Source organism: Arvicola amphibius, chromosome 11 (genome assembly GCF_903992535.2).
Source record: "Arvicola amphibius chromosome 11, mArvAmp1.2, whole genome shotgun sequence".
In the NCBI taxonomy this organism is placed as follows: domain Eukaryota; kingdom Metazoa; phylum Chordata; class Mammalia; order Rodentia; family Cricetidae; genus Arvicola; species Arvicola amphibius.
In genome coordinates, this window is record NC_052057.2 from 93,495,155 (window position 1) to 93,567,243 (window position 72,089).

Here is a 72,089-nt window from a genome sequence, read left to right on the forward strand (position 1 = left end):
AATAAAAACTCAGAGACAGATATTGGGGTTCAACCTGAAGGTCACAAAAGCAAAACAGTCAGCCCCTGGCTCTACCTCACTCTCAGTCCAAAAATGGTGATCCTGCCCCCAGGAATCCTCAGAAAGAGACTGAGTCTGAGAGCTGTCTCCTCCCATTTCATAATCCTCTCTAGTTCTGGGATTACGGGCGTGCACCACCACTGCCTGGTTTCTATGGCAAGCTAGTGTGGCTACTGGTACTAAAGGTGTGTGTTACTGCTGCCTGGTCTAAAAGGCCAGCCACTGTGATTGTTTTACTTCTCCAGTCCTCAGGCAAGCTTTGTTTATTAAAATGCAAATGAAATGCCACTACAAAACCCTAAATGATAAGATAAAGATAGTCATTTTTCTTTCTGACTTACATTTTGTATCAAATTCATTAGCTTATTTCGCAAACATCTATTGAACGCTTGCTGCATGCGAAGCCTTGTCTTAGAGATTATAAATACAATCAATCTCAGGGTAATTCTACTCCTTGGCCTCATGAAGCTCATAGTGAAGAAGAATAGATTGGTCTGAAAATCCTAGACCCAGGAATGCAAATGCCGTAAGCTCTCGTGGGAAACTGAGGAGCTTGGAGGAATTGAGAGGAGGATGAGAGGCACTGAGTTTAAAGAAGCTGCTGCCTCTGCAAGGAAGAAGAGGGGGTGAGGAACTGAGCAGAATAGATCACATGGCTGGAGCTGCAGAAGGCAGCAAGAGGCTGTGAGATAAGGCAGCATAGCTGGGACAGCTGAGGAACCACTCAAGCCTGAGCTGTTGCTCTCCTCTGTGCAGCGAGACTTCCTTTCTTAATACAGGAGTATGAAGCAAAGGTTGCCTGTGATGAGGAAACAGCCAGCGCATAAACAAACTGAACCTAGGAGACTGGCAGTCACAAGGTGGCTTGCCAGCAGGGTATCCATGCAGTTGGTGAGGACTGAGGGTTGGCATGAGGGGACATGTTCAGAACAAATGACCTTTAGTTTTCATACTGAAAAAAAATGAGATGAAAATGAACTATATCACATTATAATTACAGATTATCAAAGAACAATTATAGTGTTTGTGTGTGTGTGCATGTGTGTGCATGCGTGCATGCGGGGGGGGGGGGGTGAATGTAAGCCAGAGGACAGCTAGAGGAAAAAGTTTCTCTCCTTCCACCCTAAAGGCCCCAAGGATCAGGGCCTTTGCTAACTGGGCTATCTTTCCAGGCCACCACAAGATCAACTACAAAATGTTCTCAGAGACAAGTATTTTAAATTATTGGCATATGTATCTTAAAAGAAATAAAAATTATTCTTGTTTTTTACAGTAATTTAAACATGAACACTTTGCTGACTACTTTGGTAGAATAGCTGACATCCTGCAGATTTAATTTACTATCATTGAAGACTCATTGCTGCTGCCATGGAAACACCCTCAGGTGTAGGGGAACCAGGAACCCTCACCCTGAAATCAGACGTTCCACCACAGACCTGAGAAGGTGCAGCCCAGACCAGCACCTTACACTCCAGGAAATTCTTTTGGCATACCATACATTTTCTACAATATGTGAGGGGAAATATTTTGGTAGATTCCTGTTCAAAAACCATTTTAAACATGAATACATGTATTCCATCTTTCAAATATGATTTAACAAAATAAATGTGCCCTTTATATTTATAACTGGAAAAGAAACATGAGTAGTTCTGCCTGAATTGCCGAACAAGCTCATCTCATTGAACATATTTTGCAGATATCTGAATCTATAATACATCCGTAATCATGTCTGACCTTTTACTGTCTCAAAGGTCACGACGTGAAGGTAATCAAGCACTCTCTCCTGATTGACACCATGCATGAGTGCTTAATCTTCAGGTTTTAATGGCAATTGGTGTAAATATTTTAATCTAATTTATTGGACACTTTCAAAATGATTTCATATATTTTATTAAAGGTGAAAGTGAAGGCATATAATATTTCTGTTATGAAGCTTCAGTTTAAACTTGACATTTCCTGGGAAATTATTAAAGGTAAATTATGTTATCTGGTAATGTAAGACCTAATGAGGGTTTTTTCTTGTTCATTAAAAATAGATGTCTTTTCATACAATAAATTTTGAATATAATTTTCTCTCCCACAACTCCTCCAAAATCCTCCCCCACTTTCCCACTCACACAGATCCACACCCTTTATTCCTTTCTCTTATTAGAATACAAACAGGCACATAGGCAATAATAATAATAATAGTAACAACAATTTATAAAAACAAACCAGAATAGAACAAATAAGAAAACAGAAGAAAGAAAACCAAAGGAAAAATTTCAGGAAACACATATAGACACAGAAATACTATGTTTGCACACACAGAAATCCCATAAAATCACAAAATCAGGAAACATGCCATTCATGCAAAGAACATGTAAGATTAAAAAATAGAAAGAAAAAGCTTTGACAAAGCATTATGAGAAAAAGAACCTCCAAAAATGCCATTGAATTTGCTTTGTACTGGCTACCAAGTGTTGGACATAGGGTCTGACCTCAATAGTGGTTTGTATGCTGTTGGAATAGGGCCACTTGTTCATTTCCCAGCCACCCAGACTTCCGTAATAATCACACAGAAATTGTATTAATTAAATCACTGCTTGGCCTATTAGCTTCAAATTCTTATCAGCTAAATTTTACATCTTAATTTAACCCATCTCCCTTAATCTGTATATTATTACAAGGTCATGGCCTACCAGCAAAGTTTCAGGGGTGTCTGTCTCCAGTGGTGGATCCACAGCTTCTCCTTGACTCCGCCCCCTTTCCCCCAGCATTCTGTTTAGTTTTCCCAGCCTACCTAAATCTACCCTATCACAGGCTCAAGAGAGGTTTTTATCAACCAAAGAAATTCACAGCATACAGAGGGGAATCCCACATCAGTATGCCCAATGAAATATTATTAAAGAAAGTTGATCTTTTATTTGTTTTAGTGGTTTTTTTTTTTTTGTTTTTTGGGGGTTTTTTTGGTTTTTTTTTTTTTTTTTTTTTTTTGGTTTTTCGAGACAGGGTTTCTCTGTGGCTTTGGAGCCTGTCCTGGAACTAGCTCTTGTAGACCAGGCTGGTCTCGAACTCACAGAGATCCGCCTGCCTCTGCCTCCCGAGTGCTGGGATTAAAGGCGTGCGCCACCACCGCCCGGCTTGTTAGTGTTTTTTAGTTGGCTATAACTTCTGGGTTAGTGGTGTGGGCTTGTCCTCACTTCCTCTCTCAGCACTGTGACCCCCATCTTACCCAGAATGGTGCAGGCCCTGCACGTGCTGCCACAGTCTCTGAGTCCTTGTATGCATATGTCCGGCTTTGCTCGTGAGGCCTTGTTTCCTTTACATCCTCCATCCCTTCTGACTAATACAATCTTCTGCCTCCTTTCCTGCAGGGTTCTCTGAGCCCCAAGGGTAGAAACTGGATGGAGACATCCCATTTAAGTCCGGGTGTTCTGAGGCCTGACTTCTCTGCACATTGTCCAGGCTCTGTACTCTGTATTTGTTCCCATCTACTGCAGAAGGAAGCTTCTCTGACAATAGCTGGGCAAGACTCTGATCTATAAATATAACAAAATGTCTTTAGAAGTCATTTTATTGCTACATTCCTTTGGCAGAATAGTACTATTTTGGTTGTCTCCCTAGGTTGTTGGCCTGGCTGGTCTCAGGTTCTTGGTCACCCAAGCAGTATCAGGTATGGATTTCATCTCATGGAATGTGCCTTAGATCCAATTTATTATTGGTTGATTATTCCCACAACCTTTATGGCATTATTGCACCCATGTATCCTGCAGGCTGGTCACCATTGTAGAATGAAGGACTTGTAGCTGGGTTTGTGTTTAACTTTCTCCTCTGGTAGCATGCAGAGTACCTTCTAGTACCATGAATCCTAGTCAGTAGGAGTGAAGGTTCTACGTAGTCACCAGCTTAATTTCTTTGTGTCCAGTGAGTTTTGTAGATGCTGTATTCAGCAAAATGGCCTTACCATCAGATTGGGGAGAGCAATTAAGGACCTTGGTAATAATACCCTGTGCTGTTTGGGAGCTCCCATGGAACACTTTGGCCAAGAACTTGATTAAATGTAACCCATTACCAGAACCAGAAGCTTCGTCTGGTGAAAAGAGATGCTTAGTCAGGACTCTGTTTCCTCTATGATTTATTAATTCCCTTTAGATCCCCTTCACATATACATATATTTTCAGAAACTTCTACCATATTAGGGTTCCATACAAACTCCCAAATGAGCTTGTTTTACTTCACTCCTCACATTCCCTTCTTAACCACCTCTTCTCTCCCCTTCAGTGTTTGAGCCTCTCATCTCAGTCCTTCACCTTCCATACATCTGTAACTATCTATTCTATTTCTCCTTCCCAGGGAGGTACAACCCTGTGCCCAGTCCCTTAACATTCATCTAACCTCTGTGGTTATGTGTGCTGTAGTCTGCTTATTAAATGTTTAACAGCTAATATCCATATTTAAGCAAACGTACTATATTTGTTTTTTTGGTCATTTGGGTTTCACTCAGAATGATTATAATCTAGCTCCATACATTTACTTGAGAATTTCCAAATGAATATAATAACAAACCCAGAATTTCAACTAATAGGTTATCGCTGTTCCATATACAACAACAAAAAACCACATTAATTTTTCCTATAGACTATATGCCAAAATCACTTGAGAAATGCTTAGCCTTTTAATATCTCTTGACTTTATATAACTATAAAAATATATATCTAGTAACACCTAAATACTGATAAAATTTCAATTGATACTTTGCAGTAGACTCTACCAAGTAGAGGAATACTATTATATGGAGAAAAATAGACAAATTTCTGCTTTTTATGTGTGTATGTATACACAATCATATTCTTAATGAAGTAGGACAGAAACTCTCATGACAATTATGGTGATCATTTCTGTAACTTTTTACGAGCTACGCTCTGTGTAATACCATGATGGTGAATAAAGCATTCTGTAAGTCCATGGGTGGTAGTTTTAGAAGAAGAATTGTATGTAAAATAAGCAAGTCTGCATAATTAGTACCTATTCTAGGAATAACAAAAAGATGGCCTTTATGTGATGTAAGTGGTCCAATGTAGTGAACCTGCCAACCTGATTTCTAGTTGGCCACTCCAGGGAATGATACCATATCTGGGAATATTGTTGGTCTCTGCTGCTGGCAGATTCTTCACTCACTCAGAAGCAGGCCCAGACAGGTCAACCATGGTAGTGGGCCCATGCATAACCTCTATATCTGCCACCATAGCCATTTTGTTCATGGACCCTCTGGACCATGACAGAGATGTCTAAATACTAATAGGTTGAATACTATTTACATACAGTCTCATCCTGTCTAATGGGTTACATGGGACATAAATATCTTAAAATCTTTTGCCTTGTCTTAGTTAGGCTTTCTATTACTGTGATAAAACTTTGTGACCAAAAGCACCAAAATGGAAGGAAAGGGTTGATTTCGGTTTACACTTTCACATCATACCCCATCACTGAGGAGAGTCAGGAGAGGAACTTAAATGAGACAGGAACCTGGAGACTGAAGCTGATGCAGAGCCTTGGAGGAGTGCTGTTCACTGGTTTGTTACCCATGACTTGCTCAGCCTACTTCCTTACAACACTCAGAACTACCAACCCAGTGTGACACTACCCACAGTGACCTGGACTCTCCCATATCAATCATCAGTCAAGAAATGATGCACAGGCTTGTTCACAGGGCAATCTAATGGGGCAGAATCTCAGTTGAGATTCTCTCTTCCAAAATACTCCAACTTGTATCAAGTTGACAAAAAAAAAAAAAAAACTAACCATCATGTACCCATTAGTAAAGACATCCAAATACCCTTTCCCCAAATGTCTTTCTCATTCCTTTTTCCATTCATATGTCTTCCAACTCCCCAACCATCAAACCAATTCATTGGCTATCATTTATGAATCAGTATAACATCACACATCTGGTCAATTTTCCTTCCAGGTAAAAGTACCATGGTGTATAATACCTAAATTTCTACCCACTACAAAACTTTTGAGTCACTGGGGTTCTTTAAGCTTGTCATAAAAAAAGATGTAGTGATTCAGCTGTTCGTTACATTTTGTTATTTAGGTGAAGTGTAGGTCCATTTGTAAACCAGAACCTCATCTTTTCTTCCCAGGCCAACCAATCATAGAGGGTGAGACCACAGGTACAAGCTTAGAAACACAGGCATTAAAGGAACAGGAACCATAGACACTTTAGCCACTCCTTTATGCAGTTAGTTGTACTCTCAGGACCTGATTAGGCCTGACCATACTATGGCCATCTCCATTGGATGATGGATTGCTGCTATACACATCCAGTTTTATGACTTGATGGGCCAGATAACAATCAGCTCATGGCGGACAGTACAAGGTGCATTGCAACTTGGTAGTTCATATTCAAATGCCCAATCGCAGTACAAAAACTGTCTCTCAAAGGGAAAGCAGTTATCCAATGCAAGTCACCTAAGAGGACCTGCCTAAGGCTTTGAACAAAATCCCTGCCTGCCTATTTATTATTCTTTTAATAATGTCTTTGAGATTAACATGGATTTCCATGACATTATTACATTATATATATATATATATATATATATATATATATATATATATATATATATATATTAGTATGCATGTTGTTTGTCTAACAATGCTACAACCTTAGACCAATGCATCTTAGATTACTAGTGTCATACATTTTAATTAAATATGCTTTATAAGTTATATACTCAACACATATTAAACATATATATTAAATACAATGTAGAGTCTTTCATTATTTTTTGCAGTTAATTCTCATTTTTAGACAAAACCTGCCTGTTCCTGGACTTTAAAGAGTTCTCAACTTCTTATTATTACTGAATTCATTTTTTCAGCTCCCCAGCACAATATGACCTTGAAGGCTCTCTGTGGTGGCTCACAATCTACCTGCTTTTGACTTAGCTTGTACCCTGCATGTGGGCCAGATACAAATCACCAAAGCTCCAAGGTAAGAAGTAACACTGAGACAGCTTTTCTTGGCTTCCTTTCTCCCTGGAATCTCAGTTTGGCTGCCATAGTAACAAGACCTATCTTTCTCTCTGTGTCTCTGTCTCTGTGTGACTCCTTGGTGGGGCCAAGCAGATTGTGTATTTACATGCCCACCAAGGTTCAGAGTCATCCTGCCTGCCTGTGTTTGTTCTCAAAATGGAGTCAAAAGCTACTTGTAAATTGGAGTCTCTCAGGACAAAGCAGAGCCTGAAAAATCACATTTTACCCAATATGGAGTAGCTAAGAACAGGGCACAGCCTGATCTCAAAAAAATAGGATGATTAAAAAAAATGTCTTTCCTATGTGCTGACAGTGATCTTGTGAAGATTAAAGTTGGTACAGATACCAAATTATGTGCTATTTTATTTTATTTCAATGATATCCACTAAAGATAACAAGGAGCCCAGTTTGAGATACTCCCATACCCTGCTGGGATGCAGGCAGGTTTGGGCATGTCCTGAAAACTGATGAGCCAGGGCTGCCAGCAGCCTATTTACAGAGCTGAGCAGCCTGATAAGGAAACGCTAGCTCTTCTAAGGAGTTCTAGCTTTTCCTGGACTTGTGGCATGTGAGAGCATGGCCAGAAAACCGAAGGGTCTGTAGGAAAAAAAAAACCTGAGAATCCCCCTGAAACATGCCCGCCCTCCACAAGAAGAACCCTAGCAGGAGGAGTTTAGTCCAGAATATTCTTTATTGTCGTTATTGAAAAACAAAGACTTTAGACACAACATGATTAGCCCAATTCCTTGAAATTTCTTAAGTAAAACTAATCTCTCTCAGGAAAGTAATTGACATATGGAAGAAAAAAAGATTAAAGAGAGTGCAGAGCTAGGAACGCACTTCAGCCCACAATCCAGCAAATACGTCAACATGCACAGAAAGAACACATTGCAGTTTCAACTGCCGGGTCCCCTCATTGCGCTTTCCACACCATGGATGATTATTTCAATCTTATTCATTGACAGGGAGTAAATTTTGAACCCCAACTTTTATTATTTACTCCCCTATTGAGTATCAATCCTCATCTACGGTTCAGTATTTCCTATTTCCTACTAAACAAACTTTCAAATGACTGAGCATGCCACCCAAAGCCATCCTATAACCCATAAACTATCCTAGACTGATTGTTTTTACTCATAAAATGATAATAATGACCTTAAATAAGGTGGAGGAATGATAGAGTAGTAAGCCTTAAAACACTAAAAATGAATTCTATGATATATTAGAGTTCGATAAGAGAGCATGCTTGAACTCAAGTCTAGAACACATTTACTTTCATTTTAGATTTCTAGCTTCAAATATCAACAGTCTATTAACATGGAAAACCACACATCGAGTCATAAATTGTGCTCCTTTTAATTTCCAGAAGGCTTTAGCAAAATCATAGTGCTGTTACTGTTGTTCACTTCTCATCTTTGATGAATTTGTTGTGAAAATGACCTTTTTCTTATTACCGCCTTGATTTTTTACCTTGAGTCTCAAAATTAGATGTGAAATTGCTTCCACCTTAGCCAAAGCCTCCTTCATCTTATTATGAGGCCATCATAAATGTCCCAGTAGTTTAAATGCCATTTGTCATTTTCTCCTGGCCAGGTTCAGATTACCACTTTTAGAAAGATTCTATTTTCTGTTTTGTTTGTTTCAATTTGCTTTAGGATTATTGCTTATTCTTGTTGTTATTGTTATTTTAGATGCATAAAATCCTTAAAGAAAAATAGGTTTTTATAACATCCCAGGGTAACTCCTCTATGCAATTTATGTTATGCTGCATGTTGTGGAAACTAAGATTCTTTTCACCAAAAGTATCCTTTTTAATAGAAGGTATTTGTTGTACTAAACAATTCATTATTTTAATCTTTTTAATGCATTTATGAAATTTTAATCAATATGTATTTTCCTGTTATATTAAACTTGATTGCGTACACAACACATTTATTTCAGCATCTCACAAAGGATTTTTTTAAAAGATGCCTACAGATGCTTATAGCTGAAGTAGTAATTATCTGTAAACCCAACAGCGAGTTCCAGTGCCTGCTCTCAGTTTTGTGTCAGTGGGAATTTTTGTGTCTGCCTGAAGGAAGTAAGCTCTGCACAATGCCGGTTTGGGGACGATTTGAGCAGTGCACCAGTGGAATGAGGAGCTGTGGGACAAACTGCGTATTAATGTATTATCGTCATCATTAAACTTTACAGTCAATATTGAATCTATTTTGGTTTGATTTGATTCTATTTGGTTGGATTGCATTGTTTTGTTTGGAGACATGGCCTAACTCTGTAGCCCAGGCTGACCTAAATCTCATTATGTAGCCCATAACGGTTAAAAATTCACAGTGGTCCTCCTGCTTCTGCCTTTTGAGAGCTGGGGTTAAAATGTGTCACTCAAATATAGGCACCAGAGTCATCCTTTCTCAGGATGTCCCAGATTTTAATTTGGTTGTAATTAAGATGTGCATTCCTAACCTTACTATGGAAATAGGTCATTCATGTTTTGGGAAATGATGACATGAATGTAAACAAGAAAATGTACATACAATGTAATTTCTTTTTTAAAATTTTAAAAGATGTCTTTTGATTTTATGTGTATGAGTGTTTTGTCTACATGTATGTACGTGCACACATGTACACCTGATGATAAGGATGTCAGAAGAGGACATCGGATCCACCAGAACTGGTGTTATGGATGTCTGTACACTACCCACGAGGACCTCAAGTCCTCTGCAGGAGCACTAAGTGTTCTTAGCTGCTAAGCCACAACGCCAGCCCCTTTGTATAATGTGATTTCAAGACTTGGGACAAAGAGATTTCAGGTGATTCGTGGTGAACACCAGAGTCTGTGGTTAGTAATGATTCCCCAAGACTTTGTGAGGACAAACTCAGTTGTCCCCTTCTTTCTGCCTTCCTTCCCTTTCTCCTGTGTCCTCTAACAACAAAGCAGAAGGCCAGGAAACTGGTTCAGTTAGCAAAAAATACATAGGGAGTGAAAAATCCCTGGTTTATGTCATTGTCACAAAGTAAGAGTATTGCGTGGGTTATTTGAATCTGATGTGGTCATAGTTTATGCTAGATATCTACAAATCTCTCTACATGATAGGCTGCCTTCAATCTCTGCCTCAGCTTGGTTTGGTGAAATAGAAAGCCAAGCCCATGATCTTGCCGTTGATGCTCCCCACCTTTCCTCTATCCAAAATCTTATGGAAGACTCCTTGGTGATTTCAGAGCAATTCCACTCTCAGCTCAATTTTGCCATGATGAAATGCTTTCTTCAAAATGTACAGTTGTAACAGCTGGTAAGAAAAGTGTTTGGCCATACAAGAGAACGGAGAAACTGAATGAGTGAAACATTTTCATATGGAACTGAGTATTGTCTCACTACAAAACACAAATGAACTAGAGTGCACGAGTGAATTAATTAGATTTGGGATTTGGGGTTTTCAATAAAAGATGGTGACTCTCTCTAGTTCCTTCCGCAGCCAGCTCAGTGACCTCCACTATAGCTCGTTTCAACTTCTCACTAAAATATCAAATGACAAAAAAGTCCCACATCACAAAGAAAAACACCACTATCAGGCAGCCTAACACTATAATTTTAGAGGAATTGACAACAATCCTAAGATTGATAGGGCTGGATTTAGAAAACCAATTCAGAATGCAGCAAATGGCATATACTAGCTTCAATTTATGGGAAAATAAAAAGACTTTCTAAAAATAGAGGCAGGAAAATACTTGATCTTCCAAACTGTCTACTTCCTGACCCAGAAAACTAGGAATTTTGTCAATCAAAAAGCTATAAAACATTCTTCTCTATCCTTCAGTTGCCAAAGTGATGGTAAACCCACCTGTGACAGCTTCCACCTATTCAGTGTCCAAGATGAGAATACAAATCCCAGAAAGTGGCCAAGCAAAAATAATGCAAAATTTGGAAGTTCCTGGAAACAGAAAATTCTGGTAATCATTGACATTTGTGCAGCATTAAATTTCTATTTTAATGAATATTAGAAAGGAAGGGTCTGGAGAGATAGCTTAGAAGTTAAGAGTACCATCTACTCTCCCATAGAACCAGGGTTCAATTCCTAATACCAACCTGGCTGCTCATAATGTCTATAACTCCAGATCTGTTGTCTTCTTCTGACCTTCAAAGACACTTCATGCATGTGGTGACCAGATATACATGTAAGCAAAATGACCACACATATAAAATAAAGTAAAATATAAAGAAACTACCTAAAATAGATATAAAAGGAATTCCAAAAGAGCTACTATATAGTAAGCAAGGTAATTTCCCAACTAGACATCATATTCTTCCATGTAAACCTCCAAGTAGCAGAAATGAGTTGCATATTTTGTGTCATTGACAAAGGAGTCTCATAAATCCTCTTCCCCAAAGATTACAGACTATTGACAATGCTATCAGTTACAATTCACGACCTGATGGTAAGACTCTAGAGTTGGGGGCACTACACATGTCACCAAACAGAGAAATCAGCTGGTACTCAACTTAGAAGCTTTCCCTGTGTTGACTAGCATCCATAGTACTATTGGAAAAGAAAAGTAATCAGTAATCCTACCAAGTCACATAGGCTATGAACTACAATAGCACCAAACCTCAAGATATACCCACTAGTGCCGGAAATGGGTTACATCTAATCAAATATTAGCCAAAGAAGCCCCGTTGAAACCTCCAGACAGTACAGGCTTTTTATCAAGGCTTTGGTTGCTCTCTATAAACTGATGGTAAAGTCCTATTTCTGAAGACAACACCTACATAACTCACTGAACATGGAGATGTCAAACAGGTACCTACCTGAAGCCTTCACTCTTACTGACCAGTGTCCATCATACTAGGAGGTACTCTGTACACTACCACCAAAGAAAGTTAAACACCAACCTAGCTACAAACCGTAAAATCCATAATCTTCCTTCAAGACACACTGGTGCAATAGTGGCACAAAGGTTGTAGGAGTAACCAACCACTATCTGGAATTAAAGCCTAGCCCATGAGATAGACCACATGCTAGGTACTGCTCATGTGGCCAAGAACCTAAAAATAGATAATCCAGGGACTTAGTGAAAAACTAAATATTACCATTCTGATAAAGGAATATAGTCAAAAAAACTCTTAATGGCATTCTGCTATACTTATAGGTCATTGTCTTTCTTAACCATCATTAGAGAGGTTTCCTTCCTGTATATTTCTGGGAACAAATACGAAGACTCATAGCTGGACAACATGCAGATAGTGAGATACCTTAGAACACCCAGTCCTAAATGAAATGTCTTCATCAAAGCTCTCCCCTCAGGAATCAGGGGACTCTGTAGAAGAGGAGGTAGAAAGATGGAAGAGCCAGTGAGGATGGAAGACACCAAGGAAACAAGGCCTTCAAGACACAACAGAGTTGAGACCATGGCAGCATGCACAGGGTCTACACAGGTCTAAACCAGATGGAGTCCCAGTATTGACAGGGAAAATGGACACAAGCCCCCATCCCTAGCCCCAAAGTTATCTCCAATCGATAACCCCTCACAAAATAAAAATTAGTTATCTCCAATGGAATATCACTGGGTATACAGACAACACCTAATGTCAGGCCCCATGCCCAGCCAGAGATGGCCAACCCAAAATGAAGGTCTTGGATCAGCTAGTGACCAGCCCTGTGTTTGAAGCTGAACCACAAAGAGACCCTGTCTCAAACTGGATGAAAAGGACCTACAACCAAGAAGGTCCCCTGACCTCCACGTGAACGTGGTGGCATGAACATCCCATACTCATATGCATGTGTGCACACACGCTCACACACATGTTACGAAAATAAGGAACAAAGAGCTGACGTCTATGGCTTTGTAAAATTTAAAGTTTTTATGCTTTAGTTTACACTGTGAACCACTATCACTAGAAGATTGTCAGGGCAATTCAGCTCTTTTTGTCTTTAGATTTTTTTATTAAGAATTTTTTAATACAATCTTCCCTCATTTTACATAGCTATCCCCATTCCCACTCCCTCGCCTCCTCCTACTCCACCCTTCCCTCAACATCACCCCCCATTCACTCCTCAGAAAGGGTAACTCAGTGAGCTCTCACTAGCTCAGGTCAACTGTTTCCATGGGTATCAACGTCATGGTTTTGACCCCTTTGCTCATATTACCGCTCCTCCTGCTCTTGGACTTGTCTCCAGTAGCTCAGCCCAGTACCTCGCTGTAGATCTCTGCACCTGCTTCCATTAGTTGCTGGTTGAAGGTTCTATAATGACAATTAAGGCACTCATCAACCTTATTACAGTGGAAGGCCAGTTTAGGTGTCCTTTCCACTGTGGCTTAGAGTCTTAGCAGGGAACATCCTTGTTGATTCCTGGAAATTTCCCTAGTGGCATGTTTCTCGCTAGCCCTTTAATGGCTTCCTCAATCAGGATATCTCTTTCCTTTCTCTCCCTCTCTGTCCTTAGCCCTTCTTGAGCTTTTTGTTCCCTCATGTTCTCCTCCTACCTCCCCTTCTCCCCTCCACTTCCACCCTCCCTTCTCTCCCTCACCACACTCCCAATTTTCTCAGGAGATCATGTCTTTTTCCCCTTCCTTGTATGTCTCTCTTAGGGTTCTCCTTATTACCTAACTCACCTGTCTGACTCCAGTTCCTCTCTTGGTATTCTGCACAGCTGGAAGCAGCAGTGTAGACAGGACTCTGATATTATAAACAGCAAGTCTAAGCCAGGCCTTTCACACCTGTGAGTTTCAGTTTGGTCACTGTTAAAATGCAGATTTACAAAAGAAAAAGAAAAGAAAAGGAAGGGACAAGAAGGGAATGGAAGGAAAAAAGGATCCTACTAACTTAATTGAGTAGGTCTTAGAAGGAATACACCTATGGCCAAAAATCACTCTTTGAACTACATTCCCAAATTTGTTTTATTTTGTGAACATTAATATTTTCAGTAGCTGCCCAATTGCTCTCTAATGAAGAATTGGCTTTGGACCCATAATTATTCTATAAAAACTCATGTTTATGCCAAAAAGGTCCTTTCTTGTTAACAATATTGACTAATAAGGCAGAAGATTTTTTTCAGTGTGTATAAGTGAAAAACATTTCATAACTGCATCATTTTTTAAAACAAGAAACCACCGGAAAGACTGTCTCATATGAAGAAATTATTCTCTAATTCAAGTTTTTTTCCTGGCTTCAATACGAGTTGAGGCTGTTCATCTGAATTTGATCCAGTTCAGTTCATTTTGCTGGAAACTTATCTCTTATCACTTACAGTCCCATGTCATCAGAGGCATGCCTGAGTGTCTGAAAAGATTACTGTAAATTGAATTTTATGAATCAATTTTGGTTGTAAGTGCTCTAGATTACCTCAAAATTTGCTTCGTGAATTTATTTTTAATCCACCTGTGTGCAAGCTGAGCACAGCTGTGCTGGTTTTTCTACAGAGGATGGGCCTTGGCACAGAGGTGGGATGGGCAGGAGAGTCCAAACAGTGCTCGGGACTCAGACAAGCATGTGGGAAACCACTTTATCGGTATCAGGAGTCAGAGGGAGAAACAGCTTGGTATTTTAATCAAAAAGGTTGAGTGGTATAAATGATTGAAGTAACTGTTAGGATTTCAAACTTAAATGTTATTTGTGAGTATGAATGTCTCTGTGTCATCTCCCAATTTGTAAAAGGTAAGTAGGGTCCCATTTTTGAAGCTGCAACCCCATAGAAAACTGTTTTTATAAGAGACTCACAGAAAGGCAGTTATCAAAAACATCAAGGGAGCTTCTGCTTTAGCTACTACATGTCTTGTTTTCTTTACCGTTCATTATATTTATTATCATGTTCATGGCATTAACATAAATATAATATCTTCATAATATGTATGACATAGTACTTCACTCGTATAATTAAAATAGATAGTCCCAAATAAAGGGGAGATGACTTTCTAAGTAACAAAATTCAGATAAGATTCTTTCATTATAGAAAAGAAAAAAGGAGTGGCATTTTGAAAATGTAAAATGCCACTCAGTTTTAATCATCTTTTTATTTGATGTTTGACTGAAATAATGCAAATGTCCTATAAATACATGGAGTTTTCCAGATGGAAGTGTTACCAATAAAGGAACTTCATTAAAACATGTCTTTTGAACACAAGGCAATGAGATAATGTTGTCTTCTAATTCAGCTGAGAAATTTCCAAATTAAAATGTAGCTGATAAAATATAAAATACAATATTGAATATGGTAATGCTAGTAATTTTTGTAATTGGACATGGCTACTTAGGAATGTCTTTGAACAATATTTATCAGTGGAAAATTTTTTCTTGATATACTATTCTACTTCATTGTGGTTATCTGTGCTATACAAAATTATATAAAAACAATTCCATTGATTTATTTTTTACTTCTACTTACTCAATCCTATTATCTGATATCTATTTGATTTCTTAAATATTATCAATACAAGAAGGTAAATATGGGCCACAGTGTAGTCCAGATGGCTTTGTTAAAAACTTTACATAATTAGCATATAAGAAAAAAAACAGTTGGCAAAATGAAGGCTGAAAAACCCACTAGTCAAAGCTCATTAAACGTCACCACCAGAGAAAACACAGAGAGGTACTTCTTCAGAGTGTCTGAATGTGAGCTGGTTCTCAGTGTAAATACTAAAACACACAATACTAAATAAAATATACAGATGCATGAATCTGTATGCAGAACTCCGTGTAACAGAGCATGTCCAAGATACTCATGGTATGGAAATGGGGGGGGGGGTGAGTTCCCACTGTGCAAAAGACCCGTTCTTTGTGACCAAAGACTCTCTGACTCCGCTTCTTTTCTCCCAGCATTTGGTTTAGTTTTCCCAGCCTAGCTAAGTTCTGCCTTGCTATAGGTCCAAAGCAGTTTCTTTATTAATCAATGGTAATCACAGCATACAGAGGTAATCCCACATCTGTCTCTTCCAGCTGCCTTTGGAGCCAAGTGTAGAACTCTCAGCTACCTCTCCAGCAACACGTATGTCTATGTGCTATCATGCTTCCCACCATGATGAAAATAGACTAAAACTCTGAAATGTAAACCAGCCCCAATTAAATGTATTTCTTTATCAGAGTTGCTGTGGTCATGGTATCTCTTCACAGCAATAGAAACTCTAACTAAGAGACTCTCTCACTCCATTTTCTCTGTTTCCTTCTTCCCTCCCTTCTTCCCAGCTGATTATTTCTTCCAAAACCATTTATTACCATTCAGACTGAAACAGTACCCATTACAGCCATAGGAGACTCATTATTAATACGTCAGTACCTTTCTGCTTCTATGCCCCACCTTAAAACAATCATCAGAAAGACACTAACAGTCCAGGCAGAAGTCGTCCACCACTGAACCACTTCTTACCAGTGGAAAGGAAGGGTATGTTATGGGTATCAATTATGACAGATTAATCAGAGGCATGGACACAGAAACACCTGTATAAGACAAACAGTGGAAATGCTTCTTCACAGCACTAGAATATCTCAGAATTATGACAAGAAGATATTAAAGAAGCCACTCATGTCTCAATACCCACTATACTAGATGAGAGGTAACAAGGAAATATTTTTCTATTCCTTATAATTAAAAGTGTTAATTTTCCTTGATAAAGAGCTTGCGTGTGTGTTAGTGTGTGTGTTACTGCATTGGGGTCAGAGGACAACCTCAGATTTTGATCTTTGCCTCCATATTTGAGGCCGGATCTCTTTATTTCTTGCCCCTACAATACCAGGCTAGCTGGCCAGCAAGCCTCAGGGAATTGTTTTGTCTCTTCCTTCAGACTCACTGTAGGAGCACTGGGTTTCTAGACACTGATGTGGAGGTGATGGGGAACCTCCTTCAGCCAATGACTTTTAAGAGTCTGGACCATGTTGGGTACCCATGAGACTTTTGGGTACCCAGAGAAAGCCGCAGACCCCCGCCAGCTTTCGCTCTCTTCTCCCCATGCTCCACACCTTGAGGTTGAACCCCCATTCCTGTTCCATGAGTTTTCCTCCTTAATAAAGAAAGGCCTTAAAACGCAAAAAAAGAGCTTAGACCAAACAACACTACATTTTGAGATGAGAAATTCTATGTGCATCAATTTGAAGACTTCTGTATTCTACTTTCAGTTAATAATCATTTTTTAATTTTATTGATTTTTATTGATCTCTACTTTATTCTCTGCTTTCCTCCCTACTTCTCCCCCTCCCCAATTCTCCCCTCTCCTTCAACCCTCTCACAAGGTCCTCGTGCTCCCAATTTACTCAGATCTTGTCTTTTTATACTTCCCATGTAGATTAGATCCATGTATGTCACTCTTGGGTTCCTCATTGCTGTCTAGGTTTCTGGGATTGTGATTTGTAGGCTGGTTTTCTTTGCTTCATAGTGGTTTAAAAACCACTTATGAATAAGTACATGTGATAATTGTCTTTCTGTGTCTGGGATACCTCACTCAAAATGATGTTTTCTAGCTCCATCCGTTTGCCTTCAAATTTTAAGATGTTATTTTTTTCTGCTGTGTAGTACTCCATTGTGTAAATGTACCACATTTTCCTTATCCATTCTTCAGTCGAGGGGCATTTACGTTGTTTCAAGTTTCTGGCTATGACAAACAGTGCCACTATGAACGTGGTTGAGCCTATGTCCTTGTGGCATGACTGAGCATCCTTTGAATATATACCCAAAAGTGGTATTGCTGGGTCTTGAGGAAGGTTGTTTCCTAATTTTCTGAGAATTCACCACACTGACATCCAAAGGGGCTGTACCAGTTTGCACTCCCACCAGCAATGCAGAAGTGTTCCCTTTTTCCCACAACCTCTCCAGCATAAGTTGTCATCAGTGTTTTTGATCTTGGCCATTCTTACAGGTGTAAGATGGAATCCCAGAGTGTTTTTGGTTTGCATTTCTCTGATGACTAAGGATGTTGAACCTTTCCTTAAGTTTCTTTCAGTCATTATAGATTCCACTGTTGAGAGTTCTCTGTTTAGTTCTGTACTCCATTTTTTATTGGATTATTTGTTCTTTTGATGACCAATTTCTTGAGTTCTTTGTATATTTTGGAGATCAGCCCTCTGTCTGAGATAGGGTTGGTGAAGATTTTTTCCCATTCTGTAGGCTGTCATTTTGTCTTATTGACTATGTCCTTTGCTTTACAGAAGCTTTCCAGTTTCAGGAGGTCCATTTATTAATTTTTTCTCTCAGTGTCTGTGCTACTGGGGTTTTATTTAGGAAGGGGTCTCCTGTGTCAATGCATTCAAGTGTACTTCCCATTTTCTCTTCTGTGAGGTTCAGTGTGGATGGCTTTATGTTGAGGTCTTTGATCCATTTGGACGTGAGTTTTGTGCATTGTGATAAATATGGGTCTATTTTCATTCTTCCTGGAGGTCACTCAGTGCTCCCAGGCTTTGCTCTGCTCCCATGGAGTTTGTTCTCAGGCCTGCTCTGGCCCAGGTCACTCTAATAATCATTTTTAAAAGGTTTTGGTGAGGTTTTAGTTTTGGTGAAATGATGGCAATGTTCTAACCTTGGGGTTGTCTTGGACTTTTACTATGTTGTTATTAGAAAATGTAGACTGCACTAATTTTTACAAATCTGTTTTCATCTTGATTGTGATTGTGTTATTCATTTAAATGTCTCTAAAATTGTTTCCTCAAACCACTAAAACTGGGACAACCGCATGCTAGGAGTTGGTCTACACCACTCCTGGTGTAGACTTGGAGGAGTCAGAGACAGCACACAGGTGCTCACCACAACACTGCTCACAAAACCCAAGTTCCAGGAGCACCCTAGATGCCCATCAGTGGCTAAGTGTGTAAAGGATATGTGGTACATATGCACAGCTATGTGATTTCTTCTGGAAGAACTTAAATGATCATTTATTTATCTCAGGTAAAGTGCTGACAGCAAACCAAAGAAATGGCATCACTAGAATCTAGCTTAATGAACCAGGGAGACATTGGGGCATAGGTGAGCTCCAATTTCAAAGCACGGGTGAGAAGCTATAGAAAGATAAGTAACGCAGTGCACCTGTATTGCTGAAAAGCCCAAGCCAACCTGAGTGGGACTCCGGAAAGCTGCAGGAAGTATGCAAGTCTGCGAGAGAGTCCTCTCCCTCAGTAGCTGGTCACTGTTTCTGTAATCCTTAGACATGGTTGGTAGGAATCAGGGGCCACACTGCTGGGTTTTTGTCTCTTTCTGAGCTTCCTGGGTGCCCCCCTCCTCCCTACAGTTTGGAGCAAAGAATCACACAGTAAGAGTGGGATTTTATTCAGCTTTAGAAAAAACACAAAGTCATATTTGGGCAGAAATGTGTGGAACATATCCTGTCCAGCAAAAATCAGCCAGACCAAACAATATAACCATCACTTGTTTTTTTTCTCATATTCAGGATCAAGAATATGTAAATAAAACCTTCTTCTCAATAAAACTTAGGCACACTAGTAAACATGCCTAAAATAATCTAAAGTGTCTTTGAGACTAGTAAGGTACATTTCAGTGCTTTGTATATAGAATTTGACTAAATATATACTACTATATATTCGGATATCATTCATGGATTCTCTCAATGTTTGTTTGCATTCTATTTGATATTTCTATATCTAAGCATACATAAGTCTGCTGCTACTCTTTTACTTTTGTCATGATTCTCATATATGAGAAATATATCAATCTTGAGTGACTTTTGCACAGTTGCCCATGCTATTTTAGTTGATATGTATAGATTTATTAGATTTTATATTTTCAGTGTACCTTTTTAAATGAAAAGATCTATTTTCTCATTTAACCAATTTTGGATGTCAATATGTTTGACTGTCTTTCACTATTAAGCATTCTTGGCCACTGTTTTGTTTTATTTGGTTTGGTTTTTGTTTTGCTTACCATAAAAACTTTATTATAATTGGGGGAGGGGGGGGCTAGGGGATGTCTCAGTTAAGAGTACTGGCTGTTCTTTCAGAGGACCCAATTTCAATTCCAGCACCCATGCAGCAGCTCACAATAATCTGTAACTCCAGTCCTAGGGAATCCAACACCCTCTTCTGGCTTACATGGGTACCAAGCGTGCATGTTGTACAGTCCCACATGCAGCCAAAGTATTCATACCTATTAAATAAAAATAAATTTTTAAAGTTGTTTAAGTATTATATTTCGAATTTAAAATCAAGTTGAGGGATTGTTAGTACATAACTTAAATAAGATAAAGCTCCAAATGTAATATTATTCTCTGGCTACCTTATAGATAACAATGCTTTCTCTTGTTTGTTATATATACTTATTTCAAAAATGGACATCTTTTCATCCATACCAGTAGCTACCTTTTCAGTTCAAAATGCACACTGTAAATTTCGTGAGATATCATGTTTAATGATTCCCTCTCTGAAAGGTGGGATATTAACATGCCATCACTTCTCTCTGTGACACCCCTGCATCCCTGCTCTCAAAGATACGGGCCTCAATTTAAGAATCCCATTTACTCTTTGGAAGTTACACATTAAGATATAAAAAAACTCATTTCCAATGTAATAAATAATTACAGATTAAAAATTCCTTAACCCATCTAGGCAAAAGCTTTCATTTCCATACAAGAAGCAACAATATTTAAGTTGCTGGTGATTCCTGCAGACACTCTGTTTAAATTTGTGTGCTGGTTTTTCTTTTATAGTTGTTAAGTTTTACAAAGATTTCTTTGCCCACTTAACATGCATTTTTTGTCTCTGCAATATTCTTTCTTTATTTCCATTTCTAAAGAGTCCCTCTTCATTAAATAGATTAAAATATAGAAAGAACAATTATGCAACCTCAAACAGTTAATTTTTTTCCAGAGCCAAAGTTGGCACAGGTAGCAAATATTGAGGGCTTGCAAGTCACTCAATGTTCTTTGCTTCTTCTCTTCCCTGCCTTTGAGGTGAGAAAGAAGCCACGGGTGATACGGGAATGAAGGACCCTAGCTGTATTCCAATAAAATTGTGTGTATTAAAGCAAGCAGTGGGCTAGATGTCACCTGTAGGCCATAACTTTCCCACCTCTGTCTCAGAGTTGTGCATGTTTTTTCCTATAAAATGGCAGTACTAATAACACTTACCTCATAGGATATGCTGAGGTTTTGTGGAAATAACCTACATGGGCAATTGCTAAGGACTGTAATTTGACATACTAATGCACTACAGCTGATATTTTGTTGGCAGCCACTGCATTCTGAGTACTTTAACTTCTCTCATTAGTCCTAAAAATAGCCTTTATGTATTTAATGAAAAATAACATTGGAACTAAGGGAGTTGAAAGTGACTTGCCCAAATTTTAGTCAAGAACACAAGTCAGGGGGCTGGAGAGATGGCTCAGCAGTTAGAGCCCTGGCTGCTTCCCAAAGGACCCAGTTCAAGTCCCAGCAACCACATGGAGTTCACAACCATCTGGAACTCCAGCCCCAGGGGATCTAACACTGTTTTCTCATGCCCTTGGATACCAGACACACACTATACATACATATTATGACAACAAACTCATACATCTAAAATGATGAAATAATTTTTAAAAGTGTGTAAAAGTAAGAACCAGTTCCCTCTAATTTTTTTGCTTGTTTATTTTAAGATCTCAAGCATTTTCGGTTTTATGTACAAAAGGCTAGTGTTATGGTATTGAGCGATCCATTTAAAAGGTCACTTAGCCTAACCTACTGAGGCCTGTGTCCAAGAGTCCTCAGCAATACCACCATCCCACATGCAGCTCCTGTTCCCTCATCTGACCCGAGGGGTTTGAGTAGACCCAGCAGCAGTACGAACTCTGTCCAGATTTTCTCAAGTGCATCCAGTATTGCTGCCCATAACCATCTTACCTCCAAGTCAGTAAAGAAAGGTTCACTCCGATCTTAAATCAGCAACCTTCACCCACAGGGCTTGTTGAACGCTAACCCCTGCCCAGTACTCTCTTTCTAGGATAGAAAAAAACATTGCTTACACATTGCTCCCCTCTTGATCCTTTCCCACCAGCCCTTGACCCAAAGAATCTCACCAGGTGTTTTCAGAAGACCTAAGAGATCTCCTTTTTTCCTGTTTCTTCTTGCCCCTCAATTCTGGTGGGTTAACCCAGTGCTCATTGTGTTCCTAAAACCTCTGCCTTGGTATTTTTATTAGTCAAGAAGGGAATTAGCAAGCCAGATGCACTGGATCCACTATGCGTGCTTGGCACACTTGCTCACTGCTTTTATGGTCTGTTTACTCTTTAAAACTACATTTGCAGAGTTAAGCAACATTCTTCCCTCCTCTCCCTCCTGGCAAACTTCAACTAAGTCAAGTAAATGCCTACAAATTGTGATTCTTTTGCAGAATAAACTTAAGGAAGATGACAGTCATTTTCACATAAACGGAATTTGGGGAAAAAACAGGATTTGGCATGGCAAAAAAAGCATGTGCCAGAGATAAAAAGCCAGAATTGCAAGAATAGACTTTCTTCATACAATGTATTTTGATTATGGTTACCCCTCCCCCAACTCCTCTGAGACAAGAATCTTAGCAGACACCATGTAGTCACTGGCCCTCCCAGTGAGATCAACACCAATTCAACCGCTGTGCATAGAATCTACAGATGTAAATGATTTGGGCCCTCCTGTCCAGTGCCTGACCCATGACTAATAGAACTGGTCCCCTTATCAAATCCCACAGGTAGTGTCTAAAGAGGAAGACCCGTTTTCCCATGAGAGGCACAGAGGTGTTGGAAGAAAGCTAAATACGCTAATAGGAGCATGCAGAGTCACACATGGTTCACAAGGGACCCAAACTCAGCACAGTCCCTCTGGTCCTCAGAAACAGAAGCAGCAAATCTCTTGAAGTGGTAGACGTTAATCTACAGAAAACATACGTGCCACATTTCTCAGGTGGCCTAATTTTCAGTATTTATCAGAAAATATTTTGTTACTAAGTACATATTACAAGTTATGAATTCAAATTTTTAAGAATTTGCAAGATAAATTCTAAAGCATTTTCATGCTTTTTATCAGTCACCTTCAGACTGAGCCCTGGGACCATCTGAACAGGACTTTCTTCTCACACAGTAGGTCCATCCCTTCTCTCCCTATGAAGAGGTGCTTCCGTCGCCTTAGGAGGTGCCAGGCGCAACCAGAGTCAAAGCATTACCTTCAGATCTTTTCATCATAATATCGCCTTACTTCCTCTTCATTTTTATTTTATGGCTATTTTGTCTGCATGTATGACTGTGCAAATACCATCCAGCTTGTTCCCTTCTGAGGCCAGAAGAAGGCATAGAATGCTCTGGAACAAGGGCTACAAGCTGTTGGAAGTTACTGTTTGGGTTCTGGGAATTGAAACTGGGTCCTCTGGAAAAGCAACCAGGGCTCTTAACTGTTGTGAGATATTTGTACACTGTGTGAGGTGTATTTCTGTGATTGGTGTAATAAAGAACTGAATGGCCAAAAGCTAGGCAGGAGGTACAGGTGGGATTTCCAGGGAGAGAAAGAAAAAAAGGAGGAGAATCTAGGCGCACAAAAGACACCAGGAAACTCAGAGAGGAAATAAGAGGTGCAAGATGGAAGAGAGGTAATGCAACATGATATAACATAGATTTTTATAAATGGGTTAATTTAAGTTACAAGAGCTAGTTAGGAACAAGCCTAAGCTAAGGGCCAAGTTTTCATAATTAATAAGAACTCTCAATGTCATTATTTGGGAGCTGTCTGATGGGACAGAGAAAGACTCATTACACTTAACCACTGAGCCGTGTCTTCAGCCCCCTCCCTCCCGTGTGTGTGTGTGTGTGTGTGTGTGTGTGTGTGTGTGTGTGTGTGGTATGTGTGTGTGTACATGTATGCATGTGTATGTAGACAACAGAAGACTGCCTCAGCTGCTGTTACTCAAGATCTGCCTTGCTCTATTTTTTAAAGACAGAATCTCTCATCTTACTGGCCTGCAGCTCTCCATACAGGCTAGCTTGGCTAGTTGATGAACTGCAGGGATCTGCCTGTCTCTGCCTCCACTGCACCATGGTTACAACCACGTGTGATCATGCTGTCTTTTCTTACCCTTGGTTCTGATGGATGGACACAGGTCCTCATGGTGAGCTACCTCCCTGGTCTTACCCATTTTATTTTTGCTTTTGTGCTATAGTCTCTTTGATTTCCCACAGTTCTATGTTTCCCCTCATATCAGCCCAATGTTTCAAGATGTTTGCTTTTATGGCTCTAGCGCTTTGGAATCCTTGTCACACAGAGAATATGAGTCATGAGTGTCCAAGACTAACACTGTGAACACAACCAGCTTGCACTTAGCACCTATCCTTCCCATAATGGTCTAAGCAAGTTGTGCCTTGCTTTAAGAAGCATCAAACCAATCCACAATTTCTATTACTTCAGTTTTGGGCAAATCTCTGTATGTACCTTTCATGATTTATGGACTTTGATCACATATTCCTTCATCTTTCATCTGACATGAATTTTAATTTCCCTTGTCTATTCTCTTAAGGGAGATGATCTAACTTTCAAAAAGCAAAGCAGAAGTTGTTCATTCTGTGTCAGCTGAAACTGTCTGACTCTTCTCAGGGTTTGCTTGGTTTGTAATACTGCCTAGTCTGTATTGTAGTCATAAACACCGAGGTGGGATAAAGAGAAAGCTCAAATAGATGCCACATACCAAGAAATGTATTGCCAATAAATTTTCATCCTTGGCTCTTAATTGGCATGTATTTGATACATATCCTTAATCATATCATTTAAATTCCCCTTGGTTTTTTAAAGTTTTTTTTAATATATGAAGATTAGTCAATGTCATCTATCTTAACATTTTTCAAATATTAAAAATAATGTATATACACGGTTGGAGCAAAATACCCAACAAAACAATTTAAGGAAGCGATGGTTTTGGCTCACAGTTTGAAAGAACAGTCAGTTCATCATGGCCAGAAGTTATGCCAGGGCAAACAACTCCAACCATGGCAGCAGGGACCATTAGGAGGCTCCTATGACATCATAGCTACAGAGGAGGTCCAGAGAGACAAATGTTGATGTTCTCTCTCTCTCTCTCTCTCTCTCTCTCTCTCTCTCTCTCTCTCTCTCTCTCTCTCTCTCTCTCTCGTTCTTTCCCAGATCATCCCATGAATGGTGCTACCCAATATTCAGGGTGAGCCTTTCCTTTTAAGTCAGTCCTCTCTGGAAATACCCTCATTGATATACCTGGGGAGTGTTTCCATGGTGTGTTAACCAAGTCAAGTTGGAGATTAGCCATCTCTCCAAACACGGACTCTCCAAACCTCAGCAGAGGATTTGCCCAGCCAAGGAATCCACATTTAACTTTACACCATCTTTGAATATCTATACTTGGTCAACTCCAATACTTCCAAATCTTTTGTACACCAGGTTCATCATGCAGCGTTTAAGATGAGGCAACCACTGTGACTAATGTAACCCATCACACCAGAGCAATAGAGGCTCCATTCAATGACTGCTTGTCATCCTACCAACAGAAGGTATGAGTGTGATTCATATCTCACATGAAAGTCCTCAGTCTGGTCCCTGAGCTGAGATGCTTTGACTTTCTCCATATAGTGCACACACTATACTTCTCATCTCAAGGAAAGTGGCTATATATTTTAATGAGATCTTCCTCAACAAGTTCTAACACTGCTATTTCTTACTGGAGACACTGGAGAAGAACGCTGAGAAACAATAGCCACCACAGTGTGCTGGAACCAACGTTTACTGGCTGGCAAGTAAACCAGTGATGTGCATCTTTTTCCAGCTGTGCATTCCGTGACATCAAGCCGCTAGTTTAAAATGGACATAACAAAAGTCTCCATTGTGAAAACTGACAAAAACAAATGAGTGTTTTTTCCCCAGGAATTCAATTGTGAGACGTTTGTCAGACTCTACTACTTGAAAAAGAGGAAGCAAAGGCGGAATGGGCTAGAGGAAGAAGGAGACCTGCTTGCTCTTGATCGTTTTCATAACAACTGTTACCCTGCCTATGACAGAATCACAGGAAATTTTCTGCCACATTCCAAGTACTCCATCCCAATATTACAGACTCAGAAATGGCCACCAGTCTATGATCCTCAGTGGTGGCACATCCCCATTTATTTGCCAGACTTGCTCATCCCTCATCTGTGACCAAGGTGCCATGATGATCCTCTGGGTCACCAGATACCAGTGTCAGATGGAACCTGATGCCCAACAGTTCTTGGAACAGCTGGGTGGAATTACCTAATTCAGCAATATCTCAAAGGTGAGGAAGGTTTGGTATTCTAGGATAGTCTACAGCAAGCACTGTCACTGGGCCTGAGAGGGGGTACACCATTGCTGCTGACCTTTGGCCACACCAGATATCTTCATCATAGACATCTCACTTACAGGATAGATAGGGTGCAGCAGCAGAAAAAAAAAAGTAATTTTCTCATTAGAGTAACCAGGCAATTAGGGGGAGACCTTGACATATGGATAGTGTTATTAGGAGGATTCAGAGGCACGGTTATGTAGCAATTGTAATTAGCATCTAACAAGGAATTAGATTTGTTTATGTACGCTTCAGGGGGAAGAAAGATTATGGAGAATATTTTCAAGGCACCAAGTGTGCTGGGAATTAATGAAATATTGAGTGACATCTTGAAAAAAATAACGTTTCTGGAACTAATACTCTGGCCTATACAACTACCAGTCATGCTGGGACCACAGTGAGCTAATGGGTTTCGGGGTGATTTTCTATCCAAACAGGCTTTGAGTACTTGAAGTAATTAACAAATTTCTAGCCAGATTCAAGATTGTAGGGGAGAATTTTGGTGTGAAATGCGCTCATGTGGGAACCCTTAAAACCCATCTCTGTGATTATCGAGTGATGAAGCCATCATCACAAATGCTGGCATCCGCAGACCTCCTGACTCAAGGACTCTGGGAAGCTAATATTCTCGTTAATGGTCTCCTCTCAGAAATCTGTAGCAAGAACTGGGGAAATGCTCTTTTATACATGGTGGTGAAATATGGCATCGTTGTATGAATTTGACTGACCACAGCTTCATGGAAGGATGGTTGTTCTCCAGGGTCTGTGGGAGAAATGGGAGCAACATAATGTTGAAGGAGGTACCTGAATGAAAGAAGAAGAATCCTGAGTCAGGCCACTCACAAGAGGTAGAATTGAATAAGTGACCTGTTGCATGTTACCTGGACCCCAGAAGGCTGCCTGTATTTCTGATCCTTGTTTCTACAGATGAAGTCATACTCACAAGCACATCAATGTTTTCTTGTTTGCAGTAAAAAACTGTGACTGCTCTTTGCACACTAAAACCAGCTTTAAATTGGCTCGACGAAGATCAGTTAGAGGAAAATGCAATGATCTTACAGAATTGAAATCAACCTGGTCACGTTTTCTTTTCCATCCTCTGTCATTACTGTCCCTATCTGAGTAAAGTACTAGTATTTGATTTTTCTCTCAGCACGTTGGTTCTTAAGGACAAATCATAAATATGGACATTGTGTGGACACTCTTCACTATATATGCCCACACACAGATGAGATCCCTCCTTCCTCTCTGCCTCTAGCCTAGTTCCATGATGGAAGTTTTGAGAACTCTAACTGGTAGCTGCTATACAGCCCTGAAGAATTTTGTATCAAGGTAATACAGGGATTGTAATGGGAGATTAAAGTCCCATGAGTGTATCTTAGGAGGCTCTAAGCCAGAAAATATTTTGAAAGGTGTTTTGCTCCTATGACATGACATGTAGATAAAAGTTCCTCTCCAAAAGTTTGGAGGAAAGAACTGGCATGTAGCCCTTAATCAGGCTATGATGTCAGGATATTATTTTCCATTACTTATACTCAGTATTTGAGATTCGGTCTTCTTTTTTCTTTTTTTTTGGTTTTTCGAGACAGGGTTTCTCTGCAGCTTATTTAGAGCCTGTCCTGGAACTAGCTCTTGTAGACCAGGCTGGCCTCGAACTCACAGAGATCCACCTGCCTCTGCCTCCCGAGTGCTGGGATTAAAGGTGTGCGCCACCACCGCCTGGCTCTTGAGATTCAGTCTTCATATACAACAGCAGTTCTCAACCTGTGCATTGAGATACCCTGCATATCAAATATTTCCACTCTGATTCATAACAGTAGCAAAATTAGTTATGAAACATCAATGAAATAACTTTACAGTTGGGAGTTACCACAGCACGAGGAGCTGTCTTAGAGGGTCACAGCATTGGGAAGGCTGAGAAACACTGATAGATAACATAACACATAATATTTTACCATAACACATAACATAATGGTGAGGATAGCCTTATCGATAACACATATTTCTCATATTTTCACTATCATTCACCTTGTCTGTCTTTCAAGATTCAGACAACTGCAAGTATTTGAGTTTCCACTAAGCTGATGGTAACAGTAACCAATACACGACAGCAAAAACCCAATAAAGAACAGTGTGCACTCTCATGAAGATTCCAAGACCTCTGTTTGGGAGAAGGGTCAGTATAGCAGTACAATACTGTGTGCGTGCAGATGAATCCACTCCATGGGCCTTCTCAAAGGACAGCTCTGCTCGCTAAGCCCGCACTGAGTCAGCCACAGTGGAGGCAAACCCAGGACAAGAAATGTTCCTCTCCTCCCTCTGGGGACTGCTCGGTTTACAACACTTTGTTGCTTTCACTGGCCCTTTACTCTATCGGTTTCTGTCTTTAACTCAACTTATATTCCTTTGCCCAATGACACTCTCTGCGTTTTTGAGGTCTTTTTCCAAGGAAGAAAACTGTTCAGTTGCCACTATCTGAGCGCCCACAGTGTGGCTCCTACCGCTGTTGGCGTTTCTTCCAAGCTGTAGGGAAGCTTCTAAGCAAGCCTGGAGACGAGTGTAATTGAAGATTAGTTTAAACTCATGGAGTTTATTTTTTGACTGAATCATTTACTTGTGTATTTGTTTGTTTGTTTGTGTATTACTTGGGGGCATGTAAGTGAAAGTCGTAGGACAACTAGGGGGGTCTGTTCTCTCCTCCCATCATGTTGGTCCTGGACAAGGTGGACCAACCCAACTATCTATTAAAAGCTGTCTCATACCAGTTTTGCTCAAATATTGTGTTCCCCCTGTGTGTTTTGTATCCTGTATATAGATTAATGTTTTGGAAAATATTGCAGAGATTGTATTGTGCGGGTTTCAATTGTTATAAAATCTAACCTCTCCCTATAGTTGACATGGCTCTCTACAACTCCTACGTTCCCAGTTGCATGTTATTTTCCTATTGCCCAATCCAAAGCCAGATTCTGTGTTCTAAGTACCCAAATAACACTTGCACCCAATTTTTGTTGTCTTCATAAAGACCTTCTCCCTCTTGAGAAGTTGCATTCAGATACTATTTGTTGGTCTCTCTTCTCATCATTGACTTGTTTGATGGCCTAAATCTTCATTACCTCCCCACTCTGACGCGGAGCAGCCCGTGAGACCGGGCAAACAGCTCCCGGGCAGCAGGCCTGGTTTCAGGCGCGGTTTCGTCTGGGAGGGAGGGGGGAGCGCGGGCTCCGGCCGGGCCGCGGGGCCAAAGCGAGTCGCGGTTTGACCCACGAGGTTCTTAAGTGGATTTAGCACCACGTTGGAGCGCCAGATGATGCGGCGAAGATTGGAAATAACCAAAAATAGTCCTTTTATAATTATTCAAGTTTAATACAAAGGGAGATAAGGGAACTTACAGAACCAAGGGTCCAGCGGAGTGAGCGCGGGGCAAACGAACGGGGCGCCTTCCGGCTCCCCAATCCTATTTAAGGGGCATGGCTACCCCGCTGGAGCAGCCACGCCCCTGAACGCAGGGATTGGGCCAGCTGCCCCAACACCACTCCTCTGAGAAGCCCTGCAAGTAACTAAAAGCACTTCATTGCATATGCTCAGAGATGACAAATACTGCCTGAATTTTGACTTTCTTGATTCTTCATTTTTCCTTCCCTTTGTCTCTGCATCACACCACCATTCTTGTCACAAGATAGACATTCTTCATAACTCCCAAGTTTATAACAAATTATTATTTGTGGAGGTCTTGTGACCTCCTGAGATCTTGACTTCACTGGTCTCTTGTTTCAGATTGCCATGAATTCTGTCATGAATCTCTATAAAGGCACAAACAGCAATGCCTCTCTCTCTTCCTTTTCTGTGTCTCTGAGCTCCTGGCCCAAGATTCTCTTGATTCCGGTGCCCAAGACTCCACTTAACATCCACACATAAGCTTGTACAGCCCAGATGTTCAGGAAACTCAGCACACCAAAGGGAAACATAAGCCAGCGCATCTTGTCTGTCTGAGTCCTTTATATGATGGTTCTAAGATAAAAAATACACAAATCACTATCAGAGAAGTTCCACAGACTTAGCAATCACTTACACTTAGCAGAGGGACAGCTCCATATTCCACCTTCTGCCATTCTATTGCACTTGCTCTCCCTTAGTCTTGCTCCTTATATAAAAAGCAAAACGTGCTCGGCTCTCTCTCGAGCTAAGGCTTATTCTACTTCTCCCTCCACTGCTGACTGCTGCTGCTGCTCACGATTTACAGCTCCTCTCTCCTAACGATCTTCCTGATTTTAATCAATAGTCAATTCTCTCTTTTGAAAGAGTAGCCTTTCAAAATCATAAATCTGTTTACTTTGTTTGCTTTAAAACCTTCAAATAGCTTCTGATATTTCTCAGAATAAAACCTAAAATTCCCTACTGTGGCTAGCATAGATCCAGAAGAACTGGTTTTCTTTGCCCAGCTCTCACTGTCAACCCATATAACAAATGGGCAATGTCTGAGCAAGAATCCAATTTTATTTTATTTTTAGGTTGTTTCACTTTATATTACTTATAAAAATCCAAATGTTTTTAAACTACTTGGAAGAAAGAAAGTAATATCTTCTGCCACCTGATTTAAAGTTCTCTCCAGTACATATCGAATTACTCAATACTTACAGCTGTCTGCTTCTTCTTCCCCTTTCTGGCTTCTATTGAAGTTATCTTTGCCACTCTTCCCTCATTTCTTTGTGTGTGTGTGTGTGTGTGTGTGTGTGTGTGTGTGTGTGTGTGTGTGTGTGTGTAAAGGATTTATTTGGTTACACATCCTGAATCACAGACCATTGACGGAACCCAAGGCAGGAACTCACTCAAGCAGGGCAGGAACCTGGAGGCAGGAGCTGAAGCAGAGACCATCGAGGGTGCTGCTTACTGGTTTGTTCCCCCATGGCTTGCTCAGTCTGCTTTCTTATAGAACTCAAGACCACCAGCCCAGGACTGACGTTGTCCTTCCATATCAATCAAGAAAATGTGCCTCAGGCTTGCCCACAAGCTCATCCAGAGGCATTTTCTCAGCTGTGGTTCGCTCTTCTCAGATAACTCTAGCTAGGGTCAAGCTGAGCAAAGTGACCAGGACACCGTGTGTCTTGTGGATGCTCATCTTTCATGACACTGAGGACATAAGAACAAATTTAGGGCTGGTGACAGGACATGCTGGACAGAGGCTGGCCATCATGGCTGACTTGATTTTGATCCCTGGGATAAACATGGCAGAACACCTGACTGCCGAATGTTGTTCTCTGACCCCATGCACACCAGCTAAATACATTACTAGTAATAAATAAGTAATTTAAAAACAAACCCATTTAGTTTGACTGTTAAGATTTGCTAATGTGTACAAACACTCCATCACTGAAGATCAAGACACTTTGATGTTGTCTAGGCATGGTGATGCAGACATGTTATTCCAGTTTTCTGGGAGGCTGAGGCAAAAGAATCACAAAACAGTGAATTCAAGGATAAGCCTTGTCCCAAAATTAAATGAAAAAGGAGAACTGGGGATGTAGCTCAGGGGTAGAGCCCCTGCCTAGAACCCCCAGTGAGTGACTGGGCCATGGCTCACAAATTGAGCCCCTGTCTAAGCCACTAATAGCAGTACAGACACTTTCCACTTGAAATCTTGAGTTGAGCAATCTTACTTAAACCTCGGGTCTCCTGTCATGGAGATCCACCTGTCTCTGCCTCCCAACTCCTGGGAGATGAAATTGCTAGGAGTCTTAGCTGGGCTCATCCTTGTGGAATCCTGGGAGTTTCCCTAGTGCCAGGTTTCTCCCTAACCCCAAAATGCCCCTCCCCTATTAAGATGCCTCTTTCATGACTCTTCCCCTGAAACCTGCTCCCTCAGTTTCCCAGCACCCACTCTTCTCCCCCCACACCATTTACCCAGGAGATCTCTTCTATTTCTCCTTCCCAGGGAAATACATGCAACCAATGAGATATTTTTTAAGAAGAACATGCAAGACTCATATTAGATGACAGAGCAGCACAGAAAATCATGTTACCTAATAGAAAATGATTACCCTGAAGAGCTGGCTGAAAGACAACAGACTTTATGAGGACAAAAAAAAATTTTTTCCTTGGAAGGCAGACCATTTGCTTAATGAACTTGAGGCTTTATGAGAGGGAGTAGGGACATTAGACCTTAGTAGTATGTGTCTATTGCCACACTTGTCAAGGAATCACGTGAGACAGAAGAAGGGAAAGGTTTGCACGTGTCACTGGATGAAAAGAAAGTCCTTAAATCCAAGGCAATGACAATGAAAAGTGAAACCTTCTGTGCATGCCATGAAATGTCAGACTGGGAAAAATTAGGCTTTGTACAAAAACTTTTCATAAATACTTTCAAATTATTCATGGCAAAGATAAGAATTTAAAAAATAAGAATAAAATAAAATTTCTCAGAGACCTGACACATGTGTTTAGGTTTCGTGTGTGTGTGTGTATGTGTGTGTGTGTGTGTGTGTGTGTGTGTGTGCGTGCATGTGGTATACAGTGTATGTGTTCATCTCTGTGTATACATATACATGCAGGGGCACATGTATTGGAGCAGACTGATGTCACACCTCTTCCTCAGTCACTTTCCACCTTGGTTTTGAGACGACATCTCTTATTGAACCTGAAGGTCACTATTTTGGCTAAACTGACTTGCCAGTAAATTCCAGGGATCTACCTTCAATCCCTCTCCAGGCACTGTGGTACAGAAGTGAACCATCATGTTCAGCTCTTCATTTGCTGGAAATCTCCCCAGGCCCATGTTTGAATCTTTAAGATTCAAAGCAATCTTGAGCATCTAACTGTCTGTAAGTCAGAAAAACCAATGCAGCTTCCAGAGAAGGAATCTTTCGTAACAGCGGTTGAGATCGGATCATAGTGAATGATGGGATGAAGCAATGTCAATGGGGCAAAAGCAGGGCCAAGCAATGAACAAGCGGCCTGTGAGCTCTTCTGGAGGGGGCACCAGGACCTAAAAAAGAAATATTACTTGCTGTGCACTGCCCATTCCCCCCCCAGCCCACCCCGTCTGTGCTCTATGCGCTAGAACCCAGTTCCCGAGCCTCTGGCAAGGGGCTGGAGGTTGAGGAAACACACGCAGAGACAGACCGACACCCGGACCTCCAATCACTGTACCAAAATCCCTTCTTTAATAGCACCGTGGAGGCTTAAATACCCTGCCAGTCAATGGCCAACAGGTGAAAATCCCATCCTCTGATCCTCTAGGCTAGGCACCGCTTCTAGTAACTTCAATGAGAAGGCTCTAGACAGGAAAGAGCAGCTGAAGGCCAGGACTCAATTGGTCCCAACAATTCCTCACTCCAGAGCACCCTCATCCTACCATCAGGAACTCAGACATCTTGTCTAACAGGAGCGTTTATATGCCAAGCTCACTTCCAAGAGCTAGTCCTTACTAGAATGTATTATTTATTATACCAATGCTTTTGCCACTATCATGGTATTTTAAGTATGGCTATATCTTATTGCCTCTGGATCAAGATAAACTATCTGTGGATATAACAAACAAACTTCTTTGTAGCTTCCAAAAATCATAGATTTTGAGGTCATGGATCTATGGATAAAAGGAACATTGATTTTTTTTTTTCAGTTGCTGTGTTCTGGAAAGAAGGACATGTGGCATGGTGACGAGATAATTGAAGGGTGACAGACATTATAAATGCTCACCGTATCTGGCTTCCTCTTCCCAGTAGACGAAACGTAGCATTTCTAGGCCACTTAAATTTAAGAAAGGTTATTGAATAGCTCTGCTCAGTGGCCTACAAGAAGTGAGCAAGTCATTTCTAGCTTGACATAGAGACAAAACCGGTTTGAACATTTCATGTCCATTCTTCTGTCCCTTTTTGTCAGGTATTTTCTTTCATAGTAGTGAAAAAAGTAATGAATATGAAGCTGTAAGCCCATTGTATTTTACACCTATTATTATTATATTCCCATTTCAAATATGAGGAATCAAAGCATATTAAGGAAAGACGGAATCAAAACAAGATCAAAATGTAGTAGGGCAAACACCAAACCCCATGACTCCATATCAAGTATCTGGGGCTTGCAATGAAATCATCTGAGCTCCAACAGTCTTGGATAGCCCACTTCCAACTCTACTGTCTTATCTGACATCTTTTCGTACGACCAAATTTGTCACCATAAGAAATCTTTAAGTTTTCTAATGTAATTGATGATAATTTGGCTTTTGAAATTGTGCCATTTTACATCTGATATATAGATATATAGAGAGAGAGATGTATAGATATATTCTGATCCGTATTCTTTTCTGCTTAAGACTTGATGTATCTCTTCAATTTGAGAATTCACATTTTCCTTTGACTGAAATATTCTTGAGCATGAGTAATTAAAGTTTTGTATACCGTACATGCGTTTGTTCCCATTCTGGCCTCCGTGTCCTTTAATAGAAATTTTATTGTTTACCAATCCTTTCACAGTTTTACAGTCAAAAAGAAAAACCCTTCAGATTTGCTTTCCGCTTCACAAATCCCCTCTTAATCTGGGTCTGGGTGACCACTCAATTTTTGCATTCAGAATTGAATGAGTAAATTTACCTGAGTCCATTTTAAATTTTCTTTTTGCACATTTTATAACTGTCTTGTGACTTCTTCCTTTGATCTGTCCAAACGTTTTAAAGAAAGGGATGGCAAATTTTTGTGATTATTTTGTTGTTTCTACTTGTAAGCTTCTGAGTTGCCCCACGTGTGGCTCTAGGACTTTTCTACAGTGGTTCATTCTATAGGATGCCATCGGTATCAGTGTGAGTTCATTGTATAGGATGCCATCAGTATCGGTGTGAGTTCATCTCTATAATTCCCCGTATTAATTTGTAGGACAGTCACGCATGCCCTGAACTATGTAAGCATCTTTTATTGCAGCTACCTGATCATCATGACATGTCCTAGAGTGTTTCACTGACCTTTAATTTCCTGACCTCACACATGCATCTGCTGTCACCCTAAAGTTTAAATTTTCCAGTGGCATTCCCTTTCACCAGACAACTGAGTCTGAAGGCAAATATTTATGCTAGTTTCCAGAGCTTGTGGAGGTGACTCAGGATTGTTCATTTTGGGGTATGAGATAATCCTAAATGATTCTGGTTTTTAGTCACAAAGCCTAGTGCTAATTTCTTGCTTTGGGGATTCATGGACAGTCATGTTTCCTTCTGTGAGTGTCTAAAGCATCAAGCCAAGATACTAATATCTCAATATATTTTCAGTAGCCCCTTGGCAGCAGTCCCTGCTCACAGCTGGGGTATTACACATTCTGTTTATTTTTGCCTCCCAGTGATTTATCTATTGGTTTTAAGTTTGACTATGTTTCCAAATATTCTTGGGCTTATTTGCTCCATCATTCACTTGTTTGTAAAACAGTGTGAACTCTGTTTGATTTATATCTTGTGAAATTTAAAACTTAATCTTCATCACATTTTAATTGAGATTGAACCACAAATATAAAAAACAGAGAGAACAGATATCTATCACAGCCAAGAGAATGTCAAAAGGCTGTGTTTACCCATTACTTCTTCTTCATTCTCAATATACCAAAGCCTTTGAGATTTCGTTTATAGGCTGAAAAATCTAAGAACATCTGTTATTAGCTTTATTCCTGAGAATTTTTAATGCCATATTTCTCTGTGCACATGGGTAACATATAAAACAGATCTTAGTAAATGCACCTTTATTGCATTTAAATTGTATCCATTAGGAGGTTATCATAATAATCCGCTGGAAGAAGAGGAGTATGGAAATAGACAGTAACCATGCAAATCTCAGTTTTCAAGATGTCTTCAGTTATGACTGAGAGAACTTGATGAGCAGATGCAGGGTGCTGATGAGAAAGGTACTCGGGACAGTACCTGTGTATTTATGTTGATGGGTGGAGGTGTCATGGATTAAAAAGAGAAATAATTGATAAATACGTTGATGTGGAGGCATAACGGGATGAATAAAAGTTCAGTTCCATGATAAACTTGCATTAAGACTCTTCTTTCTAAACAATAGTCTTGGAAAAGGAAGTTACTTGATAGTAGGGTCTATCCCAGTTGAGACAGGTGAGCCACAACTGGAGGGTAGCCCGAGAGAAGAGATGAAGGGTGCTAACACAGCCAAGAACCAAGACAAAACACTGAATGTCCTCTCCCAAAAGTGTCCCGAGGCAACCATAACAACAAGGCAGCTCTCTTCCTACAGAGGGAGAAAAGGTATTGAGATGACATTTAGAATATTCCATTTCTACATCTGCTGCACCACAGCCATCACAGCCTTCGATGGTGAAAGAGAATAAATTTATCTATCATCACAACCCTTAGGGCAGGAGACATCACTGAAATAAAATGCCCAGTTGCTTGAAATATTCTGAATAGATTTGGCAGAAGAAAGCTTTTTCCTTCCCAGTAGCACTCTGGCGTCTTCATGCTGGAGTCATCTGCTTAGTCATTAGCATCTTAATTTAGCTGTGAATACTTTGTGAAGTAGAAGGATTTTCCTGGCTAGTCTGGCTCTGATGGAGGACTTGAAAGATGACTTGAAGCATTTCCAGCCCAACCCTGTAGATGCCCCCAATGAGACAAGACCCATTCCATTACCTGACAAATATGACTGGCAGACTCATAAGCCACATACAGTTATTGTCAGAGCAAATGAGCCGCATACATGACAGCATGACTGGATTCAGGCCTCACCCTCCTCTGCCTTTGCTGCAAACATGAATGCTCCTGCAGGCACACTCTGCCAGTTGTCACACATAGGAAGCCAGCATGGCCTCTGAGCATTCGAATTCAGAGTTGGCTTCTTGCCAGCCTAGGGGAAACTCGCAAGCAATGAACAAATAAGCTCTGTGCTGGGAGCAGAAAAGGCAGCGCTGGTGCATTTACTGTTTTCTGTCACTTCTTCCCACTCATGGGCAAGACAAAATAAAGACGCAGGCAAGCAAGAGGTGGGGACCCATGAACTGCAACAGCCCTTTCCACTCTGATGCACAGAGTAAGCAGAGGATAGCAAAGATGAGAATCCCCCAGCACACCTGTGTGTCTCAGCCACACATGGGGCTAGTCACCACAAGTCTGTCCTTTGACACCACCAACCCCATTTTCTTCCTTGCTGCCTCTCCCTCCTTTTTACATCTTGCTTTCCCCTCCATCCGTGAATCTGCTTTCAAAGTCTCTTATCAAGAGAAGCTCTGACAACATTCATGACATGTTTTAAACATTCTGTATAAAATAACAGAAACAGGACCCAAAACAGAGAAAGGCAAAGAGAAAGCATAAACTGCAAGCAAAACCCTGGATTATACACCTTAGCAAAAATCTTAAACAAAGCAAGAATGCCAAATGTCAACAATTCAAATATATATTTTTAATGCTTTACTTGTTTCTATTTTGGGTTGCTTAATTTTTTTCTATATATAATGACTAAATATCAGGAAACAGTTTTTAGTTCATATCTTGTTTTTTATTTTTGAGATTATAATATAATTACATCATTTCTTCCTTCTCTGTCCTCCCTCCAAATTCTCCCATATATCTCTCTCCTTACTATTTTTGAAATTCATAGCCTCTTTTTTGTTAGTTTTTTTATATGCATATACATGTATACATATATGCTATAGACATCAATATTTTGCATTGGTACAGATATTGGTTTGTTGATACAAATTTAAGATAAATTTTGTCATATATGTATATTGCTCCTGATTAAGGTATTGTGTTTGTGCAGCTCATTTATAAATGTAATGTATAATTAATAAAAAGGTTAAAAGATATTCATCAATAATAGTCAAGCTTGTAGTCATGTTAACTAGGTTTTCTAGATGTACAGAGATATTTCAGTTAGATAGGTATTCTTCAAATCTTTCAAAGACTATAAAATATGGCATTTAAAATGTTTAAGGACTTAGGACTTTTCATGACAATAAGACACATCTGCTCCTGGCAGCACCAATTCTACATCAAGAGAATGATGAGCACCAAAAAGTCTCCTTATGCCATTGGTTACCATCTGGGCAAGAAACTTCTTTTGCCTGGACTGCTTGATGTTATGCTCTATGAACTGGACATTCAGGACCCACAGAGAAATGACTGCTGAAACTGCCTATATACTTTATACTATACTATATTCATAAACGGAATCAGAAAAGATTGCTCAAAAGAAGAATACAGGATACTGGTTCTTAGAAGATCTGATGCTTAGGAGAAAAGACAGGGGAAGTGAAGAGTTTTAATCACTTATCTCACATCTGCCTCTTGTAGAGCATCCTGAGAGCAGGTTTCGTTACTTGCCTTCCTGAGTTATGTTCTTTCTTTGGGTCAATCTTCCTTGCTGTCTTCTCACTAGGAATGTGTATTTGCTCTATTTCACTGTATACTGGAAATATGTGACTTATTTTTATCAAGCATCCATGTTGAATCTTAAAGGAGACTTTGAACATTGGGGACTTCAGAACACTTTTGGAACTGTTGAGTTTTGGGGTGCTTGTAGATATTAACAAAATGTATTTGTGTTATCAAGTGAGAATGAGACTTTGGGATCCAGGGGTAAAGTCCCATGTTTCAAAAGTGGTGTGTTTGAGTCAAGTAGACAAGGACAGGACAAGTGACAGTTAATATTCATTGTTAATGTGACATAACATCAACTCATCCTGAATGTGGGCAGTACCATATCATGGGCTGGGTCCCAGACTCAATCAAAAGAAAAAATGGAAAAGATAAAAATTAAAATTTTCTATGGTGATATGCAAGAAATTCATCAGTATGGCTATAGGAACTGGCCTTTTCAGGCTCCCTCTCCTCAGCTGCCCAAGGAACTAACTGGGGGCGTCTCCCTGGAAACCTGGGAACCCCTCTAGGGTCAAGTCTCTTGACAACCCTCAGGTAGCTCCTTAAATTCAGATATATGCTTCACTGCTCTCATATCCACCCTTCCTATATCCCAAGCACCCCATTCCTCCGAGCTCCCCCCGCTCTCCCCTTCACACTTTTCTCTCCCCATCTTCCCTTGGCCCAGTCTTGCCCAACCCTCAAGTTCCCAATTTTGCCTGGCGATCGTGTCTACTTCCAATATCCAGGAGGATTACTATATCTTTTTGGGGAGTTCACCTTCTTATTATCTTCTCAAGGATCCCAAACTTATAGGCTCGATGTCCTATAATCATGGCTAGAAACCGAATATGAGTGAGTACATCCCATGTTCATCTTTATGGGTCTGGGTTACCTCACTCAGAATAGTGTTTTCTATTTCCATCCATTTGCCTGCAAAATTCAAGATGTCATTGTTTTTTACCGCTGAGTAGTATTCTAGCATGTATATATTCCACAGTTTCTTCATCCATTCTTCCACTGAAGGGCATCTAGGCTGTCTCCAGGATCTGGCTATTACAAATAATGCTGCTATGAACATAGATGAGCATATGCTTTTGTTGTATGATTGGGCGTCTCTTGGGTAGATTCCCAATAGTGGAATTGCTGGGTCCTGGGGTAGGTTGATCCCGAATTTCCTGAGAAACCGCCACACTGCTTTCCAAAGTGGTTCATGGACGGGCTCTGTGGGAGCCTTCTCAGCTTGGTCGATCACCTTCCTGGACCTGGGGGGAGTTGGGAGGACCTTGGTCTTAGCATAGAGTGGGGAACCCTGATGGCTCCTTGGCCTTGAGAGGGAGGGAGGGGAGGTATGGGTGGAGGGGAGGGGAGGGAAGGGGGAGAAGGAGGGGAGAGAAAGGGGAGAAGGAGGGGAGGGAGGGGGGAGGAGGAGGGAAGGAGATGGAAATTTTTAAATATAAAAAAAAAATAAACCATGAGAAAAAAAAAAATAAAATAAAAAATTAAAATTTTCAATTTAATTTTAGCTGAATTTATCACAATGTTAAATAAATTTGAACATTTGAGAAAAACAATGCAGAATAAGACGAGCACTTTTGTTCTTTAGAAAAGCAAGATAGGATTTCAAGAGAAACCAAAAAGCCTTTAAAAACAAAAAATCAAATTGCACATCCTCCTTTCAGTGAAACAGTCCAAATGAGAGAATCAAATCACTGTTGCTCTGATAGAAATGGCTCGGCGACACCCAGAGCAGATGAGTCACAAGCTTGTTTTTGTGTCAATTATCTCAGATCTGCCTTTTCAGGAACATTTTGGAAAGGAAAAATAATGTCCATGATAGCTTCATCTCATGTTCTGGGAAAATAGAGCAGAAAATTACCTAGCCCTAGTGCATTGGATGTAGAATGCCTAAATTATTCAAACAAACCGAAGCACCTAAGCTTGCACTGACTTTTGAATGATTCTCTTTGATATGAGATGCTTCTGTACAGTGGGGAACTTGGCTCTAATTTTCAGAATTCCATTTCTCGGAGTTTTCTACTATACAGTTGCCTGTGGTATCATACAATTATCAAAGCCCTAGTTGATTTCTTGACTACCAGAATGGAAAGACTTATAGCTTCTCTATTTAAGTGTGTTTACCTAGACAAACAGAGTCAGAGGCATTTGTTCATTCAATTATTGCAAAGCATGCACTGATTACTTTGTGTGGTGTTGTGATGATAAAGGAAACATCATAGCAGCTGCATTTGAGGGTGTCAAAACCTAGTAAGTCTGGACAAAAGGGAAGACAATTGTTATCTAGGTGTATGAAAAAGTTATTCATCTATACACCCTAAGACAGGTTGAATGCAGATCACTAAACACCCTGAAATCGGGATGAACCCATATATCTAAACACAGAAACATAGGTCCTAGCTCAAAGTGAATGAACATCCATTAAACCTTGGTGGAAATAATACTTGAATTGAATCTTAACAAGGGAAAGTTATGTCACCAGAGGATACATGGCAATGCCTGGGGATGCTGTTCATTGTCATAACTGGAAGTGGGATGCTGGCACCTAGTGAGGAAAGAAGAGGGATGTTGGGAAATTCAGGAAATGCATGAGGGGCTCCACAAGAAAGGATTATGTGACTCAAAACATCAAGGATACCAAACTGGAGAAACCTCTTTTTCAGGATGGAAATACAAACCAGGGACTTGAGGCTGAGGCAGGGAGCTTGTAGATTGAAAGCCAGCCCTGGTATGCATTGTTGAAAGCCTATCTCAGAAAAGAAACAAAGGAAGAGTGAGAGGGTTCATATATTTGAATATCCCAGAGACGTGTTCATTCACTGAGCAGGAATATTGAAAACTCCCTAGGTGTTCAGTGATGGTGTAGGTGTGAGGGACACTGAGCTACACTGGGGAAGCATCTCAAAACAGGAACCTGGAGCAGAAACCGTGGGGGAGGCTGCTTACCAGCTTGCTCTCGGGTTCATGCTTAGCTAGCTTTCTTATACAGCCAAGGTCTACCTGCCTCAAGATGGTGCTTTCCACGGAGGGCAGGGCATGGTTATAGGTCAATATGATCTGGACAATCCCTTGGTTGAGCCTCTCTTAGACGACACTAGGCTGTGTCAAGATGACAATTGAAGTTAACTAGGACAAGGACATATGAAATGTGTCATCAAACAATGTCAGTTTTAAGGAGAAAAACAGAAGTATGTATGGATGAGCAGTCACGTCAGAGAACCAAGGTTGCTGCTAATAAGAAAAAGTCATTTTTAACTTCCAAGTGATAGGGACTTAGAATTAATAGGGAGATATGTGGTGGGGGGGGGGACATTCCAGACAGATTTTATGGTCTGTGCCAATGCCCTGAGAAAGAAGAGGTCACAAACACATTTAAAGAATATCTAGAAAACCATTCTAGCTGGAGAGAAAAGGGGGCCTAAGGGAGAGTGGCAATGGCATGAAGGGTGGAAGGGAGGCTTGTTCACATGAATATTATATGTAACTGAGTTTTACTGTAAGTGAAATGGAAAGATTTTGAACAAAGTACAACATGATGGGAAGGTTTGGGGCTGAAAATGACTTACCTGTGAACCTGACTGATAAGTTTGCCAGAAAGGTTATTGAGAAGAAGCCACAGAAAATCTAGTACAATACTTACGTCGATGCATGCTGGTTTGGGACAGGTAATAGGATGGAGGGTGTTGGAATGTCAGAGGCTGGCCCTCTTTTAAAAGCAGAGGTGATTTTTAAAAACGTTTCTTGTTGCTATGGTAAGTACCTGACAGAAGTGACTTAAAGAGGGAAGTCTTTATTTGGGCTCATGGTTTAAAGGGACATGGTCCATCATGGTCAGAATGGCATAACAGCTGACTTGGTCCCCAACAGAGGCAGTTTGCAGTGTGACTTCCTCCCAGATAAAGAAGCAAAGATAGCCATGACTAGGAGCTAGGCGGAGTTAACCACCCCTAAAGCCGTATGGCTGCCAGTGAGTCCCATGTTCAAAAGGTTCCAAAACCTCTACAACAGAAACTACCAGTTGAGTTTGAAACTCAAGAGCTCCTCTGGGACATTCCACATTCCATCAACAGCAGAGTGGGAACGCAGATGGGGGCGTCACAAAAAAAGAGAGGGATTGGATATGATTTTTGAGGAAATTGTGATTATAGTCAGGTATAAATGCTCTCAGGTGGAAAACAAATCTCACCTGTAAGGAATAAAACAGACAAGCCTTTAGACTAGCATGTGAAAGGAAATGTTATGGGATAATGCTCTGTACACTGTAAAGATTTGTCACTCATATTACTTAAATAAAATCCTGATTGGCCAGTAGTCAGGCAAGAAGTATAAGTGGGGTGACCAGACTAAGAATTCTGAAATGAAGAAAGGCAGAGAGCCAGCCACCAGCCAGACAAACAGGAAGCAAGATGAGAATGGCCTCATTAATAAAAGGTACCAAGTCAAGTTTCTAAACATAGATAGGATTATGGGCTAAGGCATCTAATGGAATTGATTTCTACCAACAATAGTTTATTTCATGTCTACTTTAAAATAGTTTCTCAAAAACTCCTGTTGATTAACACTATTAGACACATGTTAAATTAAGTAATAAACATCCACTAAATATGAATATTATATCTAAGCAGGGTAATTAAGAAATATTAATTACTGAGACTAAATTTAACTTTATAACTCAAACACTTTTGTGAGGAAATGGGAACAAAACCCAGGGCCTTGTCCATATGTTAGGCAAGTTCTGCACCACTAAGCTATAGTCAGCCTCAGATTTTTGTATTTTTATGGTACAGAAGGGTACATACATTTGAATCTGTTCATATAACTGTTTTCTTTGCCACAATGAGAAACTATGTAACACTAGAACAAATACAATAATGAATTTATTAAAAATCAATAAGGACAAAGGGAAACAACTGTTGCATAGTATATAAGAAACATAGAATGTGCATGTATTAGGGAAAATGCATTTAATCTAAAATTAGATAACTGTAATAGAAAAAGAAAGACAAAAACAAGCTATACAGCCTGTGTGGGGGGAAACAGTACACAGCCTGTATGGATGGAGAAATGTAGTACACAGTCTGTGTGAATAGAGAAATGCAGTACACAGCCTGTATGATAGAGAAACATAGTACAACAGCCTGTTTGGATGGGGAAACATACTGCACAGCTGATACTATGGGGAAGGTTGCAAGGATTTATAGAGACCCATGTACTTCTCATGATCATGACTGACCACTTAGTATTAGAAAACCAAGTTGGTTACTTTCAAAAAAATTCAAAGACAACACAATAACATACAATATTCAGGTTCTCTGTGTATTTTCCATCTTTATGTGGATTTATTTTTACTCTATTTCTTTTATTTTTATTTTTTAATTTTTGTTTTTTTGGGACAGAGTTTCTCTGTGTGTCTTTGTATGTCCTGGAGCTCACTCTGTAGACCAAGCTGTCCTTGAATTCAGAGATCTGTCTACCTCTGCCTCCTAAGAGCTGGGATTAAAATCACATGCCACCATATCAGACTAATCTATTTGTTTTCTTAAAGGACTTTCACTATCTTTTTTTTCTCTTCCAAGTCTATGTATATTTTTAAACACACTGTAAATTGTTTAGAGATGTTTTTATCTGAATCTCTCTTGGTTGTATCTCTATTTTTTTCTGAGCACATAAATCTTAAATCTGCTACATGTTTTTGTTTATAATTAAAGCTGCAACTTTGGTGGCTGACTCTGCCCCATTCCTTAGCTTTTTGAGAATTTAGCTTCAAGATGAAGTTACTGGCAGGAGCAAGGTGTATTACCACAACTCTGTGGAGTTTCTAGGTCCATGCCACCACCAATAAGCCTGATGTGCCAGCTACTCATAAACACCATTTAAGTGTTTGGTGACAGATTATTTTAAAAGAGCTGTGAGTTTTTTGCAGCTAACACTGAGTCAGGAAGCCTCTCTTAAAGGAGCCATGCCTCTGCTCACCACCAGAAAACAGAACCTACAGGAGAAAAGACGGTTACCAACAAGCTGTGTGTGACTCTGTTCTTGTATGTCTAGAATCCTTTTTTATTTTAAGGTTTCTCAAGCCTTATGTGGAAATTCTTGCCAAACATTTATGCACCATTTATAGAAAGAAGTTTCTGTCATGTCTGGTCCCACAGCCATTGAGTCCCAATAAACACACAGAGACTTATATTAATTATAAACTAGTTGGCCTGTTAACTCAGGCTTATTACTAACTATCTCTTGCAACTTAAATTAACCAATAATTCTTGAATCCTTGTCTGTGTTTAGCCACATAGCTTGGTACCTTTCATCTTGCTTCCTCTGAGTCTGGCCAGTGACTGACTCTCTCCCTTTCTTATTCCCAGAATTCTCCCATTCTGGTTGCCCCACCTATACTTCCTGCCTGGCTACTAGTCAATGAGCATTTTATTAAACCAATATGAGTTGTAAATCTTTACAGTGTACAAGAACTTTATCCCATAGCAGAAACTCACCCTTTTCCATGAGTAATAGGGATCTGAACTCCAATCCTGACACTTTCAGAAAAGGTGCTCTAACCATTGAGTTCTCCCAGTCTTTGATTATTTGGTTAAATACTGAATATTCTCATTTTCAAAAAAAGATAAGATTTTTTTCTACAATTATGTGACCTCCTACATTTACTTTTGAAGTCTGTTTTTGCTTTATTTAATTGTGTTTCAGTGAATTGAAGTCTTTGTTTTTTTTTATTCCATGTTCTGATTTCATGAAGTACTGAAATCTTCAGGCAACATTTGATATTTTTCCTTCTAAAATCCCAACTGTAAATAAATTGTTTGCTTGTTTCTTTGTTTTTGGTGAGGATGTTTGTGGTGATCATGATAGTGATACTAGGAATTTAATCCAGGTCCACACACATGCTAGACAAACATGCCATCACTGAAGTCCTGGTCATCTGTTTATATTGATTATTATTATTATTATTATTATTATTATTATTTGACTATTTGATTTGAGACAATAGCTAAGTTACCTAGGCAGACACTGAGCTCACTTCTTAGTCCAGACAGACCTTGAATGTGTGATCCTCTTGCCTCAGATCTCCTAAATGGTATCATTTACACTTAAAATTGACTCATTTCCCAAAGGGCCCCTGGAAACTCACAAAAGAATTTTTACCATGTAAACACAGGATTCAAAAGATAATTGGATTTTGCTGAGAAGCTGAACTTCATGAGAAGTGTTGTTAAACAGAAAAGATTCTCAAACTTTCCTTTGTGGTATTTGTGGGGTAAAAAGTCACTATAAATAATCAGAAACTGAATCATATGTATGGAAAATGTCAGCCCCCTCTCTGGCCATCGTATGATCTGAGGCCAAGCCTGACATTAGGCTAGAGAAGGGCTTTGAGTTTTCATCCTTACCAGGCTTTTTGCTTATTTGTTCATTTTTATGATGTTGTATACCAAAGATATAACTAAATATGCTGTTCAATCCATTCTTTTTGTTTTGATATTTCATTATCTATTTAACTTTATGTTGATTTTAGTATGCATCGACATAGTTTTGTCTTGCCATAATTCTCTCAAAGTGCTAGTAGCCAACATCTTCCAAAGTACTATGGACAGACACCCATGGATGATTCTGCTGTGTTGTGGGAAGCAAACTTCTTGTAGTATTGCTTAGAAAGCTCTGAGACCACAGTACTGGGCTGTCAGTGTGTCCAGGCTTCTAGAAATTTGAAGGAGAAGCAGATAAATTCATGAGATAACTGATTTCTTAAGACTGATTGAAATAAGAAAAATTAGTTAAGGATTTGTTTGGCTTGTTGGTGCCTTGGTTTGTTGTTTGCCTTTTTGGAAATTGAGCATAGGTCCAGTCCTTGTGAAGCAATCTCCCTACCAATGAGCATTCTACTCTAGCCCTCTACATACTGTTTAATCTGAGAAAGATGACCCATGAACTGGTTAGACCGGTCTTCAACTCACTCTGAGGCCCAAGGAGGCCTTGAATTTACAGTCCCTTGGGCTTAGCCTCCCTAAGAAACTAAAATGACAGGCCTTCACCACAATACTTGGCTTATGGCTATGGTTTTATCTGGGATACTCTTGATGTTGATAAGTACTGTTTTCTTGATACAAGTAATTTGTATTTTCTCTTAGGCTATCTATGTTTATTAAAATTAGGTAGATTATAATTCTGAATCATAAATAAAACATTTATCTTTTACTTTTCGCTAATCCTTCAGTGATAGAAACTCTAAAATACTGAATTTTCATGGCAATGTAATTATTTGCATAGGTTCAATAAGAATCTGTCCTTCTTGTGACAGAATAATTAGAAATATTGACTCTTCCCAGAACATCACAGTTGAGGATGACAAGCACAAATCAGACAAATCTAGAAACTTGAGTCAATGTTCTGGGACCGATGCTTACAAGGCTTTCTTGTACAAAACAACAACGTCACTTTTTGGCAGCCCCAAGAACTTTAAGATAGGTCCAGAGCCGGAAGATGAGAAGGATTCATCCAAACATGCAAGTTCTGTGGGTGAAATCTGATGGCAAAGGTCTCAGCTCTTTTCCCAATTTCAATGGGTTTTTAAAGACGACTCTTAAACCCTTCCTTCTACAAGTTCCCATGACGACACATGTCAATAACCTCAGCACTGAGGGTAAGTTCGAGGTCAGCCTGGGCTTCACAGGGAGACCTTACCTTGAAGAAAAGAAAAGAAAAACAATTTGAAAGGTATTTATTAGTCTCCCTTTTTCTAACAGACAAAGATTTTACTAGTTTACTTTGTGATATGAATAATCTTACCTTGATTATCAATGATCAAAAGTAGGGTGACTATACATGGTCGTTGTTTAAAAAGGAAACACAATCTCTTTGGATTAACTTTTAAGGAAGGGATCACGGTGTGCCTCCATTCTCTGCCAGAAAAGTTCTAATAGTAAGACCGTCGAGATAGTTAGAATGCATTCTCTATAGCCAGGACCAGAGACACCATGAAGATCCCATTGTTTGTACCAGCTATTGGAGTCCTGCAGTCTTCATTCCTGATTTTACAAGCTGCTGATTATGAGGAAAAGGTCCATCCCAAGTGACCTTCACCTTCTAGTACCTGACTAGCTACAGTGCAGTGGGGCATGGATCAGTGCGGGATGCTTGGTTAGCATGCAGAAGGCTCTGGGCTCAGTTTCTCACACTTAATTCTCTCTCCTCTGTCCTCTCTCTCCTCTCTCCTGTTTCCTTTCTCCTCTCTCCTTTCTCTCTCTCTCTCTCTCTCTCTCTCTCTCTCTCTCTCTCTCTCTCTCTCTCTCTCTCTCTCTCTCTCTCTCTCTCTCTCTCTCCTCTCCCTCTCCTTCTCCCCTCTCCTTCTCTTTCTCTCTGTCTCTCCTTGTCAATAGATGTACAGCATAAACACCCTAAAGAGATCTGCTTCCTGCATACACCATCTGGTAGTCAGCAGCCCAGAGCACAGTGCCGCTGAAGAGATCCACAGACTACAAGTGTGCGGGCTGAGCAGAAGAGCTCAGTGAAATGCAGACCATGCATTTTCACGGCCCTTCCCAATATTAAAACTCCCTTAAGGCCCAGTTCCACTTCAGGTACCCAGGCTAACATCTCTACCCAGAGACTCATCCGAAGGCCTTTTCCCTAAGCCACTGTCTGCCCCCTTTCTCTTCTAAGTCATGTATTGTTGTGTGCTAATAACCTACAACCTACATTCATAAAACATTTCCAGTAGATGCAATCTTCGGAGGGAAGTATCATTTTCTAAAATTAACTCTCTCCCTTTATTAATACTTGTTCTCTCGTACTGGGAAATGAGAACAGCGAGTGCCCTTTTCATTGGTCTCATTCATCTGTTAAGTATCTAGGGGCCTGCTCTTGAATCGATACTTGCAATCTCTCGGAATTAAATTGCCCTCTGTTAGGGAGCCAGGGGAAACGTCTTCCAGTGATGAAACGCTCTGTGTTGATCTCCGTTTTCTTCCTTGTTCTATTGTTTGGAAATGAATACATGTTTTTGACGAATTTAAATATCACCTGCAAGTGTTTATTTAGCATCTTCCTCGGGGTGTGGTAGGTCAGGAGTTGAGATCAGAGTGTCCCCTATTTACAAAGCCAGTACTGCTTCTGAAGGTGTTTTTTTTTTTTTCTTAATTGATTTATCCAGCTGTGCAGGAAGCTCTATTTAAATAACAACCATGGCAGCATTGGATTGAGAGAATAATTTGCCTTCTCCAAACTCAGATTTCACTTACCTGGATAAAGGTTCCCCAGCAGCTGTCACACTCCTCATGACCCTCCCCCACCTCACAAGATGGCTGCTTGGTTTCCACCACCAAAGGAAACTTGGGAGATAGTGCTGCACTTATGGATTTGACACTTTGTACTGTTTGGGCAGAGAAAAAAAAGAAGAATTTGTGAAGCTTAACTTCACGCATCCAGTTAGAGCCATTTGTCTGGGCCACCATGCTGTTAGACTGAAACCAGATGACTGGTTGCCCAGCACTCAGCTTCTTCCCTTGTCCTTTGTCACTTTTTGCCTTTGTAGTGAATCAAGACATTTAAGTATTTATCTAATTTTTCACTGCGTCGTAGTTTTATTGGGTTAACTGGAGCCGGGTTGGTTAACTCTGAATGAACACCTGAGTGACTTTTCTCAGAACCTCCCTAAGAAAACCACATCTATCAGTCATATTAACAGAGAGAGCCAGGGAAAGATTCCACACAGAGACAGCCCCAGACCGTTGAGGACAACGCTAATCAAGAATGACTGAGGTCAGCAATCAAGTTTGAATTCTATTATGGTGATATAAACACTCCGACCAAAGGCAACTCAAGGACAGAAAGGATGTGCTTACTTTCCACTTCTAGATCATAGCCTATCTTTGAGGGAAGTCATGTTAGGAATTCAAAGCAAGAATTTGGAGCAGAAACCATGAAGGAAGACTGCTTGCTAGCTCACTTGAAGGCTCATTCATAGCTACTTTTCTAATACAGCCCAGGACTACGTACGTGACCAGGGAAAGGTGCTATCCCCCATTTCAGTTAAGGATCAATATCTGTGGTGTTTAGAAAGAAAATGGCCCCCAAACGGAGTAGCACTATTAGGAGATGTGGCCTTATTAGAGTAATGTGACCTTGTTAGAGGAAGCATGTCACTGTGGAAGCGAGCTTTGACGTCTCAAAGCTCAAGTTGCTCAAGTTGTGCCCAGTGTCCCAGACCACTTCCTGTTGCTTATGAGTCAAGATGTAGGGCTCTGAGCTCCTTCTCAAGCACCACATCTGCCTGCATGCCACCATGTTGCACCATGATGAACTAAACCTCTGAAAATATAAGCCACCAATTATGTTTTTCCTTTATAAAAACTGCCACGTTCCCATTTTTTGTCCGGCAATCTTGTCTACTTCCAGTATCCAGGAGGATAACTATATGTTTTTCTTTTGGTTCACCTTCTTATATAGCTTCTCTAGGATTTTTTACGAATTATAGGCTCGATGTCCTTTATTTATGGCTAGAACCCAATTATGAGTGAGTACATCCCATGTTCATCTTTTTGGGCCTGGGTTACCTCACTCACGATGGTGTTTTCTATTTCCCTCCATTTGCATGCAAAATTCAAGATGTCATTGTTTTTTACCGCCGAGCTCCCAAGGTCCCAATGAGGAGCAAAAGGAGGGAGATCATGAGCAAGGAAGTCAGGACCGTGAGGAGTGCGTTTACCCATTGAGACGGTGGGACAGATCTAACGGGAGACCACCAAGTCCAGTTGGAATGGGACTTATGGAACAGAGGACCAAACCGGGCTCTCTGAATGTGGCTGACGGTGGAGGAGGACTGAGAAACCAAGGACAACAGCAATGAACGTGAACTCTACAGCATGGACGGGCTCACTGTGAGCCTTGTCAGTTTGGTTGCTCACCTTCCTGGACTTAGGGGGAGTTGGGAGGACCTTGGTCTTAACATAGTGAAGGGAACCCTGATGGCTCTTTGTCTTGGAGAGGGGTGGAGTGGGGGTATGGGTGGAAGGGAGGGGAGGGAAGGGGGAGGAAGAGGGAAGGAGATGGAAATCTTTAATAAAAAAAAAAATGAGGAAAAAAAAGACAAAAAAAAAAAAAACTGCCACGGTCTCTTCTCAGTAGTAGAAACCCTAACAAAATGGTATCCTACAAATAAGCTGACCAATCTGATGTAGGCAATTGACCAGTTAAGATTCTCTTCTCTGATGGCTCTAGATTGTGTCAGGTAGATGGTTAGCGCTAACTATGACAACCAGTGATGATCATCTGCCCCATGTTCATTCCTGTTTCCAACTCAGGACCAGGTAGGAAAAGGTTAATTTGTTCTCCAAAGCAATCACCAAAGCTCAGTGCTGATCAGCCTACCCCGAGCTTTCTCATGCTGTCAACCTAGCTCAGCACTGACCAGAAACTCCCTCCAATTCCACTGTGAAACTTGCTACCCACAATTTGGATGATCATAGAGAATTCCCTGGGAAGAGCAGCATTTCAGTAAGTGACATCTAGGTTCCCCAGGTGGTCTTTGTTATTTCTACTTTATCTAAGTGCCAATAGAGGGACACTGACTTTTACCTTACTAGTTGTGACTGCAAGAAATAATGATGAACCAAAGAGCATTGGTTAAAACGAGAAGCCTGTACAAGGGACTTTTCTCCTAGATCTGAGTACCCTTTGGTTCACAGGCATGCACATAACCTCATTCTGTTATAAAGTTTGTGAATGAATGAATCACAATGGAATCGGGGTTCCTTACTAAGGCTCTACTCTGGATTCAGCCATGTAATTTCTAAAGCATACATTAGCAATTAAAGATAGGGTTCAAGAATGCCAGAAATCCTCAAGACCCTTTTAGAAGCTCTGCTGTTTCAAAACTAATTTGCTAAGAAGTTTATATATTGGCATATGTATTCATGATGTAAATCCATAAAGGCTGAGGGCTAGCATGCACCAGTCAAGACAGTGGCACCAAGAAGAGGCACCAAGGTAAACATGTACCAACTGCGGTTGTCCTTTGGGAGGAGTGGGGAGCCAATGATGGGATCAAGCACAGATCCCTGAGTTACCAGCCCATCCCTTCATTCTCTGTAGACATGGACTAGCAGAGGTGAAAAGGAAAGAAGAAAAAGATTCCCCTAAAGATGTGCTTAATGATGGAGCAAAATTAATTTTAAGAAATTTTATTTAAACTGCGTAGATTTTTAATCAAGCCTTGAGTGAATGCATTGTAAGATTTGATACAGAAATGAAAGTGCCCAGCTAGGGCCTGCTGACAACAAGCCCGTTGGCAAGGACTGGTGTGTCTGAACTGCAGGCCAAACAGCCTGCTTTTCTGCAGGACACAGGTTTGATTTGGAAGAAGGTAGCTGACAAATTGTTTTCCGACAGGGATATTTGACAGATAATCGTCTTGAGGATGAACACAGTAAAGCTGTCACTTCCAGAAAACAACCAGCAAAATCTGTAACCGCTGAAAACATTTGAGCGTTCAAAAAAAAAGAATTAGAATTTCGAAAACTTCCATCTATCACCATGGGTTTGATAGCTTTTCAATATATAAAGACTTCTCAGATCTGAAGGGTAGTGATGGAGGGGGGGCGATTTTTAAGTGCCCTGTAATTAAATGTCAATTCTTAGAAGGGCTGATAACTCACTAGATCATGTGTGAGTGGAAAACTCACAGAGCGAAATGGATTTTAATGTTATAAAGTGGAAAATGTTCACTAATAGGGCTTAAGATTCTAGTTTACAGGCCTGGAGAGATGGCCCAGTAGTTGAGCGTGTGCTGCTCTTATAGAGGATCTGAATTTGGTTTCTAACACCCATGTCAGGCGGTTGACACTCTCTGTAACTCCAACTCCTTGGGATCTAATGCCTTCTAGACTCTGCAGGCACCTGCTTTCATACATGAATATGCAGATATGCGTGTATACACATGATTTAAAACAAATTTTTAAGAACGTATTTTTTAATGATCCTAGATTACAACTAATCTTTTATAAACTGTGTTGATATCAACTCACAGGATTTCCACTTTTCCAGCAATCTATGGATAGGAAACTGTACCCTCCTTGTGTGTGTCAAACAAACCAGCTCACAGCATTAGTTCAAGTGTTGACATAAAAAAATAACCCAGATGTCTTCAGATTTTAAAAAAAAAGTTGAAATGTTGCCACTCTTTAAAGCTTCTTTGAAAAAAACAGTCATTTTATTTTAAAAAATAACTTTTATGTTAACATACATATTCTTATTTTAATAATTCGTAAATATAAAAACACCTATTTTAGCCGGGCGGTGGTGGCGCACGCCTTTAATCCCAGCACGCGGGAGGCAGAGGCAGGCGGATCTCTGTGAGTTCGAGACCAGCCTGGTCTACAAGAGCTAGTTCCAGGACAGGCTCCAAAGCCACAGAGAAACCCTGTCTCGAAAAACCAAAAAAAAAAAAAAAAAAAAAAAAAACAAAAAAAAAAAAAAACGCCTATTTTAATTTCTAATACAGAAAATACCTATAGATATAATCAATGTATATGTGTGACATATATGTTTGTGTGTGTGTATGTGTGTGTGTCTTAGTCACTGTTGTATTGCTTTGAAGAGACACCATGACCAGACAACTCATAAAAAAAGCATTTACTTGGGGACTTGCTTACAGTTTCAGACTCGTAGTCCATTATCTTTATGAGGGAAATCATGGCAGCATGCATGGTGCTGGTAGCTGGTAGGTACATCATAGTCCACTGACAGAAAGAAAGAAACTCTGGGCGTGACATAAGATGTTGAAACTTCAAAGTCCACCCCCAGTGAAGACCACACCTTCTAAATCCTTCCCAAACAGTCAAACAGTTTTATCAAATGGGTATCAAGCATTCAAATGTATCAGTCCATTGGGGTCATTCTCATTCAAATTACCAAATACATACACACACACACATACACACACACACACACACACACACACACACACACATATATGGAGGTGAAAATTTACCTTAGTAAATTAGTATTAATTTACTTAGTATTCAGAAACTGATAGCATTGACCTTGGCCATAGTTTAAATCCCCAGCACCACATAAATAGATGATGGATGGATAGATAGATAGATAGATAGATAGATAGATAGATAGATAGATAGATAGATAGATAGATAGATAATTTATCTTAGGACCTAAATAAATTTTGAGTAAAAAAGTGTCTGAAACAAACAAATAAAAACTGGTTTATCTGATATTTTAGATTTCCCAACATATTTTATCTTCACCCGCTCTTGAAACATATACTAATGAACTTCCTGATCTTCAGAGAGGATCCTTACCTTACAGAAGGTGTAGGAAGCTAAAACAATGTCTGTACTTCGATAAACAAAACAGGAAAAAAAAAGAGATGTTGATTGAAAGATTAATGAGCAAGGAGCTGAAGTCTCCAAGACACCTGTTTGTGTGGTCAGTTCTTTTCAATTTTGACAAGCTCTTAAATTCAACTGGGGAAACCAATTATCAATCCACCATCGTGCTTGCCTTAGCAAAGGATCCAGCACATCTGCCTGAGACATTCTTTTCTGAATTGGTGGAAGACTGGAGTGTGTAAATGCCGGTTAACCAGATTCATCACTCTCAGATTTCTATGATTACAGTACCATATTGACCTTCCCGAGTAAATACCTAGACAGAGAAGGGACGCTGTCGGAGCTCGTGTTGAGTGCCTGCCTTCAGCATGGTACTGCAAGCATGACAGGTCACTGACTCCTGTGTCAGAGCCCGTAAGGTAAGGTCTCCTTATGTTTAAGGTGAAACCAAGGATTAGGAAGGCATAAAGAGGTCTGTAACCTGCACCAGAGAGGAAGAAGAAAGAGAACAAAGTGGGCCCTTGCTTCAGAGACAAAGTCTGATGAGACCAATCCCTGAGACTAAGAGGTCCAACTGCTCGGCTATCAGCACGGGGATAATTAGAGCCTATTTCCAAGCTAAAATAAAGTCCAGCATCCAGGTGGGGCTGCTTTGTGGGCACATGCATAAGTCATAAAGATCTGGGATAGAAGTCTCCAGGCATGGGAAGCAATGAGGCATGGAGACGACGATTCAGGCAAGACCTGAGAATGAGAGCCGCTATCTGGAAATGAAGATGTTGCCTTTAAGGAAGATTAACATTCTAGTGTGCTTACCTCTCCACTCCCACTCAATATGAATTTTTAATATGTGAAATTTGCATAATTCCTAAGTCTAGATTTTTGTCTTTTCACAATATCTAACGAAATATTGTAAGAGAAACTAAAATGCCATTCAGTTAGATTGCACATTCTTTAAATTTTTACCTTAGTGAAAAGTCACATGCTTTTCCTAATTTGATATCTCTTAGAATCTTTCTATATTTGTTTAGTATCACATTTGTTTATTTTGTGGGGAGATACTAAACACAAGAATGGATGGCTTCTCTTATTAAAGGAACGGTTGTACTTTTTCCCTCTATTTCTGAACAAAAATATAGATCTTCACGTGATTTCAGGACATTCTGTCCTGCTTAGAGAAACTAACTTCCTCCGGTTGCTCCTCATGCTATATTACCTTATACCACACGATTCCACAGGAAAACTGGGTGTGCCGAGGCCTCTGCCAGCCTTCTCACCTTGGGCCACAAAACTCCAGAGTACAATTATTAGGAAGACAAAACAGAAACTATGTTGGATTGATGTTAATATCCTGTTATACTTCACTTGCAGGCTATATGTTTGATACGAGATATTTCATGAACTACTAGATGAAATTAGCTTGTTTGTAGGGAAAGGAGCTAGTTAAGAGGAGACTGGTGGAGCTGAAATTGGGACAGTAGGATTGAGGCAGCGCTGTCTGCAACTTTTCCGCCAAAGATGTCCCTGGAAGTCCTTGCTTTGTTCTGCATTGCCCAGCTTCGGTAACACACACACAAGCACGCATACCCCATCTCATCCTTTTTACTTTCTTCAGCACTAAGGCTACTTACTGGGTTTCTTCTCAGTTATTCCTGCCCCTCTGCTGTAAGGAACGCCTACTCAGGAAGCATCTCCTTGTCGGAGGAAACCTCATCTCCCGTGGAGAGGTCCAGTCCCTCGGACTGAGAGACTTCTGTTAGCAGGAGCACTCTTGGATAACTGGTGACCTTGAGATGAAGCCTAATTTGGGCTAGCCCAAGTTCAGGAAGCCCAGGCTATGGTCTGTTCCTCCAAGCCTTCTGCCCTACAGAATCCTGCAGCTTCCCAATCAAGCACTACCTGTGCTTTCCAGATACCTGTGATGGGCCAAACTTGCATCTTTCCGAAGCATTTTGTGGTTGGCACAAAACCAGGTCATATTCTCAAAAAAATTAAGAGGAGAAAGGTCTTTTAATTTTTTTTAGAAAATATTTAAAAAATAAATATTAAAAACTAAAAAGTGTGTTTGCTTTTGTTGATCTTTCCCCCTCCTTCCTTCACCTTACTCCCTCCTCCCTTCTCCCTCCTCCTCTTTCTTTGTTGTGTGTGACTGCAGGTATGCTGTACTGTGTAGGTCAGAGGACAACTTTCCTGAGTCCAGTCTCACCTTGATCTTGCTAAGGCTGAGGTGGGTCTCTGTTGACAGAGGTTTTCCTGACGCCCTGTCCCACAGCCATTCAGTCCCAAAGAAACACACAGAAGCCTACATTCATTATAAACTGGTTGGCCTGTTAGCTCTGGCTCCTTATTAACTATTATTAACATCTTCCATTAACCCATAATTCTTGACTGTGTTAGCCAAGTGGTTTGGTACCTTTTATCAGTAAGGCTTTCTCATCTTGTGTCCTCTGTGTCTGGGTGATGACTGCAGACTGACCCTTTCCTCTTCCCAGAATTTACACGTGTGTAAAGCTGTCATGCAACTCATCATTTTGCACAATTAATCTACATCACTAATACTATCAAGACCAGAAGGTCCAACTCCCACTTCTCCTGAATGTCTTAGACCCAGGAGAGAAGCATGAAGCAGCCAAGTAGCATTGATTCTGACCCCAACAGAATAATTAAATATATAACCTTTATACCTGAAATATGTCCTCTTGGACAGTGCCTCTTCAGTCAGCTACTGGTTTTGATACACTTAGTATTTCAAAATGATCTGTTTAATATCTTAGCAATTTTATATCCAAACCTTGCTCCCCAGAGTGAGTGCTCACATAAGACGTGCAAAGTTAAGGCTCCAGATCATCTTTCCAGGAATTTCATAACTTAGCAATGTGGCAGACCCAGGGAAACGGGCAATGTAGCAAGAGCAGGATAAATAACCCCTAGACAGTAAACCAAGATGCTCATTATGCTTAGCTTTTAGAAGCTGATAGATGATAGGAGAGACATGAAAGGGACAGAAAAGACTTTTTGTGTAAATTGCTTGAGACCCAGTGAACAGCCAAATCCTGTTCAGGACAGTCATGGAAATCCTTTCTTCGGGCATTGGACAAGAACATTAAAGGTCCCTCCAGTATTTCTTTCTGGCTCCCCAGGCCTAATTGCAAAGAAAGTGCCAGTCTCCATCATTACATTCTGCTCAGAATACTTTCCACACGGCAGCCTCCATCCCTGCATAGAATGGAGACATTATTTCAGGGGACATACGCCCAGATCATCTCTTTTTGTTATGTGTTCTCTATTATCCTCTGTTCTAAGTCCCAAGCACTTTTTCATTTTCCCGTTGCATTGGCTCAACCTGAATTTCAAAATATTCTTTAAAAAAAAGTTTAAAGCCCATTCCATTTTTCATATATGCAAATGAAGCTCACCCTGGCTTTTTAGAATCCCAGCATCACTCCCTTTCAGCCACTAATGTCTTGTCACGAGGCTATAGCTGGACTCAGCATTATCATCTCGGTTCCTTTGGTATTCAGCACACAGATTATTTCCATTTAATGACAAGTTTTAGTCCTGAATTTTAATGGGACATATTTTAACTTTTAATTGCTTTGAAAAATGAGAGGTTCTTTTTTTAAGGAATCCACACATAGTTGGCACAATCATAAATATTTTAAAGAGGAAAACCTCAAACTGGTAACGCATAAAGGACTTGTCAGTTAAAGCAAATGGGAGCGTGCAGTTCCAGGATTCAGTTTGCATTTTTTTTCACATCTGATTGGGGCAATTAGTATGTTAAACTCCAGGTGACATCAAAGGCAAAGGATATGGTAAACTTGTCTCTTAAATTATTAATTGACTAAAATGATGTAATTATGAATTCTCTATTTTCTCTTAGTACAGAAACATACTTCCTGTATGTCACACTGTTTTCCTTTGGTCACAGAACGCTGAGGGCTTTCCCTCGTTGATACTGCATCGCCAGAATCCCTGAAGCTCTTGCAGCAGAGCCCCAGCACTTACCAGATGTCACATGCCACTCTGAGCCGTGAAAGAAGGCAAGTGAAAAGGATGTCTCCATGTGAGAAGTAAGAGATGAGGGCTCACCCATCGGGTGACGTCAACTCGATCTTCCTTTCTCTTCTGCATCCGTTTCCGCTGGCAAAGGTTTGGTGATGAGGCCAATAAAGGTGGGGTGAGCGGGGTGATTGGAGGAAGAGAAACAAAAGCCTTGCATTCAAAGAGTCACTTTCTCTCCCCTGAGTGGGTGCCACTGAGCTTGGGAATTTTTTTTTCTGCAAACCCACGTTGCTTCCAAGAATCTCCCATGGAAGACAGAGGCGCTTCCCTGTAGGGGAGCAGACAAAATATCACATTTACTAAATCCCACCTTCAAGTGACTTAAGTTTGTAATTTCCATCTATCTTTATAATTTTTCATCTACTTTTAATGTCTAATAAAAAGACTTTGCACACATGAAAGAGTTCTGGTTGTCATAACAAATGCTGATACCTGTCTTCTGCGAGTATTAATGTCTTTTTTTTAAGTTTTTTAAATAACTAAAAGATCACAGATGCAACTCAAGTTTCTACTGAAAATGACTCAGAAGCAACTATTTAGACAATGTCTGAGTATATTGTCTCCATGTTTCTCATATTTAATTCCTTATGTTTTCATGAGTGTATTGTGTTGAGTTTATCAAGCTCCCATGAATGGTATCATAGGCATCATGCTACAACTTAATTTCATTCTCAGTATGATGCTTCTGAATGCTACCTGCATTGTTTCATAGTGATCTCAATAACTTTTTATCAGTCATTTTTGACGACTTGACAGTATTCCCTTGTCTACCTGTGACAGTCTGTCTTTTCGCCTAATTGATAACTATTTAACTTTTTAGTTGATCACCTGTGCTAGTTGTGATTTTGATACATTGACCCACTTCAGACTCCCCCTTACTTTATCCCTATTAATAGCAGCTATATTTCAGTTCCATCTTTCCCTATTTAACTCCCAGATCCATTGTTACTGTTATTATTTATACTTCTGCTTAGCCCTTTTAATGTAAATGTTTCCTTTCCCCCTCATAGCCTGCTTATCTCTCCCCCCTGGTCATCTCTGGTTCTATTTCACACCTTCAAGTCTTTTCTCAGTAGCCTTGTGGTGACTGACTCCAGGATTCCCATGGAGGGGGAGACTTGTGGATGCCCAAGACCCTTAAATGAGACAGCTCACTTGCATATAACTCATGCTCACCCCTTTAGGTACCAGGGTTGACTATGTTTATTTCAGTCTTCTCTCCATAGTTCACCATTAGAAATATTCTTAAGCTATTATACCTCCACTTATACCCTGAATGGACTTTCTCGGAGTGATTTTTCCACAAGACCTCAAGAACTTGATACTTGTGACAGAAAGGTCAGTTTCCATGGGGATCTCTCTCTCTCTCTCTCTCTCTCTCTCTCTCTCTCTCTCTCTGTCTGTCTCTCTGTGTGTGTGTCTCTCTCTGTCTCTCTCTCTGTCCCTCTGTGTGTGTGTGTCTCTCTGTCTCTCTCTGTCTCTCTCTGTCTCTCTCTGTCTCTTTCTCTGTCTCTCTCTCTGTCTCTCTGTCTCTGTGTGTGTGTCTCTCTCTGTCTCTCTGTACGTGTGTGTCTCTCTCTGTCTCTGTCTCTGTGTGTGTGTCTCTCTCTGTGTCTCTCTGTCTCTTTGTCTCTCTGTCTCTCTCTCTCTCTTTCTCTCTCTCTCTCTCTCCCATAAGAAACAATCCTGTGGATAAGTTCTATTTTTACCTTCTGAGTCTTTGACACCTTTGGTTGTTCTGAGCTCCTGGTGACTGGACATGAAGCTTCCGTCTCTTAGCTTTGACAATGACACTAAGTTACTGCTTCCTGTTCAGTGTCTCCCCCACATTTCTGTGTTTGGGTGGTAGAAGGCTGTTTTCTCCCCTTCCACTTTACCATAACTGTTCCCGTGCCTTAGAATTGAGCTCTCAAAGCCCTGCAGCCAATCCCATGCTACAGAACATTCCCGTCGTTCTAGAGTGAGAGGGAGAAACTATTGTGACAGCTGCAATGTTTTCAAGTTTTATTTGCCCATTTAATCCTGCTCAATACATTTTCATCCTTTAGACAATTTATTTCCCCCTGAAACCTGAAATCCTTTCCCACATCTCATTCTTTTGATGAGATGTATTGAAAGGTAAAATTATGGCCTCTAGAAAATGTGTAAGGTTTGGTTCATAAATCTAACTTACATGAGCATTTTATTTGAAAGCAACTACAGAAGTATTACTTTCTAACTTTATATTGTTATTCTTTTCTTAGGATTGTGTTCTTTCATGAAATCCAAAATAATCTTTGTAAATACCTTTCAGAAAAGTAAATCTTGTGAGAATTTTCAAGGGAAGAATTGAAGTGAAATATGGAACAAATAAGAGATTTGAAAGCTATAAATATGTGTGTGTGTTTCTATGTATGCATGTGTGGATGTGTGTGTATATGTATACCACAGCAGAGGTATAATAGAAAAAGCACATTATAAGCCCAGGTTGGTATTGCTTCTTGATAACTCCATTAAAACTGGGGGAGATGAAATTACACAGTGTGTTTGCCAGGGTTTTCCTGACATCAAGTGACATTTGGGAAACTGTCTCAGCACATTCCAGGAATTGGCAATATCAGGCTATAACCAGTCTGGACTGTATTGATATCAAAAGCAATTAAATTAAATTTTTAAGTCTTGCTTAAACTGAAGCATTTACAATATTTTAAGATAAATTGATATCTATTATACTTTTTCTTCCCAGGGCAAAAGAAAAGTTGCAATCTTTGGGTACTCCTAGAAAAATTAACAACGTCAAATTGGGTAACAAAACTCATCTAAAGACATTAAAGACAGGTATTACATTTTGCCATTTATTCTTTTACATAGTGTTAGCTAATTATACTTGATTTTCTGCCCAGTGCTTCAAGAGAACAGTCCCACAGCCTCTGTTGATAGAAGCTGCTGAGAGATACTACGCAAAGGGCGGAGTACTGAAAGACACCGCCATCTAAGCTAGGCCAAGCGCTTGCCTCAGAAGCACCAGGACCTCACCTATTCCAAGAACCCATATATATTGCCGTCTGTCATAGTGTTTGCTTGTACTCCTAGTGCTAGGGAGGCACAGACAGGAGGATCCTTGGGACTCCATGACTAGACACTCTAGTCTAATTACCCAAAGAGATCCCAAAGGAAGTGGATTATGTTCCTGAAGATGACACTTGAGGTTGTCCTCTGGCCTACACATACACGCAGAGAGAGAGAGAGAGAGAGAGAGAGAGAGAGAGAGAGAGAGAGAGAAAGACACATACACACACGCACACAGAGAGAGAGAGAGACAGAGAGAGAGACAGAGAGACAGAGAGACAGAGAGAGACAGAGAGAGACAGAGAGACATTGATTCTGTCCTTCTACAGAAAGTCTATGTGACCAAGGTTTGGCTCTCACCAATATTGGATGAGGCTATCTTCCTTCTTTCGTTTTAATTTCAAAGTAACTTCCATGAGACATCTTTTTAAATGTATTTTCTATAACTACAGAACTATAGCAACAGCTGTGACCTGACACTGTAATACATGATGGTACACTTCCATGGTTTTATTGTTGTTGTTGTTGTTGTTGTTGTTGTTGTTGTTGTTGTTGTTTTTGACATGTAGGTTTCTGTGATTATTACCACGGCCGATAACATGAATCACATGACCACAGTCTCTCGAGTCACTCCACACTTCATATGCGTGCTGCTTTTTCCTTGACACCTGTGTCTTCTCTGACTCCCCGGGATCCTGAAGTGCTGTCCACATAAGCTTTGCTTGGAGTATCAGTCTCTGATCGTGGCTCTCCTGGGCCCTTTCCATTTCAAACCGCAGTCCTTCAGCTCTGAGTCATGCTATTGGTAACATAGTAAAAATGCTTTCTCCTGCACATTGTCTGAGCTTTCTGAAAGTCATAATTTGTTGGATATTGGTTTTCTGGGACACAATTATCAAAATCTTTATCTCCAATCATGCATCATTTTGTCAGTTGGGTTTTCTGTCTTAATGATTCCCTGAATGCTATTTTCCAAAGCCTCTACTGAAGTTTTCAGTTTGGGAAAATCATTTTCAATTTTCTAAAGCACTTACTTTTTCATCAATGGACCACTTTTGCCTCATTTTATTGATGGTTCAAACAAGAAATATATTGTGTTATCTAATAATAGGTGTATCTCTCTGTTTTTAAAGGTTTGTTTTCCTGATGTCCCCAGTTTCTACTGCATGTTGACATTCTTTTTTTTTTAATTCTCAGTCTTTCATTTGGAAAGCCTTTCCTAGGCAGCTCATAAGTTAGCAGTGTTTTTGCATGAGTTCGGCCTTAAAGGTCTGCTCTCTGTGTGTATAGCAGGATGGTGCCTCGTTTTAAAATTATGTAGGGGCTGATCTGCTTTGTCTTAGAAGGACCCCAAATGTCTTCTGAGATTCTTTGCCTGTTTGGGCTTCCAAACTGAGCTCATGAAACTTCTGCAGTCAGGGTCACCAAGTATGCTTGTGTCACGTCCCCGTCGCTTCTCTCTTGCTTCATTCTACCCTGGCTTCATGAGATGCCTTTTAATCTCCTGCGCTAGTCTCAGCCCTATCCTCAGGGACCTGTCTACCTTCACCCCATATCCGCTCCGATTCTTTCTAAGGATAACAAAAAGGGTGCTTTCTCTCACCTGGCTGCTCTCCCAAACCCTAGCTTTTGCCTCATGAATTCATTTCATTAGGTTTCTGGAAAGATCTTTTCTATCACTGTGAAGAGTTTGTTTCACAGAATGGTGTCCATGGGGATTACAGAAGACCAATTAGAACTCATGCTAGGAAATCCTTCCAGAGAACACGGTCTCCGGTCTCATAGGAGGAGGAGTCATTCTCCCCAGAAACAGTGCTGTCTCTGCTATTTGAGGAGTACATTTTGAAGTTTCTAAGAAACTAACTTTAGAGGAGGAGTACATAAATCCATACAACCACGGTCATCTGATTTTTTTCCAAAGGTGAAAAATACACACACTGGCGAAAAGATAGCATAGTCAACAAATGGTGATGGAAAACTCAGATATGTGGAAGGATGAAACTAGGCCTTTATCTCTCGGCTCAACTCCAAATGAGTCAAAGACATCAACACAACCCGAACGATAATGACGATTTTTCTTTTTCTTTTTCTTTTTTGGTTTGTTTGTTGTTTTTCAAGACAGGGTTTCTCTGTGTAGATTTGGAGCCTGTCATGAAACTTGCTATGTAGACCAGGCTGACCTCAAACTCACAGAGATCCCACTGCTTCCGCCTCTCATTGTTTTCTAATGAGAGACAGAAAGGGAGTGGATCCACACAGGAGGGGAGATGGGGAGAAGCTAGGAGGAACAGGGAGAGGAGAAGCCATAATCAGGGTGTGTTATGTGAGAAAAAAATCTAATTTTAATAAAAGGAGGAAAAGAGTAATGGCCTTAGGCTATCTATACAAAACAATGTTTTAATTGCCTTTCTTTGGTTTGTGTGTCAGATGGGTGAGAGGCTGCATCCTTGGCTCATGCACTGGCCAGAAAACAACTAGTGGGAGTCAGCTCTCTGCTTCCACTGCGGAGATTGAATTCAGGCAAACAACTTTACCTGCTGAACCAACCCAGACTGTATGTGAGGTTTGAATTCAGAAGTTCCAGAAATACAGACTCATTATATAAATAATCCTGTAATCTTATATGCAAGCTTTATAAGAGTTTTACTACTCTGTGGTTTTAGCTATTTTACAGCAATTTAAGCATGGCTGTAGAGTTTGGGGCATGGCAGATTATAAATTGAATGTGGCTAAAAGCAACTAAGTGATTAAGCTTTACACATACGATTGCAATGATGAAGTCAGTAAATAATAAGCAGTTTAATTATACTTCTGACACACATGACATGTCACTTATGCATCATAATAATTATTTGGTTTAGAAGCTTTATTCTATTTTTTGCTGAAAATGGCTGAAATGATTATTTGGACTTAATATGTTTTTATTAAAGAATGAGCATCCTTGTTCCTATAATTGGAAGTAGTTTATTTGCATTTATTACATTTCAATAAAGACATGAGAGGAAATGATCCTAGGAAGGGAAGAGGTTCATATAGAATATCAAATGCAAGCTGACTACTGTCCAGAAGAAGAAGAGCAAGAAGAGAGCATCATTTTTAAAGGGAAAACTCCTGTTGTGGGACTCAGTCCTCTGAGCATAATGACCATTACCATTGTGATCAGAGTAGCGCAGTTACCCACAAGAAACCCTCAGGGTCTGACGGTTGGGTTTCCTTATACGAAGTGATGGGGAGGGCCATTAGAACCTCCCCTGAGATGCCAGCCACTCCTCTCTGGGCCTCCATTCCAACTGTATGCAGTTCTCAGCAGCTGCTAGAATATATAAAGAATGAAATGGTCCTGAGGAGGGTATTCCATCTGTGCAGCTATGGGGAAGTTGACAGCCACACTGGGAAAGACACGTTGGTGATGCCACTGTTTGAAAGTCACTCATGCTCCAGTAGGTTGCCGTACACCCATGCTTCTGTAAGCAAGCCCAATAAATTCACTGGTTCATCGAGATAGACTTAGGTAGAACCATTCCTTTGGTCTTTCTCTCATCGCTGCCTTATCTGGGGTTAACAAATGTTTATTCATGATTCCCCAGGGAAAGTTCACACAGCAGCATTGTAAAAAATAAAAAAAAAAAGGAGGAGGAGAAGCAAATTTTAAAGAATGCGTTACTAATAAACGTTTAAAAGACAATGAATTAAGACGACCTTTTGATTTGTGGAAACAAAGACATTTCTCGGGAAATTACTAAAGAAATCCTGATAAAACGGCAGTGATGGACTAATTCAAGTGTTTCTAGAAAGTAGATATCTCCTCACATCAAAGATCATTTTAAATGAAAAGTTAAATAATTCTGTTTAGTGCGCCTGATACTGAAAGGATCAATGGGTGTTGCTTCCAGTTCAGTGCAGCTGTGGGGCAGTACAGGCAGATCAAGTCAATAATTCTAGCTCTACTGGCTCCTGTATTAATTACTTCCTCTTGTTTCTCTTTAATAAGAATTGAGTCAAAGTGACCAGTAAGATTTCCCCCAGCTTTAGAACTTCAGTGTTCTGGGTTCAATAAAGAACCAAACAGAATAACAGAACCTTGTCTACATACAATGCTACTGATATTGGCATTTATTATAGTTATTAATGTTTCCATTGTATCTTCCAAAACATAGAAGTCCTATTAATGTTTTCACTTATAGTCATAGAAAATTAATGACTGAGACCAACTCTTCTATGTAAAATAAAAAAAAATCTCAAGTCAAGATCCAGAAAACTGGAATTCTATGGTTTTTAGTATTACTTTCCAGTCTAAAGACCATTACTCACTGAGGAGTGTCAGGTGAAATTTGAGGACCTACACAGCTCTTTCCAGTGCACTCAATAGGAGAAGAGTTAGAGCTTGGAACGTTTTGGAAATGGAAACCAATAGAACTTCGTAAGAGTTCGTAGCTTTGGTTAGAGGCACAACTAGCTGTATCCTGGGGAAATGATGAGGGGAACAGTAAGTTAGTTTGAGTTATAGGGTTTGTGACTCCACTGTCAAAGACAATAACAGTAGATGCTGATATACTCTTATTATGTCATTAAAATGATTTAAAATGATGAATTTCACAGTAGAAGGTCTAGGACATTGATTTATGAGGTGCTACTCAAGAAAGGCCTGGGGGGTCTCTCAAACAGCGCAGACTATGGCCATTCCTCTTATTCGTCTACCATAACTAGAATGGCGCCCACGTGGATAACCGAATCTGCAGAAAGCTTGAGAAAGCTTGGGAAAGAATAGAGTAAAGCTCTATTTTTCGGGTCTGGCAAGCAAGCACTCTCATCTAAGAGAGGCTTCCTGACTCAGCTTCAGCTGCAAAACATTGCAGCTCTTTTAAGAGGTTCGGCTACGAAACACTTAAATGCTGTTGATGAAAATTAACTGCATGCTTTTCGGTTTTCAGTCGTAGCAGGAAAAAAGCTGTGTTGTTTTAAAATGACGGCTTTCTGGGCCGTTCTGCCAGGGCAAACTCTGACTCTTTCAAGCAGGCGGTCCTGACTATGGAGCTTTTGAGTGTTGTTTAACAGTTGCAACTTGCTTGCTGGCAGGGACCTTGAACCGCCAGAGTTGTGGTACCTCTGCCATGAGGCTGGAAAGCTAGGGAATGGGCTGGATCTAGCCGCCAAAGTCACAGCTTTAGTCCTACTGATATTGTTTGGTAAAGTAAAGACTCATGCAGTCAGAGAGATATACAGTAAAAGAAAAATTCAAAGTCGAAGAAAATGTCTAAGTGGTTTACACTGTGTTAAAAATATATGCAGGCTAAAGGTTAAAGTTCTTAAAAGTAAAAAAAAAAGAAAAAGAAAAAGAAAAAGAAAAAGAAAAAGAAAAAAAAGGAAGTAGTTTGTTGTGGTGGTACACACCTTTAATCCCAACACTTGGGAGGCAGAGGTAGATTGACCTCTGTGACTTCAAGGTGTGGCAACACACACCTTTAATCCCAATGCCTGGGAGGCAGAGACAGACAGATCTGTGTGAGTTCTAGGTGTGGTAGCATACGCCTTTAATCCCAGTACTTGGGGTGCAAAGGCAGTGGATCTCTGAGAGTTCAAGGACAGCCTGGTCTGCAGAGTTATTCCAGGACAAAGATATACAGAGAACTTGTCAAAAAATAAAAAAATAAAAGTAAAAATAAATGAAATAGAGGTTAAAATAAAGCCGTACAAAGATGGAAAATACACAAAGAATCTTGATGCTGTATACTATTATGCTCTCTTTGAATTGTTTGAATGCTGAGGAAGGAGCAACAGCTGCTAAAAGATATTTGTTTACAAATGCTGCTAAACTATTCCAGAATAGATATTTTGAAAATACCTTGACTTCAGAATTTGGATCTAAGGATATGATACTTTGGAAAAGAGATTCTTCTTTTATTTTTACAGAAAATGAGACCCTATGGATTGCATCTATCCCAATATGGTATAATAGACCACACCCTCCTGAAAGGTTGCTGTGAACATCTTCAGAAAATTACTTTACCCAACTGATGACTGGGATGAACCTAGCACACGTTACACCATGAAAGATCTGATTAACAGCACCCCCATTCAGCAGGAAGCAGTTTGGAGAGAAAAAACTACGCCCATATTCCCAAATATTGCTTATGAATGTTCTTTAAAAGGGGGAGATGATACAGATATAAATAAGTTGGATTGTTGTGAATCTTGGTTATTGATATTAATTTAAGGTCAGTCTTGTTATATGTATTTCTGATCTTGATTAAGGTATTGTGATTGTGTAGTTCATTTTAAAATGTAATGTATAATTAGGAAATATAGGTGGTTAATGGATAATCATCGATAGTAGTCAAGCTTGTTGTTAAGTTAGTTAGATTTTCTAGATATATAGAGATATATTTCAGTTAGATAGGCATTCCTAATATCTTTCAAAGACTACAGAATATTCCACTTAAATGTTTTAAGAACTTAAGGCTTTTCATGACAATGAGAAACGTCAGCTCCTGGCAGCACCAATCTACTTCAAGAGGAAGATGGGCATCGAAAAGGATCCTTATGGAGTTTGATAGCCACTTGGGCAAGAAACTGCTCTTGCCTGGACTGTTGGCATAAACTGGACACAAAGAACCCACAGAAAGAGGACTGATGAACTTGCCTAAAGGTGAGATGATCTTTCAGGGTTCCTCATACATGAAAGAGTCTGTGAGACACTGTGCAGGACACAGCAGATACTGACTGAACTGCCTTTGGAATTTCCTACATCATGGAAATGTCTGCTAGAAACTATGGGCCTGAAGGCCGAAGATGGATGCCCCAATGGTACAGAGGAACTTTGGGTGACTGTCCAGGCAGCAAGATGTCTCTGTGATTTCTAGAGTTTTGGAAGTAGCTTACTTCTTGTTCATTTAGGTAATATTATATCCTTCTGGAGTCTTTGATGGAGTTGAAGAATAGATAGATAGTTATAGTTTTCCTTAGTTATGATAAAAGATAAAGTAGATATAAATACTAACTGTAATTTTTGCATGATAACTGTTTTGTTATATGTAATTTTACTATGTTAAAGTTAAAGCCTTTCCTTTTTGTTTAAACAGAAAAAGGGGAAATGATGGAGGTGGGTCTTCTATCAATCTGTTGATTTCATTGGTTAATTAATAAAGAAAACTGCTTGGCCTAATAGGTTAGAAAATAGGTGGGTGGAGTAGACAGAACAGGAAGAAGGAAGTGAGGTAGATGGCTCAGACAATTGCCCTGCCTCTGCAACCAGATGCGATGTAGCTCCAGCCCAAGATGGTCATATGCTAGAAACTTCCCGGTAAGACACCGCTCATGGTGTTACATATATTATTAGATATGGGTTAATCAAGATGTGAGTAAGAGGCTGAAAATAATGGGCCAGGCAGTGTTTAAAAGAATACAGTTTCCGTGTAGTTATTTTGGGGCATAAGCTAGCCAGGAGGCTGAGAGCAGGGCGGCGGGAATGCAGCCCACAGCTCATCACTACAGTGATGGGGTAGATTATCTCCCAACCTCATCCTTATTAGGAGATACTGGCAATAGATAGCTGCTGATGGAAGAGTAATCATTCTCTTTTAAAGATGTGGTCACTGATGGGCCCATGCTCCAATGGATAGCCCCACACCAGTGCACATATGGGCAGGGAGGAAGTGTGGGAAAATATGGGGAAAGTGTCAGAGGAGTGAATTGGCTACATATCAGGTTTAATTGTATACATCAATGAAATTATCAAAAACTAAAGTCTTTTTTAATGATGAAATTTACATCTAGAATATAAGTTAATAGCCTTTGTAAATTTTAGAGAAAAGCTATTATGCCCTCAAGTACTCTTGTTCATTTTTTCTCTTTTCCATGAGCCTTCACAAACAGTAGACTTTGGAAGATGATATTTTTATTAAATACAGTTATTAACATTGTTTTTCATTTTTCTTATATATTTCATGTCCACTTAGAATAATGTCCTTTCATTTGAATAATACCCACTTTAATATTTTCCTTCACTTCAACTAATTGAGTTTTATTGATTGTCTAAATACTTTATTATACCTTCAGTTTTTTTAATAGCTTTGGCCATTGTGTATAGAATTCTAGATTAAAAGTCAGCACTTTGCCGTTGTTGGCTTTTCAGCATTTTGTAACATCATACTATTACCATCTTTGACCTTCTTGGTTTTGTTGAGAAGTTTGGCATGTGTCATGTGTCATCATCTGTAATCTGTATATTTTCCTTTGGTTTCAGTGTGTGTGTGTGTGTGTGTGTGTGTGTGTGTGTGTGTGTGTGTGAAGGAGAATTGCAATGTTGTTACATCATACTTTCATTGCAAAGCAAATATCTCCAAAATATATGTCAGAAGTTGACTTCCAAGCACCTCTAGAAAGTTCCATCTTGAGTATCCTACCATTCACCTAAAGCATGATTCAGGAAGAGATGCTTTATGGAGATCACCAGAGACCAAGTAAGAGACAACCCGGAAGACACATTAACCATGAAGACTGGAAATTTACTGGATTTTAACTATCGCTTTGCCTTGGGAAATTTTCTAGTTCTAATACAAACTTGAACTTCAAAAATGTGTTCTGAGTCATATTATCTTCATCTTCTGGGAGATGATGGCTGAGCGAGAGTCACTACTATGCCTTCACTTTAACTCCTGAGCTAGATGTACACATTAGAGAAATTTGCTTAGTCACCTGACATCTCCAGTGTGACAAGCACCATAGTCCGTTCCTCTGGTAAATACACATCCTGGATGCTCTGTTGCTAGCTCTGAATTTGCTCATCTTTAGCAATATCAATTGTCTGCTACGCCCACAAGTGGAGTTTTCATCTTAAATATCACGTGATTCATCTCTAAACGTTCAATTTTAGTCTCTTTTGTCCTTGAATCTCCCTTGACTTTCTCATCTAGCTATAGAATCATGTGTTGGTAGTAGGATTTTGGTGTCCTTCTATACCTACTCTGTCAATTTTGTCCTTACATAACTATTTAATAATTTTTTTCACTTGGTTAACAATTGAATTTCTCCTACTTCATTATATACATGGTAATTGTATTTTGCCTCTGGACATTGTATATTTTACATTGCTGGGCTTGTGGGGTGGAGGATTTTGTATTCCTTTAAAGATTCAGGGACTTTGTGATCAGTTTGATACTTTTCAAGTTACCTTAATTTTGTCAGGTAATTTTGGCTCCAAGAGGACTTTAGTCCATGTTTTTGAAAGTCTTAAGGAGACAGCTTTCTGAGGACTCGGTGCTTGTGTGGTAAATGGCTTTTCATTCTGACTGGTGGAGAAACATTTCTAAATTTGTTACACATATCAGCTTCTTTATTCCTGCCAACACTCTCTTGAGGATGGGGTTATATTATTAACATGTTATAACTGAAGAACCTAGTGCAAAGAGAAAATAAAGTCACATAGCTACTAAAATGTAAAACTATAATTTGAACAAAGGCAAACTTGTTTCAAAGTGTGTACTATTAAATCATTTTAACTTTGTTCTGTTATCATTATTATGAGTCGCATTCAAAGAGATAAAGAACAACCTTAAAAGCTAAGTCAAAAAATATAGTGATAGTCCTAGCAAAAGAAATAGGTTTACAGCAACAGATGACAGAAATATAAACAGATAATCAAACTCATATGTGAGCACAGATGATGACAAAGTTGAAGAACTATGAAGACAAAGATAGCCAATATTCCGTGCTAATACCCAGATACCTCATGGGGGCCGTGGAGATGGCTCATTTGGTACAGTGTATGGCTCATAAGCATAAAGATCTGAGTTTAGAGCCACACCACCCACATAAAAGCTAGGCATAGTGGTGCATATCTGTAACTCTAATGTTGAGGAGAGGAGCCAGGGCAGGCAGATTCCGGCAGAGACTCTACAGGAAAAGAAATATGGTGAAGACCATTTAAGAAGATACCAGGCATCAACTTCTGGCCTCCACACACATGTGCACACATAGGAATGTGCACCAACATGAACACACACACACACACACTGCACACATATGCGCACTAAATAAATAATGTATGATAAAGTTGTCATCAAACTTTACACTCTTTATCTTGAGAAGGATGTTTCCACCCATTCTAAATATCCTAGAATAATTGAGTGATAGGAAGCAGTTCTTTTTCTTCATGTTGGACAAACCCAAACCTGGTTGTTCTCACTCTGTAACCGATGAGGAAACCAAGGCTCTCTAAGGTCACTCCAGCAACACATCAAGTGGAATAACAGAAAGGCTGCTGTAAATTACTCTTCTATAGCTGGAATAAACACATGACCAAAAGCAACTTGGAGAAGAAAGGGTTTATTTTAGCTTACAGTTGCAGTCCATGCTGAAGAGAAGTAAGGAACTCAAGGCAAGACACCCGAGGCAGGAACTGAAGCAGAGGCCATGGAGGAATGCTGTTTCCTGGGTTGCTCCTTGTGGTTTGCTCACTTTGATTTCTTAGAGAACTCAAGACTACCTGCTCAGGGGTAGGCCCTTCCACATCAATTATCAATCAAGAAAATGCCCTACAGACTTGCCTACAGACAGTGTGGTGGGGACACTCTTTCAGTTAAGGTCCCTCTTTAAACTTTAGCTTAAGACATATTGACAAAAACTGTACAGGAAAACCACTAACCAGAAAAGCATTAGAAGCGAGACCTTGAGTATTGTGGCCCCTGGTCCAAGAAGTCAGAATGGACTTTGAGTTCCATGATAGCTTCAAAACATGTGACACTGAATATTTCAAACCAAAATGCTTATCTGAGTACTTCAAGGTAGTAATTAGCATATTCAACATCTTTGACCTGTTCTCAAGTTGTCAAGGCATCTGCCTGGTATGACCACCAGGACAAACTCCCCTCGGCAGCCAGAGACCTTTCCCCAGCTTAAAAGAAGAAGAAAATATTATCATAGATAAGTACCTGGGTGTCTCAGTGAG